The following is a 72,089-nucleotide window of genomic DNA, read 5'->3' on the forward strand; positions in this document are numbered from 1 at the left end:
ACAACACATGACTCGCAATTTTAGACGAACAGTTGCTAACAGGTAGGTTTTTTAAATTAAAATACAGATCGTAGGTACGTTTGAACATATTATTTCTGTTGTTCCAATGCTATACATGTACCTTTGCGAACTTATCATTTCTGAGAACGCGTGCTGTTACAGCGTGATTACCTGTAAATACTACATTAATGCAATAAATGCTCAAAATGATGTCCGTCAACCTCAATGCATTTGGCAATACGTGTAACGACAATGCTCTCAACAGCGAGTAGTTCGCCTTCCCTGATGTTCGCATATGCATTGAAAATGCGCTGACGCATGTTATCAGGCATTGTCGATGGATCACGATAGAAAATATCCTTCAACTTTCCCCATAGAAAGAAATCCGGGGACGTCAGATGTGGTGAACGTGTGGGCCATGGTATGATGCTTCGACGACCAATCCACCTGTCATGAAATATGCTATTCAATAGCGCTTCAATCGTAAGCGAGCTATGTGCCGGACATCAATCGTGTTGGAAGTACATAGCCATTCTGTCATGCAGTGAAACATCTTGTAGTAACATCGGTAGAACATTACGTAGGAAACCAGCATACTTTGCACCATTTAGATTGTCATAGATAAATGGGGGCCAGTTATCCTTCCTCTTATAATGCCGCACCATACATTAACCCCCCAAGGCCGCTGATGTTCCACTTGTCGCAGCCATCGTGGATTTTCCGTTGACCAATAGTGCATATTATGCCGGTTTACGTTACCGCTGTTGATGAATGACGCTTCGTCGCGAAATAGAACGTGGTCAAAACATCTGTCATCGTCCCGTAATTTCTGTTGGGCCCAGCGGCAGAACTGTACACGACGATCAAAGTCGTCGCCATGCAATTCCTGGTGCATAGAAATACAGATGTGGAAGTAAACTTGTCTATCGCTTTGTCTCGCATTACTGTTTTCCATCTTATTTTGAGCTAACATGTATCCAAGTTTACACGTTCTGTGATGTTTATTTACAAGTGCATTCTTTGATTCCTTGAAGGAAACTAGGTGGACAAGTCTGATTACTAGGAAGTATTTCCTCGCAGGTGGATTAGAAAAGGGGGGGGGGGTGTCCTATTCCACGGTCTGCGAGGTCTCTTGACCTGAAGCCCTTTGATTATTTTATATAGGAATATCTAAAAGTCACCTATGTATGAGACCCCAATGGATACGGAGATGGAATTAATTGACAGAGTTTAGCTGCCCGTGATGTGATTCGAAACACACCAGTGATATTTGCTAGGGTGCGTCAGAATCTTGTTCGCCGATGTCATGCTTGCATTGAGGTACTTTCATTGCGTCAATGATGGTATTTGTAAATAACTGTAACTAATGTAAATAAAAAAGTACACAGGACTCTGTTTTAATTTCTACTATCTCCTTAAGCTGGCTTCATAAAGAGTTCAGTGGAACATCCTCTGTGTCCCGTTAAATTTTTGCACGATCTTACGGAAACACCCTGTATAAAGCGAAGACGATCCTCTAATGAAAATGACAACGGCAGTTCTATGACTCGTCATTGTCTTCATTCTCTAACCTGCACGGGACTCACGAGATTTGCGAATGTGTGTAAATAAGTTAACAGTCAATGAGAAGGAACAGATAGTTCTGTAACATATGGAAGTTTGAGTCGGTCTGGGGAGCGTGCTTGTATAGCCCAAGTGTTAAGGCGACTGCTAGAGATAAGCGGGAAATTCAGGTTTGAGTCCCGATCCGGCAAAAGAATATTCATATGCTGCTATAGGTAGTACGCCTATTCCTGTTACAGTTAAGCTGAATTTCAGGAAGAAATTTCAATGCATAGTTAATTGCCCCTCTTTTAATTCAAAGGCTGCACGCTAAGTATTTCATACATATTTCAGTGAATGCATATGAAGAACTGTAAGAAATGAGAACAGGAACTACCGCCTCTTTCCAGCACGGAAGATTTCTCTAGCTCTCACATAGGTAATGACCGTATGTTCAGCTCTTACTAAGCAGGGTTTAAGAAATAATACATTAATTCCGAATCCACATACAGATTTGAATTATAGAAGAGGTTACAAGCCAAATAACCACAATCACGGACTGGTTGCATCCAAAATAAATGAGCGGGGAAGTGTACAGGCAAATTTCCCCACAAAAGTAATTTTCTTCATAATTACGAGAAGGTCTGCATCAATTTTAGATCCTTGGAAACAAATTTACTAGAACAGTCCCAAGATAACGCTTGCGTTAAGAGGAAGACATGAGCCGTTGCCTTCAAACTTGCTGTGTGACCACGCCGCTCTGAAATGAGTCTTTTTTCACAAGGTTGCTGGACTGGCCCCACCGCATAATGAACGGCCTAAAAGCCTGGGAGTTCTCCCACACCATTCCACCAAGAGAGATCTGCGCTGCCTCAGATGGCTACATGAAACTGCGTTTTACCACTGCAGACACTCGACAGTATCTTCACCGAGGCAATAAAACTAAGAAACACACTCCCAAGTACCACTCTGAAACACTGTCTATCAGCACTCAGATGATTTTGCTTCACCATGAAGATTGCAGCGCAAGTCTATCGCCATCTTAGTTGCAAAATGTGCGGCACTTCATTAGTTTCGAGTCAGATGTGTACTGGAAACTCGCAACAGAAATATGGTCATTTCTATGCAATACGCACGTAATTTCTGCGATCGCTTCAGCAACACGTGCTTGCATCTATTTCTGCAAACAGCCTATCGCCAGCACGCATATGCTCGTCAGTACTGAGCAGAGGGTACATTCATCCGCCTCCTCGTTCTCGTCTCTATTACTGTCAAAGCTCAGTAACTGTTTACTTCTTTCCCCTTCCAATTGGTTCTGTATCCTTATATCTAGTAATTCTGTCGAATGGCTGTGCCGAAATCCCAACGCTATTTTCTTCATGTTTTCTTGCATTCTTTACCCGCGATAGTTTGTATGTGACAATAGTAGCCCGTAATTGGGAAATCCTCGTTTTCAACACACTTTCAAGGGGCTGCCTCACATTTTCCTTGGTGCTTGAGATAAGTATGCGGATTTAGGATCCAATTGCAGCAAAGCATCTCTATTACTATCTTCCAATTGGTTCTGTCTCCTTATATCTAGTAATTCTGTCGAATGGCTGTCCCGAAATCCCAACGCTATTTTCTTCATGTTTTCTTGCATTCTTTACCCGCGATAGTTTGTATGTGACAATAGTAGCCCATAATTGGGAAATCCTCGTTTTCAACACATTTTCAAGGGGCTGCCTCACATTTTCCTTAGTGCTTGAGATAAGTATGCGGATTTGGGATCCAATTGCAGCAAAGCATCTCTATTACCATCTTCCAATTGGTTCTGTCTCCTTATATCTAGTAATTCTGTCGAATGGCTGTCCCGAAATCCCAACGCTATTTTCTTCATGTTTTCTTGCATTCTTTTCCCGCGGATAGTTTGTATGTGACAATAGTAGCCCGTAATTGGGAAATCCTCGTTTTCAACACATTTTCAAGGGGATGCCTCACCTTTTCCTTGGTACTTGAGGTAAATATGCGGATTTAGGATCCAATTGCAGCAAAGCATATCTATGACTCTTAAACAAAAAGAAGCTACTTAAACAGGCCACAGTAGAAACACCACCTCTGGGTTGGGAGCTCCATTGCTGAACGGTCAAACAGACAGGCAGTTTTGGCTGGTAACCCATAATTTATCTGTAAAGTTCAACGAAGTGGTGGCGAAAGTTCAACGAAGTGGTGGCGAAAGTTGGACGAAGTGGTGGCGAAAGTTGGACGAAGTGGTGGCGAAAGTTGGACGAAGTGGTGGCGAAAGTTGGACGAAGTGGTGGCGAAAGTTGGACGAAGTGGTGGCGAAAGTTGGACGAAGTGGTGGCGAAAGTTGGACGAAGTGGTGGCGAAAGTTGGACGAAGTGGTGGCGAAAGTTGAACGAAGCGGTGGCGAAAGTTGAACGAAGCGGTGGCGAAAGTTGCACGAAGCGGTGGCGAAAGTTGCACGAAGCGGTGGCGAAAGTTGCACGAAGCGGTGGCGAAAGTTGCACGAAGCGGTGGCGAAAGTTGCACGAAGCGGTGGCGAAAGTTGCACGAAGCGGTGGCGAAAGTTGCACGAAGCGGTGGCGAAAGTTGCACGAAGCGGTGGCGAAAGTTGCACGAAGCGGTGGCGAAAGTTGCACGAAGCGGTGGCGAAAGTTGCACGAAGCGGTGGCGAAAGTTGCACGAAGCGGTGGCGAAAGTTGCACGAAGCGGTGGCGAAAGTTGCACGAAGCGGTGGCGAAAGTTGCACGAAGCGGTGGCGAAAGTTGCACGAAGCGGTGGCGAAAGTTGCACGAAGCGGTGGCGAAAGTTGCACGAAGCGGTGGCGAAAGTTGCACGAAGCGGTGGCGAAAGTTGCACGAAGCGGTGGCGAAAGTTGCACGAAGCGGTGGCGAAAGTTGCACGAAGCGGTGGCGAAAGTTGCACGAAGCGGTGGCGAAAGTTGCACGAAGCGGTGGCGAAAGTTGGACGAAGCGGTGGCGAAAGTTGGACGAAGCGGTGGCGAAAGTTGGACGAAGCGGTGGCGAAAGTTGGACGAAGCGGTGGCGAAAGTTGGACGAAGCGGTGGCGAAAGTTGGACGAAGCGGTGGCGAAAGTTGCACGAAGCGGTGGCGAAAGTTGCACGAAGCGGTGGCGAAAGTTGAACGAAGCGGTGGCGAAAGTTGAACGAAGCGGTGGCGAAAGTTGAACGAAGCGGTGGCGAAAGTTGAACGAAGCGGTGGCGAAAGTTGCACGAAGCGGTGGCGAAAGTTGCACGAAGCGGTGGCGAAAGTTGCACGAAGCGGTGGCGAAAGTTGCACGAAGCGGTGGCGAAAGTTGCACGAAGCGGTGGCGAAAGTTGCACGAAGCGGTGGCGAAAGTTGAACGAAGCGGTGGCGAAAGTTGCACGAAGCGGTGGCGAAAGTTGGACGAAGCGGTGGCGAAAGTTGGACGAAGCGGTGGCGAAAGTTGGACGAAGCGGTGGCGAAAGTTGGACGAAGCGGTGGCGAAAGTTGGACGAAGCGGTGGCGAAAGTTGAACGAAGCGGTGGCGAAAGTTGAACGAAGCGGTGGCGAAAGTTGAACGAAGCGGTGGCGAAAGTTGAACGAAGCGGTGGCGAAAGTTGAACGAAGCGGTGGCGAAAGTTGAACGAAGCGGTGGCGAAAGTTGAACGAAGCGGTGGCGAAAGTTGAACGAAGCGGTGGCGAAAGTTGAACGAAGCGGTGGCGAAAGTTGAACGAAGCGGTGGCGAAAGTTGAACGAAGCGGTGGCGAAAGTTGAACGAAGCGGTGGCGAAAGTTGAACGAAGCGGTGGCGAAAGTTGAACGAAGCGGTGGCGAAAGTTGAACGAAGCGGTGGCGAAAGTTGAACGAAGCGGTGGCGAAAGTTGAACGAAGCGGTGGCGAAAGTTGAACGAAGCGGTGGCGAAAGTTGAACGAAGCGGTGGCGAAAGTTGAACGAAGCGGTGGCGAAAGTTGAACGAAGCGGTGGCGAAAGTTGGCGTTGATCGATAGAAACCCATAATCCCATTTGCACATTAATTGTTGTCTATGTCTATGACAACAACCCTGTCTATGACAGGGTTGTACATCACCTTCTTCAATTAAATATCTCGTCACCTGTGGTGACGAAGCGACGCCGTAAATCACTCCAGGACTTCAGGGTGTTCGGAAATTCCCGTTACAAAACCATATAACTTTTAGAGGGGAGTGAGTACATAATATTCTGTATTGAAACTAGAGTCCGAAAAATGTCAAAGATATAGGCGCCGGCGCCTGTAAATGCATGTTTATGGGGCGTGATTCCGTGATGATGTTACAAACTATCAAGGCCGATGGAGAAGGCTAAACGTAGCAATTTGAGGTAAGGGTCCCTACACCGAAAACGAACGAGTAGAAAGTTAGAAGCGAAAACCGTGATATACCCCTGACAGTGGAATACGTGTACTGGTACTGTTGTTCTTAACACTGCAGGCAAGGCAAATTTCGGAGGTTATAGTCTGGACCAAAGCAAGAAAAAATATCTAGCAAACATGGGATCTAAAATGGATACGTCAGAAGCTATGAGCACTTGTTTAAACCGGGTTCCCGTTTTCGATTCCCGGCGTGGTCAGGGATTTTCTCTGCCTCGTGATGACTGAGTGTTGTGTGATGTCCCTAGGTTAGTTAGTTTTAAGTAGTTCTAAGTTCTAGGGGACTGATGACGATAGATGTTAAGTCCCATAGTGCTCAGAGCCATTTGATCCATTTGAACGGGTTCAATAGAAGAGATGTCTTTCACACCAGCGAAGATGAACAAGGGCTAATAGCTCCTCAGATGTGCGTTTTAGAGCCTTTATTTACGAGGCACGTTTTCTGGTTTTCGTCCTTACTAACACCTCTGAAAGTTGTTGCACTCTTAGCAACAACAGTATTGTTACATTTATTCCACTGCTAGAGCTACAGAACGATATCCGCTTGTAACATCGGCTCGTTAGTTTCAGAACTAGACAGCGTTACCTCAAATTCATACCTGTATCCATCTCCGTTAGCCCTGAAAGTTTGTAACATCATCACGGTATCACCTTGTATACAAATGTAGGGAGCCAATTATGGTACTATACTAAATAAAATCGTCATAACTTCTGACGGTTTGAGTTAGGACGTTCAAACTTCGCGGTTGGCCGCGGGGCATGATGGTAATTAGTATGTGCATTCATGGTTTGGTTTTGCGACGGATCCCACTTTCATTTGGATGGGTTCGTCAATTAGCAGAATTGTCGGATTTGGAGAACAGAAAATCTGCATTTCGCGATCGAGAAGTCTCTTCCCCTCAACGGGTGACTGTGTGATGTGCAATGTCCAGTCAAGGAATAGGGTGCAATATTCATTGAAAGCTCTGTGACTGCCGAACGACACGTGATGGTTTTGGCATGTGATTTGATCGCCATTATCCAAGGAGATCCTAATTTCGAGAAGATGTGGTTCATGCAAGACGGATCTAGACCCCGGGAGATGTGTTGGAGGAGCACCGCATTCTGGCCCTGGGGCACCCAGGCCTCAATTGATCACCATATTCTGCGGATCTGAACGCATGCGACTCGTATTTGTGGGACTATATTAAAGACAAGGTGAACAGCAATAACCCCAAAATCACTGCTGAGCTGGAAACAGTCATTCAAGAAGTCATCGACGTTCCGACACTTCAGCGGGTCACGCAGAATTTCGCTAGTCGTCTGCGCCACACCATCTCAAATGAAGGCAGGTATATCGAACATATCATGACGTAAATCCGAATATCTATAGTAACGTTTACTTGCTGAATAAAATGTGTGCACACCGTAGTTTGTAACTAATTTACGTTTCTTTCATATACACTACTGGCCATTAAAATAGCTACATCACAAAGATGACGTGCTGCAGACTCGAAATTTAACCGACAGAAAAAAGATGCTGTGATATGCAAATGAATAGCTTTTCAGGGCATTCACACTAGGTTGGCGCCGGTGTCGACACCTACAACGTGCTGACATGAGGAAAGTTTCCAACCGATTTCTCATACACAAAAAGCAGTTGAGCGGCGTTGGCTGGTGAAACGTTTTTGTGATGGCTCGTGTAAGGAGGAGAAATGCGTACCATCACATTTACGACTTTGATAAAGGTCGGATTAAAGCCTATCGCGATTGCGGTTTGTCGTATCGCGACATTGCTGCTCGCGTTGGGGCGAGATCCAATGACAGTTAGCAGAATATGGAGCCGGTGGGTTCAGGAGGGTAATACGGAACGTCGTGCTGGATCCCAACTGCCTCGTATCACTAGCAGTCGAGATGACAGGCATCTTATCCGCATGGCTACGTCTATATCCCTAAGTCAACACATGGGGACGTTTGCAAAACAACAACTATCTGCACGAACAGTTCGACGACGTTTGCAGCATCATGAACTATCAGCTCGGAGGCCATGGCTGCGGTTACCATTGACGCTGCATCGCAGAAGGGCGCGACTGCGATGGTATACTCGATGACGAAGCTGGGTGCACGAATGGCAAAAGGTCATTTTTTTCGGATGAATCCTGGTTCTATTTACAGCATCATGATGATCGCATCCATATTTGGCGACATCGCGGTGAACGCACATTGGAAGCGTGTATTCGTCACCGTCATACTGGCGTATCACCTGGCGTGATGGTATGGGGTGCCAATTGTTACACCTCTCGGACACCTCTTGTTCGCATTGACGGCACTTTGAACAGTAGACGTTAGATTTCAGATGTGTTACGACCCGTGGGTCTACCTTTCATTCGATCCCCCCGAAACCCTTCATTTCAGCAGGATAATGTACGCCTTTATAGACACAAAAAATTTTCTACTTCTACCCTGGCCAGCACATTCTCCAGATCTCTCACCAATTGAAAACATCTGGTCAATGGTGGCCGAGCAACTGGCTCGTCACAATACGCCAATCACTACTCTTGATGAACTGTGGTATCGTGTTGAAGTTGAATGGGCAGCTATACCTGTACATGCCATCCATGCTCTGTGTAACTCAATGCCCAGGCGTACGAAGGCCTTTATTACGGCCAGAGGTGGTCCTTCTGGGTTCAGATTTCTCAGGATCTTTGCAGCCAAACTGCGTTAATATGTAATCACATGTCAGCTCTGGTATAATATTTTTTGTCCAATGAATACCAGTTTATCATCTGGATTTCTTCTTGGTGTAGCAATTTTTATGGCCAGTAATGTAGCTCAATAACTGTCACACTTTGCATTTACAAGCGCTGCCGTCTGTAGCTTTGACGCTCAGTAGCGTCGTTGGATGACGTTTCCGCACATGGATTCCCGTTCAATATGTTATGTACTCACTCCCCTCTGCAAGTCCAAGAAGCTTGTAACGGAAATTACCGGACACACTGTATACAGCCGCAGAGGTTGCACAGTCAACTCTCATGAAGTCCCATTTGCTCCTATCTCTATGAATGCGAGTGTCACTGCCGTAGTCTGTGTACCATTCTATTCGCGGATTCGGTTCCTTACCACGGACGTGCTGCACACTAATCAGGGCACTTGGGCTGCCCAGAGGCGCTCCAGTGCTGTCGTCGTGAGCGGCTGGACTACCAGAGTGCCCCTATTGTTGTCGCCGGCAGTCAGGTCGTGTGAGCCGCGGTGCGCGCACGTCAAACGCAATCCGGCGGGCGTAATGGGATCTCCCGGCCCGATTGTGGGGGCGGCAGCGCGGTTAATCCCAGGTCAGCGCCGGCGGGCGCGGCTGCAGTGGCAGCACGTATTGGTCCGCAATAAAGCGAACAAGGGACTCTGCGGTAACGCACCACCCAGTCGGGGACCACTGCTGTACAAATTAGGTCGAGGCCTATTAGTGAACTCTGCGGTGACGGTGGCGGCGGCGGCGAACGGTTCCAACTACCGCATCTGAATTCTCGTAATCCTCGTCAGTACGAACTACAGCTTCTCGCAGTCACAGAAATGAACTTAACTTCAACGGCTGTAATGGACATAGTAGGTCACTACCAAACCATGCAGGATTTCAGGGCCGGTATTTGCGTCCTTGATACACCACTGGCCATTAAAATTGCAACACCAAGAAGAAATGAAGATGATAAACGGGTATTCATTGGACAAATATACTAGAACTGACATTTGATTTGGATGCATAGATCCTGAGAAATCAGTACCCAGAACAACCACATCTGGCCGTAATAACGGCCTTGATACGCCTGGGCATTGAGTCAAACATATGTCGTGTACAGGTACAGCTGCCCATGCAGCTTCAGCACGATACCACAGTTCATCAAGAGTAGTGACTGACATATTGTGACGAGCCAGTTGCTCGGCCACTATTGACCAGACGTTTTCAGTTGGTGAGAGATCTGGAGAATCTGCTGGCCAGGGCAGCAGTCGATTATTTTCTGTATCCAGAAAAACCCGTACAGGACCTGCAACATGCGGTCGTGCGTTATCTTGCTGAAATGTAGCGTTTCGCAGGGATCGAATGAGGGGTAGAGCCACGGATCATAACACATCTGAAACGTAACGTCCACTGTTCAAAGTGCCGTCAATGCGAACAAGAGGTGACCGAGAGGTGTGACCAATGGCACTCCATCCCATCATGTCGGATGATACGCTAGTATGGCGATGACGACTACACGCTTCCAATGTGCGTTCACCGCGGTGTTGCCAAACATAGATGCGACCGTCATGATGCTGTAACGAGAACCTAGATTCATCCGAAAAAAATGACGTTTTGCCATTCGAGCACCCAGGTTCGTCGTTGAGTACACCATCGCAGGCGCTCCTGTCTGTGACGCAGCGTCAAGGTTAACCGAAGACATGGTCTCCGAGCTGATAGTCCATGCTGCTGCAAACGTCGTCGAACTGTTTGTGCAGATGGTTGTTGTCTTGCAAACGTCCCCATCTGTTGACTCAGTGATCTAGACGTAACTGCACGATCCGTTACAGCCATGCGGATAAGGTGCCCGTAATCTCGACTGCTAGTGATACGAGGCAGTTGGGATCCAGCACGGCATTCCGTATTAGCCTCCGGAACCCACCGATTCCATATTCTGCTAACAGTCATTGGATCTCGACCGAAGCGAGCATCAATGTCGCGGTACGATAAATAGCAATCCGACCTTTATCAAAGTCGGAAACGAGATGGTACGCATTTTTCCTCCTTACACGAGGCATCACATCAACGTTTCACCAGGCAACGCCGGTCAACTGGTGTTTGTGTATGAGAAATCGGTTGGAAACTTTCCTCATGTCAGCACGTTGTAGGTGTCGCCACCGGCGCCAACCTTGTGTGAATGCTCTGAAAAGCTAATTGTTTGCATATCACAGCATCTTCTTCCTGTCGGTCAAATTTAGCGATTGTAGCACGTCATCTTCGTGGTGTAGCAATTTTAATGGCCATTAGTGTAATTTTATGGACATTAGGCCTTAATACGAACCACATACATTGAGGTGACAAAGCCCATGCGATACCTCCTAACATCGTGTCGGATCACCTTTTCCCGGCGGAGTGGAGAAACGCGATGTGGCATACACGCGACGAGTCGTTAGAGGTCCTCTGCAAAATTACTCAGCCATGCTACCTCTACAGCCGTCCATAACTGAGATCGTGTTCCTGGTGCAGGATTTTGTGCACGAACTGACCTCTCGATTATGTCCCACAAATGTTCGATGAGATACATATCGCGGGATCTCGGTGGCCAAATCATTCACTCGAACTGTCCAGAAGGTCCTTCAAGCCAACCAATATCAATTGAGACCCGGTGACACGGGCCATTCTCATCCATAAAATTTCCATCGTTGTTTGCGATCATGAAGTCGATGAGTGGTTCCAAGTGGTTGAACGTCACCATTTCCGATCAATTATCGGTTCGGTTGGACCAGATGTCTATTGACTAGGGCCTCCCGTTCGGCAGACCGTTCGCAGGGTGAAAGTCTTTCGATTGGACACCGCTTCGGAAACTTGCACGTCCTTGGGGATGAAATGATGATGATTAGGACAACACAACAGAAAATCTCTGACCCTGCCGGGAATCGAACTGGGCCCTTAGGATTGACATTCTGTCGCGCTGACCACTCAGCTACCGGGGGCGGACAGGTCGACCAGATAACCCAGTCCAGTCCATGTAAACACAGCCCACACAATTATAGAGCCGCCACGAGCTTCCACAGTGAATTGTTGACAACTTGGCTACATGGCTTCGTGGGCCGCGCGGAGTGGCACACGCTTTGAGGCGCCATCTCACGGATTGAGCGGCCGATCCCGCCGGAGGTTAGAGGCCTCCATCGGGCATGTGTGTGTGTGTGTGTGTGTGTGTGTGTGTGTGTGTGTGTGTGTGTGTGTGTGTGTGTGTGTGTGTGTGTTCTTAGTTTAAGTATTGTGTAAGTCTAGGGACCGATGACATCTGCAGTTTGGTCCCTTAGGAATTCACACACGTTTGAATATTTTTGGCTTCGTGGGGCCTGTGACGTACTCGAACGCTAACGTCAGCTCATTCCAGCTACACTACTGGCCATTAAAATTGCTACACCACGAAGATGAATTGCTACAGACGCGAAATTTAACCGACAGGAAGAAGAGGCTGTGATATGCAAATTATTAGCTTTTCAGAGCATTCACAGAAGGTTGGCGCCAGTGGCGACACCTACAATGTGCTGACATGAGGAAAGTTTCCAGCCGATTTCTCACACACAAGCAGCACAATGGGGTGTAGGGCTTTACATCAGGAAAGAAATGGAACCCAGCGTAGTTGCAATAAGATATGTAAACGAACGACTGATGTGGATAGATTTGACAGTGTCTAGCTAGAAAATTAGGATTGTGTCAGTATATTCGCATTGTGAAGGAACAGATCAATATAAGATGGATAGTTTTTATGAATCACTCAGTGATGTAGTTGTTAGAGTAAAATCATGGGTGATTTTAACGCCAGGATTGGAAATCAAACAGAAGGGTATGAAAAAGTTATGGGTAAATTTGGAGAGGATATGGAGGCCAACAGGAACGGGAAACAACTCTTGGATTTATGTGGCAGTATGGGCTTAGTAATCACATACTCCTTTTTCAAACGTAAGAACATTCACGGGTATACTTGGGAAGGCAGGGGAACCCGATCTGTCATTGACTATATAATAACAGATCAGGAATTTAGGAAGGCTGTGAGGGACACACGTGTATTCAGGGGATTCTTTGATGACACTGATCATTATTTAATCTGCAGCGAAATTGGGATTGTGAGGCCGAAAGTGCAGGTGGTCAGGTCCATATGTAGGAGGATAAGAGTGGAGAAACTTCAGGATAACGAAATCAGGCACAAGTACATAACAGCGATCTCAGAAAGGTATCAGTTAGTTGAATGTAGTCAATTACAGTCATTGGAAAAGGAATGGACAAGGTACAGGGACACAGTACTAGAAGTGGCTAAAGAATGTCTTGGAACAGTAGTGTGTAAAAGTAAGAAGAAGCAAACAGCTTGGTGGAATGACACAGTCAAGGCAGCCTGTAAAAGGAAAAAGAAGGCGTATCAAAAATGGCTACAAACTAGAACTCAGGTAGACAGAGAACGTTATGATGAAGAAAGAAACAAAGCCAAACAGATAATTGCAGCATCCAAGAAGAAATCTTGGAAAGACTTTGGAAACAGGTTGGAGACTATGGGTCAAGCTGCTGGAAAACCATTCTGGAGTGTAATTAGCAGTCTTCGAAAGGGAGGAAAGAAGGAAATGACAAGTATTTTGGACAGGTCAGGAAAACTGCTGGGGAATCCTGTGGATGCCTTGGGCAGATGGAGGGAATATTTTGAAGAGTTGCTCAAAGTAGGTGAAAATACGATCAGTAATGTTTCAGATTTCGAGGTAGAATGGTATAGGAATGATGATGGAAGTAGGATCACATTTGAGGCGGTGGAGAAAATGGTCAATAGATTGCAGTGTAATAAGGCAGCTGGGGTGGATGAAATTAAGTCGGAAATCATCAAATACAGTGGAATGTCAGGTCTTAAATGGCTACACAGGATAACTGAAATGACCTGGGAGTCGGGACAGGTTCCATCAGACTGGACAAAAGCAGGAATCACACCAGTCTTTAAACATGGAAACAGAAAAGTTTGCAACAACTACAGAGGTATCTCTTTAACCAGCGTTGTGGGTAAAATCTTCTCAGGTATTGTTGAAAGGAAGTGCGAGTATTAGTTGAGGACCAATTGGATGAAAATCAGTGTCTGTTTAGGCCTCTTAGAGGTTGTCAGGACCAGATCTTTAGCTTACGGCAAATAATGGAGAAGTGTTATGAGTGGAACAGGGAACTGTATCTATGCTTTATAGATCTAGAAAAGGCATATGACCGGGGTCCTAGGAGGAAGTTATTGTCTGTTATACGAGATTATGGAATAGGAGGCAAACTTTTTCAGGCAATTAAAGGTCTTTACATGGATAGTCAGGCAGCAGTTAGAGTTGACGGTAAATTGAGTTCATGGTTCAGAGTAGTTCCAGGGGTAAGACAAGGCTGCAACCTGTCTCCACTATTGTTCATATTATTTATGGATCATATGTTGAAAACAATAGACAGGCTGGGTGAGATTAAGATATGCGAACACAAAATAAGCAGTCTTGCATATGCGAATGACTTAGTTGTGATGGCAGATTCGATTGAAAGTTTGCAAAGTAATATTTCACAGCTAGATCAGAAATGTAAGGACTATGGTATGAAGATTAGCATCTCCAAAACGAAAGTAATGTCAGTGGAAACGAAATATAAAAGGATTGAGTGCCAAATAGGAGGAACAAAGTTAGGACAGGTGGACGGTTTCAAGTACTTAGGAGACGTATTCTCACAGGATGGCAACATAGTGAAAGAACTGGAAGCGAGGTGTAGCAAAGCTAATGCAGTGAGCGCTCAGCTACTATCTACTCTCTCGGTTGCAGGTTCGAATCCTGCCTCGGGTGTGGATGTGTGTGATGTCCTTAGGTTAGTTAGGTTTAATTAGTTCTAAGTTCTAGAGGACTGATGACCACAGACGTTAAGTCCCATAGTGCTTAGAGCCATTATCTACTCTCTTCTGCAAGAAGAAAGTCAGTACCAAGACTAAGTTATCTGTACACCGCTCAATCTTTCGAACAACTTTGTTGTATGGGAGCGAAAGCTGGGTGGATCAGGTTACCTTATCAACAACGTTGAGGTTATGGATACGAAAGTAGCTAGGATGATTGCAGGTACTAGTATATGGGAACAATGGCAGGAGGGTGTCCACAATGAGGAAATCAAAGAAAAACTGGGAATGAACTCTATAGATGTAGCAGTCAGGGCGAACAGGTTAGATGGTGAGGTCATGTTACACGCATGGGAGAAGCAAGGTTACCCAAGATACTCATGGGTTCAGTAGTAGAGGGTAGAAGGAGTCGGGGCGAATCAAGGAGAAGGTACCTGGATTCGGTTAAGAATGATTTTGAAGTAATAGGTTTAACATCAAAACAGGGACCAATGTTAGCACTGAAAAGGGGATCGTGGAAGAATTTTATGAGGGGGCTTTGCTCCAGACTGAACGCTGAAAGGAAAAATCAGTCTTAAATGATGATGATGATGATGATGATGAAACAGCAGTTGACCGGCGTTGCCTGGTGAAACGTTGTTGTGATGCCTCATGTAAGGAGGAGAAATGTGTACCTTCACGTTTCCGACTTTGACAAAGGTCGGGTTGCTGCCTATCGAGATTGCGGTTTATCGTATCACGACATTGCTGCTCGCGTTGGTAGAGATCCAGTGTCAGTTAGCAGAATATGGAATCAGTGGGTTCAGGAGGGTAATACGGAACGCTGCGCTGGATCCAACGGCCTCGTATCACTAGCAGTCGAGATGACAGGCATCTTATCCGCATGGCTGTAACGGATCGTGCAGCCACGTCTCGATCCCCGATTCAACAGATGGAGACGTTTGCAAGACAACAACCATCTCCACGAACAGTTCGACGACGTTTGCAGCAGCATGGACTCTCAGCTCGAAGACCATGGCTGTGGTTACCCTTGACGCTGCATCACAGACAGGAGCGCCTGCGATGGTGTACTCAACGGCGAACCTGTGTGCACGAATGGAAAAACGTCATTTTTCGGATTAAATCAGGTTGCGTTTACAGAATCATCATGGTCGCATCCGTGTTTGGCGACATAGCGGTGAACGCACAATGGAAGCTTGTATTCGTCATCGCCATACTGGCGTATCACCCGGCGTGATGGTATGGGGTGCCATTGGTTACACGTCTCGGACAGCTCTTCTTCGCATTGACGACCCTTTGAACAGTGGACGTTACATTTCAGATGTGTTACGACCCGTGGCTCTACCCTTCATTCGATCCCTACGAAACCCTACATTTCAGCAGGATAATGCACGTCCGCATGTTGCACGTCCTGTACAGGCCTTTCTGGATACAAAAAATGTTTGACTGCTGCCCTGGCCAACACATTCTCCAGATCTCTCACCAATATAAAACATCTGATCAATGGTGGCAGAGCATCTGGCTCGTCACATTACGCCAGTCAGTACTCTTGATGAACTGTGGTATCGCATTGAAGCTGCATGGGCAGCTGTACGTGTAAACGCCATTGAGTCAACCTCTGTTTGACTCAATGCCCAGGCGTATCAAGGCCGTTGTTCCGGGTACTGATTTCTCAGGACCTATGCACCCAAATTTCGTGTAAATGTAATCACATGTCAGTTCTAGTATAATGTATTTGTCCAATGAATTCCAATTTATCATCTGCATTTCTTCTTGGTGTAGCAATTTTAATCGCCAGTAGTGTAAAATTGCGGTTCATCTGACCAGGTGACGGTTTTCCAGTCGTCTACTATCCCTGCGATATAGCCACGAGGCCAAGAGACGCGCGCTGTACTCGATGTGATACTGTTAGGAATGGCACTCGCGTCGGTCGTCTGCTGCCATTGGCTATTAACGCCAAATTTCGCAGCCTCGTCCTAACGGGTCCGTTTGTCGTAGTCCCACAATGATTTATGCTATTATTTCAACGCAATGTTGCTTGTCCGTTAGCCCTGACAACTCTACGCAAACGCCGCTCCTCCAGGTCGTTAAGTGAAGGCTGTCGGCCACCGCTTTATCCAGGCAATGCCTGGAATTTCGTATTCTTGGAACATCGAGTTGACTAACGATTTCCGAAATGCAGTGTGCCATGCGTCTAGCTACAACAACCATACCGCCTTCAGTGTCTGTTAATTCCCGTCGTGCGGCCGCAGTCACACCGGAAACCTTTGCACATGAATAACCTGAGTATACGTTGCAATGCCATTTTACAGCTTGTCTATATGGTACTACCGCCATCGCATGACTTTTGTCTCCTCACCGTATTTTCAACAAAAGCTCCGTCTTCCTGTGCTGGAGACACCATCAGAGGCTCTAAAGACTCAGCGATATCAATATAAAGAAGATCAGTAAGCCGAACTGCTTACACTTATCCACTCAACTTACTTTACATGACGTCCTCAAACAATAAGCTAAGAATGCAGATTCGAACCGACGAGTGTCATTGAGCTTCAACTGCGGAAATGTTGGCGCTCTGTTTAATTTGGCCTTAAGGCCCACAACTTGTCTAGTTTCAGCCTTCTTCCCTTAATTTTTTTTTTGTTGTGCTTCTGAATTTCTGTAGCCTTTTGTTAATCCTAGAGTAGGGATGATTCTTGTGCTCCTTACGTCGGCTCTTAGTGCTTTGTTTTGTATTACTATGTACACCTGACCTATGTACAAGGGATTTTATATACTCCTAGGGCAAGCAGCGAACGCTAGTACTTTTCAGTGTTCAAACATTCGAGCAGTTTTCGTGTAGTTTTAAATGCGAAGTCAAAACTATGTGCTCTTAGTAATCTGCTGATACGATCTGTGATTGTTCCATAATAGGAGGAAAACCTTCCCTTTATTTGGTTCTTTTTCACTGAAAGCCCCATAGAGTTTAGGGTATAGTGCCCTATTTATCTCTTTGTCAGAGCGGCTGTTTCGTTTGAGAGCAGCACTTAAATGATCGAGCTCGTTCTCCAAGTAGTGTGGGTCAAAGAGTCTTTTAGTCCAATCCACCTATGTTTCGATCGTGTTAAATAGAATGAACAGCGTAGTGAGTACAGAAGATGAACTGACAGTAAACGGAAGAAAGGCAAAAGTACTGAGGAATGGTAGAGCGGTGACTGGATTTCTGTCGAGGTATCAGTCCATGAGATTGGGCTTTCTGAGGACTTTGTGCCCTAGAGTTCCGCCTGCTTTGATAAATACCTGTACATCCAAATGTCTATTTTGTCCTTCTCTCACTTTTTTCGAAGTGAACTTTACATTGGAGTTAACATCGCACAAAAAATTAGAATTTCTGAGCATTCTTTTTCTCCATGAGGACATGTAATGGAAGTATCATCAGCGTACCAAAAGCAATGTGACTGATTCTTCTTCGTCGTCGGAAGTGCTGCATTTATTCCTATGAGGCCACGAAAACAGCAATATCTTGCGAAAAGAAAAAGCAACTGGCATGATAAATTAGCACGATCTTGTAAGGTGACCATATCGTCGGAAACTTCGATGTCACTTCACATTTTATTAATGGACAAGTAAGTCTATTTTGTATACGTAAATGAATATTTAAATTCACCCTGAATTTAGCCCCAGTTCGGTGATAAAAAGAACCAGTAATAATAGGAAATACTTTAAGAAGGGTATTGCAGTCATCGACTAATGGCGTGAAACAATGTCGTGCAATCGACACAAAGAGTCGTGTGCGACACAGGGATGCTAAAGCACTGGAGAGGTCACCTTAGTAGCGTCGCAGTGCAGTTGAAAGCGGAAGAGAGCGGCTAGTGACGTCGAGACTGGTGGACGTAAGAGTGACCGACAATGGATGACATGGGAGTGCCGTACAGGTATTGATACAGGAGGATTTGCTGATGACGTTACCAACTTTCAGGGTCGATGGTGGAGGGTAAATGTATTAATTTGAAGTAAGCTACCCTCGTCGGGAAACGACCGAGTCAGAAGTGATAGGCTTTTAAGATATGTACTGTAGAGCCCATCATTACTGGATAATTTTTTCTTGTTTTGGCCCATACTGCCACCCATACTGCTACCTCTCAAGCAGGTTGCTGCAGAGGAGCTTCACTTTCCGAGGTATCAGAAAGATTTTCGCTTATAACTTTCCAACTCGGTCGTTTCAGCATCAGGATCCTTTATCTCAAATTAACAGATTTACCCGTCTCCATGATACTTTTACCCGCCTCCATCAGCCCTGAAAGTTTGTAACACCACTCTGTACAATTAAAAATTTTAGACAAAGAATAGAGGGCAGAAAATAGTCGTGACTATCGAATAACTAATTTATTATTATTATTATTATTATTATTATTATTATTATTACTTCAACAAAGTGTTGAATGTAGTGAAATGTTTGGTGCAACCAATGCAATTTTGTATTGGAGCAGGTCTTAGTGTAAACCAAAGTGGAAGTAATAAGTTATGTTTCGTAGATAAATGATTAAATGAAATATCACATTATTTAACTTAATACTTTATTTACGAAACAAGATCGACGCCTTCAACAAGCGCTTATCTCCATCTTGCAGGTAACACATAATATTACAAGCACGGGCAGAGATCACATCACAGCACTGTTTCATGATAAAGACTTGGAAACTTCTGTAATCAAGATTAAAATGTGTATGTTGCCGACATTATCACTAAAATTTCATTGAAGCCACTATACATCTAGCACTGGTGTGCAAAACTTACGGACGAAAGCAGCAAAGCTCGATGTAACTTGGACCATACGTAAAAAGAACTAGGAGGGTTGCCCAGAAAGTAATGCACCGCATTTGTTTTTTTCTTAGCCGAAAGCAAAGGTACGAATGTGAAATGTTACGTATGTATTATTTGAAGTCGCCTCAGTGAGCGCGCCACAGATAACGTAGCTGCAGGACAGTTTCAAAATGGCGTCTGTTGGCGATGTACGTTACAAGCAACATGTTGTCATTACTGAATTTCTCACTGCAGAGAAAGAAAGCCGGCCGGGGTGGCCAAACCGTTCTAGGCGCTTCAGTCTGGAACCGCGCGACCGCTACGGTCGCAGGTTCGAATCCTGCCTCGGGCATGGATGTGTCATGTCCTTAGGTTAGTTAGGTTTAAGTAGCTCTACGTTCTAGGGGACTGTTGACCTCAGATGTTAAGTCAGTGCTCTGACCCATTTGAACCATTTTTGAGAGGAAGAAACTGTGGAGAATCCTCATAAACGCTTGTGCAGAGTCTATGGAGCTTCTGCTGTCGACAGAAGTACAGTTAGTCGCTAAGCACAGAGGGTGAGATCATCAGAAGGCGGTTCGGCGGAGCTCCAAGATTTGCAACGGTCGTGGAGACCATCCACAGCCGTCACACCTGACATACCTGACACACCTGACTTAGCCCCCGCGGAGCACTACTTGTTTGATTAAATGGTGCCATTCGTGGAATACATTTTGAGGACGATGGGGAGGTGTGTCACACAGTGAAGCACTGGCTCCGCCAACAGGACAAGGATTGGTACCGACAGGGCATACAAGCCCTTGTTTCCCGCTGGAGGAAGGCGGTGGAACGGGATGGAGATAATGTGAAAAATAAGGTGTGTAGATAAAACACCATTCTTTCGTGTGTGTAATTCTCATTGTGTTCAATAAAGAATTGTTGAAGAAAAATAATGCGGTGTATGAACGCAGAGTCTCGCGGCGATAACATTGAATAAAATGCTCTCGGGTTTCCAACCGCGTCAATTGCTTAAAACTACACGAGCTTTCAGTCAAGCACTCCTTGGCCATTGTCAAGTGGTATGACTGCCAGTGGGCAGCTCCTGGGACAGTTTAATAAAGGAAGCTATTGAAATAAAAATTGCCGCAAACACCCTGAATAGAGACTGTGGCATGCAGCTCAGCGTTGCGTGGGATCCAGCGATCGCGCGGTTGAAGAGGGCACATCGAACGCCGACCCAAAACATGCCCATATATGGCAATGTCACGGGCAACCAGTGACGTCACAGCCGGCACCTAGCGTATATAAGGGCGCACCAACAGCCCACTGGCAGTCATACCACTTGACAATGACCAAGGAGTGCTTGGCCGAAAGCTCGTTTAGTTGTAAGCAATTGACGCGGTTGGAAACACGAGAACGTTTTATTCAAGAATGCGGTGCATTACTTTCTGGGCAACCCTCTTACTACAGTATAGTGCAGAAGGTAACTGAAAGGAACACGCATTCAGACGATCAGAAAGGGCAGTTTTATTGAAAGACAATAATTGTTCGGAAATCACTCCGATTTATGATGGCCTACAGGACATTACCGGACGTTGTTCTTGATAGGGTGTCTGAGCACCAGAGACAGTAGTACTTGCTCTGCTACGTGCAACACGCTGACCACAAGGACGGTGAGGGGTTTATGTGGTACGGCGTTCCACTGTTCCACCAGAGCGGCTGACAGTTCCACTGTTCCACCAGAGCGGCTGACAGCTGCTAGATGGTCGTTGTTACACGTGGACGTGACGCAATAAGTCTTCCCAACGCGTCACGCACGTGCTCGAACGCATTCATGCGAGGGAAGCAGAGAGGGCGATACATTCGCCGAAAATCCTCTCGTTCCGATAGCACCTCCACCTGCTGTGTTCGATGCGGTAGCGCACTGTCGTCCATAACAATGAACTGCTGGTCGAATGCACCCATGAAAAGACGCACGAGGAGGAGGAGGAAGAGTAAAACGTCATAATAACGCTGACCAATGGGTGTACTGTTTTCCAAGTCTTGTAGATCATGATGCCTAAGGAACATCATACCTCTACTCGTCATAATACCAGATATAACACCCCAAGAAACCCGAAAACCCAAATAAGAATGTCATGACAATTTAAAGTAAGGAACAGTGTGATCCTGAGAGGTACGACAACTTTGACAATAATATGACACCTTAAAGTTTTGATGAACACCAGTGTCAATAATTACTGAGTATGTCATGATATAAAGCTAGAAAGAAATGTTATTTTAATTAGCTATCGATCATCTTATTAATAACTGCAAATCAGTACGACGATAAGTCCAAAGTAATATATCGGTCAGAGATAACATACATTGTGAAAGAGAGTTGTCAACGCGGCGAAAACGAAATTCAATGCGTCTACAGTGCTCGATCATGGAAAAGTTTGTCAGTTGCTAGCTTGCTTACCATCAAGTCGAGAGAGAGAGAGAGAGAAAGAGAGAGAGAGAGAGAGAGAGAGAGAGAGAGAGAGAGAGCACGGTTTGTTATAGTACTACAAACGGATCGCTACGAGATTGTTTCTATTAAAAAAAGTAATATTGTGTGACAGAGATGCGCGGACTTTGTTCTCAGTTACTCTGACTTGAGAACTTGAACTGAAGTGATATTCTGATAGTGTACGACGAGTTAATGAACTTTAAATATTGGAGATATTATTGTTGGACTCAACCTTCATCAAAGTGAACAGTTACAACGAAGAATGGACATAGTATCGAAGACTGCAATACCTGTTTAGCCTGGAGTAGGAAACATTAATACGAAAACACGAAAATAATACAAAAAACGCCGACTGCAAAAGTTGTCCTAATTGTCACGGTCACCGAATTGAAAAGAATCGTAATTGATCTGGTCCATCGGTGTGCGTGTGGTATGATGATTATAAACTAATTGCTAAGAAGGAACAATAAAACTGTTCGCCAGTAATGGAAATCTCACGTGTTGGCTCCATCATTAATTGAACTGTGTAATAGTTGGTGATCAAATTTAATTAACTGTGAACATTTTAACTGAAAGAGAGACTTGCTGAACATTGACCATTAAAACGACTGTTTTTCCAAAATAATATCCCGACGCACGAAAGCAAGATAGCATTATAGATTATCTCTGGATTTGCGTCGTGTCGTAGTGAACAATTCTGCCTACCAACGTAACAACTATTGATACGGAACCGCAAATGAATGTTCCTCGTTTCAGTGGTGTGAAACGACGCCGGTGATGAATGATTCACTCAGTACTGCAATATATAACTAACCGCACATAACAAATCATCATAAAACCAGAACAGACAAGTAAAATCAGCAGTTCGCATCGCCGAGAAGACTGTGCGGACTCGCAAACGGACTTCCATACATTACGCGAGGAACAATTTTCCTCAGAGGTTTTCAGGTGGTGTTCCACGTTATTCGACGTGGACAACCATCACAGCGTGTCGCGTCTCCATTCCACGGACCGAGCTGCAGCAGCAGCGGCTCAACATCAACAACAAAAAATGGCTCTGAGCACTATGGGACTTAACAGTTACGGTCATCAGTCCCCTAGAACTTAGAACTACTTAAACCTAACTAACCTAAGGACATCACACAACACCCAGCCATCAGGAGGCAGAGAAAATCCCTGACCCGCCGGGAATCGAACCCGGGAACCCGGGCGTGGGAAGCGAGAACGCTACCGCACGACCACGAGCTGCGGGCTCAACATCAACAGCGGCAACAAAAAGGGGACAGGGGACGTCGAACTGCACAGCCAAAAATGGTTATATTCCACAATCCTGTGCGCACCTTCATATGGCGATAGGTGAGGTATACGTAATGCAAGCAGGGACATTGTCGAACATGGCATTTTCGTCCTTAAGTTTTCCCAACAGGAATTTTTTCCTTTTCGTATTTTCCAGCAAACTAATAAAGAAGCATGACACAAATGCAAGTGAAATATTTTTTGATGATTCACTAACGCATAACTGGAGTTTCACATGTGTGGACCTCAAGTCTCTAAGATTAGTATGGTTTATTTCGCCTTTTTTCAATAAAACCTTTTATTCTAATCTGAAACAGTAAACGGAGTATGCCAATGCACACAGATAATAGGATTCGCAACGTTAACACTTTGAAATATATGATTTCCAATACAAGTTTTGTTGATTCTCTAAAAGAAATACATAAATGCAATAAAACGATAATCGTTCAATAATTTCTCGCAAGTAATAATATTCGCAACTGCCAGTAAATAAATCTTTATGGTACGTTCCATGATAGGTGTCACAACAAATATTTTGCACAAAATTACATTGGATGCACATGCACATGCACATGCACATGTCTCTTACCTTGGAACTGCAGCCGTGTTTTCTGCATGCTCAGGCATTCCTTGCCTCAACAAATTCTCGTAGTCGGCCAACATTTTGAAACTTATCTTCTGAAACTGGTTGCAATACAGCTCTTCTCGACTTTTTCTACATCAGCTACATCTCTACTCTCAGGGTAATTCACCGCACAAGAACGCGTTCTTTGCCTAGCTACTGCCAACACATCTTAACGTGCTTATTATTCACCAGTCAGTTTTATCAAGCTAAGAAAGTCCATCTGCTGTCAAAAACGAGAATTCGTCAATCTCTCAATCAGATGATTCCTCATTACTGTCATTAGAAATAGCTTCTAATTGATTACCAGTTAATGTTTCATGCACTGTTGTAAAGTGTAGAAATAACTATCATTTCAGTATCCGTTTTCGAAGAACAAATTGAAAATAGCAAATATCCCTTATGACCTGTAGTCTGCGTACGAGGACCTTAAAAAATTGGTTGTTTCGCAGTAAGGAACAAAATTTATAAAGTAATTTTCAACATCTAGAATACTTAGTGAACTTTAGGAAAACACAGATTCTCAGTCTAATGTTTCTTTACTAACATTCTTAATTTGTAGAAGTAACCATTGTCAGCGTACGACCAGCTGTAAACACACGAACCGTACCTGTCAAGATTCTGCGACCTGGTTTTAAAACTAAGAAGTAGAACGTCTATACTCACGGACCACCTGGCTATAAGCGGGAAAATAGGCCTATTCACGAAGGAAAAAATAGTGAACGAAGGTCCACCTAAGTGAACCGAGGTAATAAATCCGTTGTGATACTAAAAAATTTAAATTAAGTGGATAACAACTAAAATTCAGTGAAGAGCACGTCATAATTTGACCACAGAAGTGCACCCTTCGCGCAGCAGGAATAGTCGTGTGTTTAGAATTGGATGGTAGTTCCTTTAACAACGTCAGAGCCAATTACTTCATCCATGCGCGTCGTAACGAATTACTGCTCCTTCTCCAAGATTCTTGCTACTGATGGGGCATCAATACGTTACATCGTCTCCTGTCCGTGTGCTTCAAAATGGTTCAAATGGCTCTGAGCACTATGGGACTTAACATCTTAGGTCATCAGTCCCCTAGAACTTAGAACTAGTTAAACTTAACTAACCTAAGGACATCACACACATCCATGCCCGAGGCAGGATTCGAACCTGCGACCGCAGCAGTCCCGCGGTTCCGGACTGCAGCGCCTAGAACCGCACGGCCACCACGGCCGGCATGTGCTTCAAGTATGTTCAAAATCTAACGATAAATTCGTCGTCAAGAACTCTATTTCGTGTTTTATTTTCAACGTGGCCAGTTTTCTACAGTTTGGTTCTTGTTATAGAATTTGACGTTTAGAATTCAAAGTTATAATTATCTTGACTACTTAAGGAAACTAGTGTTTAAATTTGGTCTTTCATTAACGTCCAATCGCCCACCCTGAAGATAATCAAATATTTTTGGTGCTTCGTAAGTGCACTGGTGAAAATATACTCTTTCTTCATGTTTCGTACGTACTTGTGAAGGATATTAGAAGAAGATAACTGTCGACTGGGAAATGAGCACTTTTACGCTAAGGATTTCCTATCCGGTTACCTGCGCCATAGTGCTTATGTCAGTATGGAGCGCGTGTTTCCCACATCAGCGCATGGGCGTGCTTGTAGGTAGACTTTGTTCCTCTGTGGTTCCTATTCGTATTCGTCTTGTGTAAGTTTGATTTAACAAGTAGTTAATTTGTCTAGAAATGGAGGAAATCGGCATGTTACGAGGAGAACTGAAGGTAACGAAAAGCATACTACTAATTAACTAGAAACTGGAACGTACAGACATTATACACTGAAGTACCAAATAAACTGGTATAGGCATGAGTATTGAAATACAGAGGTATGTAAACAGGCAGAATACGGCGCTACGGTCGGCAACATCTAAGTAAGACAACAAGCGTCTGGCGCTGTAATTAGATCGGTTTGTGCAGGTGCAATGGCAGGTTATCAAGATCTGAGTGATTTTGAACGTCGTGTTTTAGTCAGCGCACGAGCGATGGGACAAACATCCTCGAAGTAGCTATGAAGTGAGGGTTCTCCCGTACTACCATTTCACGAGTGTACCGTCAATACCAGAAATCAGGTAAAACATCAAATCTGCGATGTCGCTGCGGCAGGAAAAAGATCCTGCAAGAAAGGTACTAACAACGACTGAAGAGAATCGTTCAACGTGCCAGAAGTGCATCCCTTCTGCAAATTGCTGTACATTTGAATGCCAGGCCATTAACAAGAGTACCGAGCGAGGTGGCGCAGTCGTTAGCACACTGGACTCGCATTCGGGATGACGACGGTTCAATCCCGCGTCCGGTCGCCCTGGTTCAGTTTTTCCGTGATTTCCCTAAATCGATCCAGGCACATGCCGGGACCGAGATGATTCCTTTCAAAGGGCGCGGCCGATTTCCTTCCCCGTCCTTCCCTAATCCAATGAGATCGATGACCTCGCAGTTTGGTGTCTTCCCCCAAACAAACCAACACCCATTAACAAGAGTCAGCATACGAACCATTCAACGAAACATCAACGGAGATGGCCTTTCGGAGCCGACGGCCCACTCATGGACCCTTGGCTGCACCACACAATGCTTTCCGCCTCGTCTGGGCCCGTCAACACCGACAAAGAGCTGTTGATGATTGGAAACATGTTGCCTGGTCGGACGAGTCTCGTTTCAAATTATATCGAGTGGATGGACGTGTACGGGTATGGAGACAGCCTCATGAAACCATGGGCAAAGCATGTGAGCAGGGGACTGTTTATGATGTTGGAGGCTCTGTAATGGTGTGGGGCGCGTGCAGCTGGAGTGATATGAGACCCCTGATACGTCTACGTGCGACTCTCACAGGTGACGCGCACGTAAGCATCCAGTCTGATCACGTGCATCCATCAACGCTCATTATGCATTCCGACGGACTTGGGAAATTCCAGCAGGACAATGCGAAAACTCGCGCATCCAGTATTGCTACAGAGTGACTACAGGAGCACTGTTCTGAGTTTAAGCACTTCCATTGGTCACTAAACTCCCCAGACAGGGACATTGTTGAGCATATCTGGGATGCCTTACAACGTGCTCTTCAGAAGAGATCTCCGCCTCCCAGTTCTCTTACGGATTTATGGACACCACTGCAGGATTCATGGTGTTAGTTCCTCCAGCACTACTTCAGACATTAGTCGAGTCCATGCCACGTCGTGTTGCGGTACTTCTGCACGCTCATGGTGGCCCTATACGATATTAGGTCGGTGTACCAGTATCTTTGGCTCTTCAGTGTAAAACCATCAGAGGGCTGGGATTCTTAAAACAATAAGTGTCACCCACCTGCTAGAAATTTAAGAATAATGTTTTCAGGCCAGCCGACTTGTGAGAAAGGTCATATGGGCCGCAAAAAGGCACAGAGTTAATATTCCATTGCACTCCATTGGCACCAAACATAGCCAAAAATTACAGTACATTTGACAAAAAAATTAGAAAATATCCTTCCCTGTAGCTTTAATAATATTTCAATGCTGTTTCCTTCCATATTCGACTGTACGTTTCTCCATTAAAAACAGTTTCTCCTGTACTCACTGCCGCACCACAGAGTATCTTAAGCAGAATAGCAAACATTACCAGCGGCTGACGGGTCCAAGTCGAGAGTAAACTTGTATTTGGAAAACTCTATAACGACGAGCTTAAATGAAATTTAAAACAGTTTTTTACTTGTTATTACATGGAAAACGCGTATAAACTATGTTCAACCTTCACATTCTCAAAATGTTCACGTTATTTGAAACTAACACAGGATAATCGCCACGATCGAAGATCACCAGCAGAGGTTCAAAATATCTCTAAAGCTAACCTTAAATCAGTGTAACTTCGTTACCGACTACTGGGGAACAACAACGTTTTTGCATCCAACGTACAGTAAAGATACGTCAAAGAGCTGTATCAGCCAATGAACAGCTTTTAAACACCTATTATAAGAAGTCCTCGCTCTACTGAAGCTCCATGTTACTTACATAAGAATCGTTGCCATTGGCCGACTCGAATGAATTGGTCATTTTTATTGTATCTATATTGATTATCATATACAAGGTGAACATTAATAAAACAGACTAACTGCAGGGACGGATTCATGTCTGGAAATGGAGGAGGAAAGGTCCTACGAACATGTGTACGAAAAGGCTTCTTTGCCACGGTAGATGGCGCTAACGAATGATACTTCCTCTGGCCACGTACCCTGTGTTCCTTGTGTGTTACAGGGCTATTTTCCAAAGTGGGGACCAACAACAGGAAAAAATCTCTGAAATGGTAGTGGTCATACAGACATTTGGCTGGAAATGTACGGTGTCTTTTGTAGGGGTATTTATTAATTCGTCATGCCGGTACAGTACAATACAGTTCACGATATGCTGTGCGGAGAGAAGAGCTAGGCAAGGTGTTCGTAGTGGCCCCCACGTGTCTCTTAACAGCCTCTAGGAGTGCGTGAACAGACACAACAACGGCGGACACACATATTTTTAATGTGCCATCTTGCAACCGAATGGCACCGCAAGCATATTAGTGCATTTATTCAGTATCAGCACATCTGGGATAGATTACACATACACGACTTCTCGCCGGCCGCGGTGGTCTTACGGTTCTAGGCGCGCAGTCCGGAACCGTGCGACTGCTACGGTTGCAGGTTCGAATCCTGCCTCGGGCATGGATGTGTGTGATGTCCCTAGGTTAGTTAGGTTTAAGTAGTTCTAAGTTCTAGGGGACTAATGACCACAGCAGTTGAGTCCCATAGTGCTCAGAGCCATCTGAACCATTTTGTACACGACTTCTCCCTCTTCGCCGCCTCGTCCGATCAATCGGCTGGGGCAGGCGTTGTAGAGTTTTAGAGTTGCCGCTGCACGGAGATACAAAAGTAATGTGAAGTACCGTCACGTAGTAACCACATTGTCCTTCGCACCACCAAAGGCCATAATTTACGGTGAAATATTTCTATAATTCACAATGCTCCATCTGTATAACAATCGTTTGAATACAGGATACCAGACGAATGGAGGTGCGCTGAAGTTATTTCACTGTTTAATAAAGGAGACAGAAGTAAGACAACCAATTACTGGGGAATCAGTCTCCTTAATGCATCTCATACAATCAATAGCAAAATAACTTATGAAAGGCTTCGAAACGCTTTTCATTCAGTTTTACTAGAACAGCAAGGAGGCTTCCGAAAAGGAAGATCTCGAGCCGACGATCTTTTCAGTGGGAACAAATTATATATCAGGATTCAATTTGGAAAGACACTTAACATTTATCGACTTTGAGAAGGCATTTTGCAGCATCTACAGGAAAAAGAGCTAGTCAACAGTGAAAAAAAGAAAAAGGTTTCCCCAAGACACCTGATAAAAGTATACCCATGTTTATACTTAAAAAAACTTTGTGTTCTGCCTTATGGCAGGTCTTGTCATGGGGGAAGCCTCGTCAGACAGGTCCACCGCAGGGGCGTCTACGGAAGTGATTCCAGTGGTGGTTTCCCGTTGCCATCCACCGATGATGATGAAATTATAATAAAGACAAAACAACACCCGGTCCGCGAGCGGAGAAAATGTCGGACCCAGCCGGGAATCGAACCCGGGCCCCTTGGCGTGCCAGACCGCCGCGCTGACCATTTTTTTTTACTGCAGCGCCTTTTTTTCTTTTTTTGTTCTTTTTTGTATTTTGCTTTTTTTTCTCCCTCCCATCCTGGGGATGTAATGTGGTACAAAGGATATAGTTGGTGTATTATTGTGATTTTTTTATTGATTCATTGATTTATTTTTAATTTTTTTAATTTTTTAATTTTTTAAATTTTTTTTCTTTAACTTTAAGGAACTTCCATTCAGCTATCGGGGCGGACCGGGTTATACAAAAACATCCAAATAGGAATAGATACTGGCAAAGAGCCGATAATGGAAATAGGGTAAAACAGGGGATAAGGGAAGGCTGTAGTATTTCACGAACACCGTTAAACATCTACATCGACGACCTGATCAGGGAATGGGTGATGGACAAAAATTCCTGAAGGGGTAAGAATTGGGCCAGTGAAATTTCTATGTTCAGTGGTTTTTGCTGACGGCCAGACAATCGCACAGGGCAGAGTAGACAAATTACAAATAACAGTACACAGATTTCACAATACAAGCCTAAATTATAATCGAAAGCCGGTCGCTGTGGCCGAGCTGATCTACTCGCTTCAGTCCGGAACCGCGCTGCTGCTACGGTCACAGGTCCTAATCCTGCCTGGGGCATGGATGTGTTTGATCTCTTTAGGTTAGTAAGGTTTAAGTAGTTCTAAGTTCTAGGGGACTGATGACCTCAGATGCTAAGTCCCATAGTGCTTAGAGCCATTTGAATCATTTTTATGATCGATGATATCAACAACAAAATGAAGAACAATTGCCTTTTCAGGAAAGTACTTTACAGGGCCTGAGACAGACGTCAGTAACATAATAGAAGAATGTCCCGTTTCCAGTATCTACAGTGACATAAATTTTGAAAGAGGAGACACTTATCAATATATATAAGGTGACAGTTGTTGAACTATGTGAAACAAAATCGTCGTAACTTCTGAACGGTGTCCGTTAGGTCGTTCAAACTGCACGGCTGGCTGCGAGGCATGATGAGAAGTAGTATGGGCATGTGTAGTTTGGTTTAGCGACGAAGTTTATTTTTCTGAGATGCGTTCGTCAATAATCAAAATTAACGCATTTGGGGACTGAGAAACTGCATTTCGCTATTGAGGTGTCTCTTCACCCTCAACGCGTGGCTGTGTGGTTTCCAGTGTCCAGTCACGGAATAATCGGTGCGATATCACTTGATGACACGGTGACTATCGAACGGTAAGTGAAGCTTTTGGAAGATGATTTTATCCTGATTGTCCAAAGTGACCCTGATTTCAGCAATATGTGGTTCACGCAAGACGGAACTCGATCCTATCGAAACGGGGGAGTGTTTTATAACCTTGAGGAGCACTTTTGGGGGCCGCATTCTGGCTCTGGGGTGCCCAGCCACCACTGGCATGGGCCTTGATTGGCCGCTATATTCTCCGGATCTGAACACATGCGACTCCTTTTTGTGGAGTTACATTAAAGACAAGGTATACAGCAATAATCCCAAAACCTTTGCTTAGCTAAAAACAGGCATTCAGGAGGTCATAGACAGCATCGATGTTCCGACACTTTAGCGGGTCATACAGAATTTCGCTATTCGTCAGGACCACATCCTCATCAATGATGGCCGGCATAAAGAACAAGTCACAACGTACATCCATACATCTGTAGTGACGTTTGCATGCTGAATAAAGCGTGTGCAAGACTTAGTTCGAAACTAATTTTTTCAGATAGTTCAATAATTGTCACCCTACATACGTGGCACGGTAACAAGAACACTCAAGGGTAAAACTAGAAGAGCAATTCAAACGCAGATTTATGCTGTCTTGACACTACTGAAAGTGCTATATGAAGCTTAAAGTTGGACATTAAGATACAAAGACCAATGACGAAATATGAGAAATGAAGTTCCTTATATCAGTGGAAGGCTGCACAAGAGAAGACAGAATAATAAATGGAGGAACGAGGAAGGGACTGGGGGACAGCTATTAACTGAAAATGTAATTCAGAACTGGAAAGAGTTGCACGGCGTATATCACCTCAGAGAATCCCTCGAGAAACAATGGAATACACCACCACTGGAATGAGGAGTTTGTAGAGGACGAGGAGGAGATGCTGAGACCGGAGGAGCCTTTGAGGCCGTATCCTGGATTGTCAGAATGAGATCACCAAAGGCACGTCTTATAGCAGAGGATGCACGGTCACTCACAGGAAGTACACATATTCCTCGCCTGCGGAATGATGACTAGTCCCACGATGTGGTCGCCAACAATCCCTGTCAACACATTGCGGAACCGGTGCTGGTGGTTGGCTGTCACCATGCATTGAGGATTTTCCGTATCCCACAGGTGGATGCAGTGAAGTATGACCAACCAGCGCTCGTATATGATGGTGATGATGATGATGATGTTTAGTTTGTGGAGCGCTCAAATGCGCGGTTATCAGCGCCCGTACAAATTCCCAACCTTTGCTCAGTCCAATCTCGCCACTTTCAGCAATGATGATAAAATGAAATGATGAGGACAACACAGACACCCCTCGTACAGGGAGACCATCTGCGTATGAGATGGATGAGAGCAATGTCGGCACCAAAGTGGCTGTTGCGGCCAACTGTTGCCACATAGGCCGGCCGGTAGATAATAAGACCTGCACACGTTGTAAGCGATACAGACAGAGGCAGACATAGTGGAGAATATTCTATGACGTCGTCTGGCTTAACTCATGCTGTGGGCCACGTGTCTCGTGTTCGTACTGGAGAGAAATGATGCTGTAAGCAGTTAATGGGGCAGCTGCAGTCGGGGAGGGCACTTTTCCTGGCAGAGTAGTACCGTATTCTGCCCATTGCCATTTGGCTATCGGTATGTAAAGACCATGTAGGCCGGTTTGTGGCTTTTTATAGTGGGCCATCCTCTCATAAGACTGCAGACGTCACGCATCCACATCATAGTGGTCGACAACAGCACTGAAGCGAATGTACATGTAAGCACGCAGCCGTCGTGGAGAACATTACTGCCCTCTTGTGTGCGGACCTAAAAACACTAGTACAGACGCAACATGCCCACGTACCTCGTGCATTCTCATATGTACTTTCGATCACTGAAAACTAATCTTCCATTGGGACGCATTTCCCATAATATATCAAATGGTTCAAATGGCTCTGAGCACTATCGGACGCAACTTCTGAGGTAATTAGTCCCATAGAACTTAGAACTAGTTAAACCTAACTAACTCAAGGACATCACACACATCCATGCCCGAGGCAGGATTCGAACCTGCGACCGTAGCGGTCTCGCGGTTCCAGACTGCAGCGCCTAGAACCGCAAGGCCACTTCAGCCGGCTCTCATCATATATCCTACGACTATTCTTCGGTCCCTTTACTCTCAGGGATCGATACCCGCAGTTTGTCCACATTTAGCAAAATAACCCTGAATAACAGAGGGAGATTACACACAGACTAAAAACGAATACAAGTAAAATGCCAAAACCTTGACATTTTCCGCAACTTTCTTATTTTTGGTTGCTTTTATACAGGGCGGTCCATTGATCGTGACCGGGGCAAATATCTCACGAAATAAGCGTCAAACAAAAAAGTAAAAGCAACGAAACTTGTCTAGCTTGAAGGGGGAAACCAGATGGCGCTATTGTTGGCCTGCTAGATGGCGCTGCCATAGATGAAACGGATATGAACTGCGCTTTTTTAAATAGTGACCACCATTTTTCATTACATGTTCGTGTAGTACGTAAAGAAATGCGAATGTTTTAGTTGGACCACTTTTTTCGCTTTGTGACAGATGGCGCAGTAATAGTCACAAACATAAGGCTCACAATTTCACACGAACAGTTGGTAACAGGTAGGTTTTTTAAATTAAAATGCAGAGCGTAGGTACGTTTGAACATTTTATTTCGGTTGTTCCAGTGTGATACATGTACCTTTGTGAACTTCTCATTTCTGAGAACGCATGCTGTTACAGCATGATTACCTGTAAATACCACATTAATGCAATAAGTGCTCAAAGTGATGTCCGTCAATCTAAATGCATTTGGCAATACGTGTAACGACATTCCTCTCAACAGCGAGTATTTCGCCTTCCGTCATGTTCGCACACGGAATCACAATGCGCTGACGCATGTTGTCAGGCGTTGTCGGTGGATCGCTATAGCAAATATCCTTCAACTTTCGCCGCAGAAAGAAATCCGTGAACGTGCGGGCCATTATATGGTGCTTCGACAACCAATCCACCTGTCATGAAACATGCTGTTGAATACAGCTTCAACCACACGCTAGCTATGTGCTGGACATCCATCATGTCAGAAGTACATCGGCAGTCTCTCAGGCAGTGAAACATCTTGTAGTGACATCGGTGCAAAATTACGTAGGAAATCTGCATACATTGCTCCATTTAGATTGGCATCGATAAAATGGGGTCCAATTATCCTTCCTCCCATAATGCCGCACCATACATTAACCCGCCAAGATCGCAGAGTTCTACTTGTCGCAGCCATCGTGGATTTTGCGTTGGCCAATAGTGCATATTATGCCGGTTTACGTTACCGCTGTTGGTGAATGACGCTTCGTCGATAAATAGAACGACTGCAAAAAATCTTTCATCGTCCCGTAATTTCTCTTGTGCCCAGTGGAAGAACTGTACACGACGTTCAAAGTCGTCGCCTTGTAATTCCTGGTGCATAGAAATATGGTACGGGTGCAATCGATGTTGATGTAGCATTCTAGACACCGACGCTTTTGAGATTCCCGATTCTCAAGCAATTTGTCTGCTACCGATGTGCGGATTGGCCGCGACAGCAGCTAAAGCACCTACTTGGCCATCTTCATTTGTTGCAGGTCGTGGTTGACGTTTCACACGTGGCTGAACACTTCTTGTTTCCTTAAATAACGTAACTATCCGGCGAACGGTCCGGGCACTTGGATGATGTGGTCCAGGATACCGAGCAGCATACGTAGCACACGCTTTTTGGCATTTTGTTAACAATAGCCATACATCAAGACGATATCGACCTTTTCCGCAATTCGTAAACGGTCCATTTTAACACGGGTAATGTATCACGAAGCAAATACCGCCCGCACTGGCGGAATGTTACGTGATAGCACGTACTTGTACGCTTGTGACTATTAGAGGGCCATCTATCACAAAGCGAAAAAAAGTGATCCAACTAAAACATTCATATTGCTTTACGTACTACACGAATCTGTAATAAAAATGGGGGTTCCTATTAAAAAAAAACGCATTTGATATCCGTTTGACCAATGGCAGCACCAAGTTTCGTTCTTTGTAGTTTTTTCGCTTGATGCTGATTTCGTTAGATATTTTTCTCGGTCACTATAAATGGACCACCCTGTGTATACACTGAGGTGACAAAACTAATGGTTCACCTTTTAATATCACTTCTGATCTTCTTTTGCCCAGCGTTGTGCAGCAACTCGACGTGACATGGACTCAACAAGTCGTTGCAAGTCCCCTGCAGAAATATTGAGCCACGCTGCCTCTACAGTCGTTTATACTTGCGAAAAGGTTGCCTGTGCGTGATTTTGTGCACGAACTGATTGCTTGGTTATATCCCATAAATGTTCAATGTTATTCAGGCCGGGCGACCTGGATGGCCAAATCATTCGCTCGAATTGCCCAGAATGTTCTTCAAAGCAGTCGTCAACAACTGTGACCCGGTGAAATGGCGCAGTGTTGTTTCGGAGCATGAAGAACATGAAAACTACAAACGGTCTTCAAGAGACCGAACACGAACATGAAAATGTTCTTCCTCTCACCATTAAACTTTTTTCCATGTGGTACAGGGGTGTAAGTTTTTGTTTGAAGGCTTCTAGTTGGGCAATCATGGCCCATGAATGTCACATGGCTGTAATTCGATGGGCGGATGGCTGCCGCCGTCGTGGTTGCCGTTGGCTTTAACAGATGGTGCCTAAGGCGTTTGCGTACGCGAGCTGATACAGGGTTTCAGTTTATTATGGATGATATTGTTTGTATTTCATTTGGTGGTATTATCTGAGAGATTTGGGAGGTTGAAAGGTTTATTCACGAAGGTTCTCCCCCTCCCCATTATTTATTTTATATTGACATATGGTCTGAGTTGTGCGTAGTGCCACTACTCGCTTTAGGTACAGTATGGCAATGTAAAAATGATGGAGATTTTTAAAAAAAATCTTTAGTGTTAACGTGTAAGGAAGTACTATTACGATTGCTAGTCATAATTACACCCTCTTAAATGTTATATGCTGAGTATATCATTATTAAATTACATGTGGACGCATGGAGCACATGACCATGCAGCGCCCCCTACCGAGGGCGCTTCGCTGCAAGTTGACTTGTTTAGCGTCAGTATACGCTCTGCTTCAAGACTGCTTGTGTTTTTGCAGTTATATGTTATTCGAAACTTTCTTTGAGTTGCCAAGGCTATACGCCTGGTTGGTTAGGAAGGAGTTGAAGTAACTCAGATGATCCGATCTCATTTTCTGTAACGTTGAGACGTGTTGAGTGCGCTGGTCACTTATTTTTCGTACTTTTTTTTTTGTAACAGGTGTCTGAAGATGGGTGTAATCCCGAAACACGTAAGATGTCCAAATAAAAGAGTCAATTGAACATCTCATGACTTTATTTCGAATAAACAGCATTGGTTGCCAATTATTATTTTGTGTCCTATTTATCACAAACATTTCCAGTCAGTGGATCACAGGACCAAGTCCATTCCATGGAAATACAGCCCACACCATTATGGAGTCACCAGCTTGCTGAGTGCGCCGTTGACAAATTGGGTCCATGTCTTCGTGGGGTCTGACAGAAATGGTCACGAGCCCAGGAGAGGCGCTACAGGCCACGTCGTGCTCTTAGCAAAGCGACTCGCGCCGATCGTCTGCTGCCACAGCCCATTAGTGCGAAATTTCACAGCACCGTCCTAACAGATAAATTCGTCGTACGTCCCACATTGATTTCTGCGGTTATTTCTCTCAGTGTTGCTTATGTGTTAGCGATGAAAACTCAATGCAAACGCCACTGCTCTTGGTCGTTAAGTGAAGCCCGTCAGCCATTGCATTGGCCATGATGAGGGGTAGTGCTGAACTGTATTCTCGCCACATTCTCACAAAATCTCGGTAATTTTAGGGGCATATTTGTTTTGACTGCATTTTTATATGCCGTATTTAGATAATGTATAAATGTAATGTGACGGCTGCGATTTCCGTATTAGATTAAAGAACACACGAATTCGATAGAACAATAATCCAAGTACATTTGCCATACATCTAATACACAGTAAACACACGTTCTGAAACATTTTCTACTGATTCTATATCTTTTACTAGTCAAAAAATTGAAATAAAATGGATATTCAGGGAAAAACGTTTAGTCATGTTTCAAAACAGCCAGATAAACGTTTTAAGGAACAAATTGAAATCAGAACCATAAGGTATCTCGACAATTTTGTTGTCATTCTGCTTGCGCCTAATGAGGTCGAAATAGCTAGTCAACTCGTAGTTTCCACACTAATAGCCGGCCGTAGTGGTCCAGCGGTTCTAGGCGCTGCAGTCTGGAATCTGCGCGATTGCTACTGTCGCAGGTTAGAATCCTGCCTCGGGCATGGATGTGTGTGATGTCCTTAGTTAGGTTTAAGTAGTTCTAAGGTCTAGGGGACTGATGACCTCAGCAGTTAAGTCCCATAGTGCTCTGAGCCGTTTGAACATTTTTTGAACCACACTAATAAACAACATTACTCATACGTAATTGCCACACCGACAGATAAAACTATAAGTATTACTTACATATCAAGTGAAGTTTAATTTTTCCATGTCTCCATTTTGCGAAATTTTTAATAATTTTATGTTATTTTATTACTGCCTTTCTTTACATTACTACGAATATTGTGACCACCGACCTACTATCGATATAAACCCGTCCAGGCAATACCAGTGTCACATGGCAAGGAATTTCTACCAGTCAAGCACACCCAAAGTGTGTGTGATATCAGTGAACGTGCTGTCCGTGTATAGAATGGAGCAGGCGCGCGGTCTACCTTAGTCAGACCCAGTCCAGACTGCGATGGCACGGAGGCTCAGCAGGAGCACTTAGAAAACTGCACGATTTACTGAGTGTTCGAAGATTTTGTGGTGAGTGTCTTCAACACGTGGCGAAACCAAGGTGAAACCATGTCCAGACGTCGTGGGATTGGGTGGCCACCCCTCATTGCCGATACAGTACATCGTAGGTTGGGCATACTGGTAAAACATTACAGGCGGACACCTATGATGGAAATAACATCAGACTTTAATGCTGGGCACAGCCCAAGTGGATCTGAACACTTACTGCACCGATAAATTCTAACGATGAGTCCCCGCAACCGACGACCCATGCTTGTGCCAATCTTAACGTGCCAGCGTTAACTTCGCCACTGGACACTCGGCAGTGGCAAAGCAGCGTTAACTTCGGCACTGGACACTCGGCAGTGGCAAAGCATTGTATGGGCTGGTGAGCCCCGATATCCCATGCCGATGGGAGGGCGCAAATCTTTCGTCTTCCAGGGAAACAACTCCTTGACACCTATATTGCGGGACGGTGACAAGCTAGCGGCGGCTCCAATGTGTTCTGGGAAACATTTACGGGAGCATACATGCGCCAAGTAGGGCTTATGTAAGGCACTACGACGGCTGAGGAGTATCGTACACTTGTTGCAGACCGCGTAAATCCTTTCATGACAATTATGCTTCCTAATGGCAGTGGCATTTTTCAACAAGATAATGCGCAACGTAACAAGATCAAGAGTGTGGTGGAGTGGTTCGAGTAACACAGTGGCGAGTTCCAATTGATGTGCTGCCCCCCCCCCCCCCCCACTCGCCAGATCTGAAACCGATTGAACGTGGCATAAAAGCTCATCATCCCCCTCCACAGACTTTATTGGAATCTGGTGCCTTGTGGTGCCAGCTCCCTCCAGCCATCTACCAAGGCCTCATTTCTTTCATGCTGCGACCTGTCGCCGCTGTTATCCGTGCCAAAGGTGGATATACGAGACTCACTCCAAACGAAATGCGCACTATTTTTGTAAAAAATACAGTTTTATTCTGCATGTTTGAAAACTTTACAGTGTGTAGATAAATCCTCCTGGCTTGTTTTCAAACTTGGTTCAACCTGTTCCCGTAAGTGACGCCGTCACAGCATGTCTTCGAGATGGCTGCTGCACTTTACGTTCGTCAGAAGCAACGTGCTGTCATACAATTTCTGTGCTGTGAAAATGAGACAGTGCGAAACATCCACAAGAGGTTGAGAAAGGTGTATGGAGATGCTGCTGTCGATCGCAGCACAGTTAGTCGGTGGGCAAGCACGTTACGTGATGAAAGCGGGCACCGCAATATCGAGGGTTGTACTCGCAGCGGCAGGCCTCGTACTGCACACACTCCAGACAATGTACAGAGAGTTAACGAAGTGGTGACTGCTGACAGATGCATCACAGTGAACGAATTGTCACGGTACGTTGGGATAGGGGAAGGAAGTGTTCGTAGAATACTGAAAGTGTTCGCGTAAACAAAAGGTTGTGCCAGGTGGGTTACCAGGATGTTGACAGTGGCCCACAAAGAAACAAGAAAAACGGTATGCAGCGAACTTTTGGAACAGTACGAGAATGGTGGAGATGAATTTTTTGGAAGAATTATGACAGGTGATGAAACATGGCTCCATCATTTTGCACCATAGACGAAGAGGCAATCAGTGGAGTGGCATCATGCAAATTCACCCAAGGAAAAAAAATTCTAAACTACACCTTCTGCTGGAAAAGTTATGGCTATGGTGTTTTTCTATTCCGAAGGACTCTTGCATGTGTATATAATGCCAACTGGAACCACCACAAATTCTGATGCGTATGTGACGACACTGAAGAAACTTCAAGGCTCGACTGAGTCGTGTTTGGCCACATTGAAAAAAGCAGGATGTTTTGCTGTTGCACGACAATGCACGGCCACATGTCAGTCAAAAAACCATGGAAGCGATCACAAAACTCGGATGGACAACCCTGAAACACCCGCCTTACAGTCATGACCTGGCTCCATGTGACTATCACCTCTTTGGGAAACTGGAAGACTGTCTTCGTGGAACAAGGTTTGAAGATGATGACTCCCTTGTGCACGCTGCCAAACAGTGGCTCCAACAGGTAGGTCCAGAATTTTACCGTGCGGGTGTACAGGTGCTGGTTCCAAGATGGCGTAAGGTAGTTGAGAGGGATGGAAATTATGTGGAGAAATGAAAATATTGTTGCTAAAGGATGTGTCTACACACTGTAAACTTTCAGACGTGTAGAATAAAAGATGAATTAAAAAAAAATAGTGTTCATTTCTTTTGGAGTGACCTTCGTATCAGCTGTTAGGTACATGGTCACAATGTTCTAGGTCATCAGTATATCTTGGTGAGAAGCAGCTTTTGTTGGCAGTTTTACTTTTGTCCCAATGTAACAGTCGTTGCGTGAAAGAACGGGACTGTGAGGTTGGTTCCCACGGAAAATACTCAGTATCTCCGAGGAGCTGGCAGCAGTGTGTCGACACGCGTTGACGTAGAGGCGGACTTGCGGAAGACATCTCCTCGTGTCATCGATTTTGAGTGGCGCGTTAGACACTTACACATTTATTCTTTGTATCTTTCCGTATTTCCTGCCTGATTTGCACAAACAAAATGACAAAAATGTCGAAATATCAAGAACATTTATGCTTTGTATACGTAGTGTCTTTTCTTTAGGAAATGTGCGAAGGAAAAGACACCATTTTCATCCTGGAGGTGTTATGAATTAAAGTTGCATTTTGTAGATGAATATAATGGAGAGAAAGATTGTGAAGACGCTGTCAGCTGAAATATTTGGCAACTTTAAAGGTAACTATTTTCAATAAATGAAAAGCGCCATTCGCTTTTTTGTGCAATATTACTTTTATTGTTAACCTGTTTTCGGCTTACAAGGCCATCGTCACACAGTTATATCTGAAGATGGCCTTGTAAGCCGAAAACAGGTTAACAATAAAAGTGATATTGGAGAACAAAAGCAAGCTGGTGCTTTTCATTTATTATAATGTTGTTCTACCAAGAACCGACGGAAGATTCTGTTAACGTAACTATTTTCCGCTAATTCACCTTCCCCGTGTTGTGTTCTATTTGTTATCGGTAACAGTGTGCTTTTCCAAACAGATTATGACGAAACAGCGGCTTCATTGTCCGAAACCGCTTGTGAAAAAAAAAAATCAGGGTTAAAGAAATAACACTAAGCAGAAACAGATGCTGCATTCATTCAGTTAAGAAAAAATAGCAATCACATCTATGACGTAGCTACGATAACAATATGGTGTGCCAAGGATGCAGGCGCTCAGTTATCGGACAACAACGTATGCCAAGAGTCTATAAAAGGACGTCAAAATGAACGGCAGTGTGAAGTTGGACGTAAAATAAATTGCCTTTCGTCATGAGTTTTTGCCGCCACGGAAAACTTTTACTTCGGCTTTTAGAGAGAAGCTATCGAAATAAAGAAACATCGTAATAGTTTGAATATCAAAGGGAAAGGGATAACGTGGAATGAAATATGCGGACCCATCACCCCGATATCGAAAATTCGCGAGTGGCGATGGAGAATAAAGGCAGGGCAGTTTGAAGTAATGGACACATTTCGCATTCGGAGAAGAGAGGTAAGCAGCTGCTACAAAAGTTTAGCGACGACCACAAAAAAAGTGGCAGATCTGCTGTAAATGTGCATTTCATTTTCTTCAGGGTTATAACAAAATGCCTGCTACCTGCCAGTGTTAACTCGTGTAACACTACACGAGACTGATGTGGCTTGCATCGATCTTGAGGGACATTTATACGTAGGAGCTACAGATAGAAGCTATTTAAGAACTTATATCTAATATAAAAATCTTCGCTGCTGTAACTTAAACATTGTTTCTGTGAAGCTGCATGTTTGTGAAATTGTGGTACTGACCTGAACACAGGCGAAATTTCGAAACTAGTAACGCAGTATTTAACTATACGGCATTCTTAGTTGCGACCTCTCTGATCTCCATATGTATGCGGTTACGTAAGCAATCCGTCGTCTCTGACTGGAACTACGCGTTAGAGTAGAACATACACTGCTGGAAACAGAAATGGTACACATGGAAAGACGACGTCGATTTCGGTGCGATAAAGGGATATGACACCTGGGAGAGAGTAGGTGTACTGCTAATGGTTTCAACGTCGTCTGCCAACAGATAGCGCAGTGGCATAGCTACTGCAATGCCATTTTTTTCTGCCCTTTAATATGGAATCGTTACAACCAGAAGGCCCAGTGTGATGCAAACATAGGAAGCAAGCAGGAGACCATGCCACTGCAGCCAACTGAGTGAGTTTGACATGGGTCAGAGAGTGGCCTCCCGAGTGGCTGGATGGTCGTTGCGGGGAATCGCCGTACACGCTTGAAATGCTGCGTTAGTTGTGCGACGACGCTGGTATCAGTACACGAGGTTCTAGACTTCCACGCAGCGCAGACGCCCACCAGGATCGTGGTGTAGCTACCAAAGCACATATACTGTAAAAGGGCTCGTTAGCCCAGACGTGTCGACAGGTAGTGTTGAGACTTCATTATCGGCAGTACAACTAGGGGCATCCACACCTCCAGCTGGCTACAGCACTGACGTGCATGGCCGACAGAGGGTCGCTTTGACAATGAACTGGCTCGTCGCGATCTTCAGCGATGGCAGCAGATTCTGCCTGCACGCAAGTGATGTTCACACGCACGTGCGACGTAAACCTGGTGCACACTGTCTCTTACATCGCATTCGTCCAAGACACACTGGCCGTGCCTCAGGCCTCATGGTCTGTGGTGCGATAAGCTACATTTCTCTTTCACCTTTGGGTGTTTCTACAGGGGACGCTAACCGGAGCCCGGTACGCGCAGAATCTTGTTAGACTGGTTCTTTTGCCGTTCTTGCAACAGGAAGGTGATGTGTCGTTCCAACAGGACTGTGCTCGCCCACATACTGCCCGTGAAATTCCACGTGCGCTACAAGACGCACAGAAACTTCCCTGGCCATCACGATCTCTGGATTTGTCTCCAATCGAACATGTGTGGGATAGGATGGGGCGGGAAGTGAACTCGTGCGACAGGTCAGCCAACAAATCTTACAGAGCTAGGGGAACAGGTCGAGCAGGCGTGGCATAACGTATCCCACGACATTATTCGCCGTCTACAGAGTCAGCGTCTGCATTGCCTCACGTGGGCGCTACACCACGTGATAATATGAACCTTGCAGCATGGATCGATATTTGGTATCTCAGAATCGCTTATCCTTTTAATCTCTAAGTGTAATCCTGTAATGTACTCCATGTACTCTGTTGCAACAATAAATAGTGAGTGAATTGGAAACCTCTGACGTGTACTAATTTTTTTCCCCGGCGTTATTGATATGAAGGTGAACCACAGGGACGAAACTAGTAATACTAGTACTGTAAGAAAATATGTAAGTGAGGCTTAAAAACATGTGAGACATAATTTTAAAAAAACGCAATTTGTTATTTCTCTTGCGATCATAATGTCAGCCATAGTGAAATCGGGTTTTACTTGGGAAAACTGTTACGATAGTTATAGAAGATTTGAAACTTCCTGGCAGACTAAAACTCGAACTCGGGACCTTTCCCTTTCGTGGTCAAGTGCTCTACTATCTGAACTAACGAAGCACGACTTGCGACCCGTCCCCTCAGCTTAAATTATACCAGTACCTCGTCTGATACCTTCCAAACGAGGTACTGGCCGAATTGAAGCTGTGAGGACGGGTCGTGAGGCGTGCTTGGGGAGCTCAGATGGTAGAGCACTTGACCACAAAAGGCAAAGGTCCCCAGTTTGAGTCTCGGTCTGGCACACAGTTTGATCATTGTTAGGGAACGCAGAAAATTTTTTAATAACATGCCTTGACAGTCGTCTGCTTCATTCGTTTTCCATTAATAATGAGTGATATTGTTTTTGCTGTTTAAAGCATACTCTTATGGTTCTCTTGACAAAGACTTTTCCTGAATCACATGATCGTGTAACAGGGATCCAGTGAAACAAAAATCCAAATAAAAATATACCGCAATTATACTTTGTGATCAGACAAGGTTCAAAACTGTGGCCATCATTAGAGAAAGCGCAATTTCTCTACTTTTTACAATGGGTACATTTATTGAATAAATGTCGCGCTACTCACAGCGTTAACCTCCCTTTTATTTTATAACAAAATTAATGATTTTCCAGCCCCCCTTCATATAAATGCTGAAAAACCAGCTATTTCGAATTTGATATCAACAATACCTTTCTGTGCCTATTGGGAGTATAGTTCTCTATCAAGGGCCTTCATTACGTCTTGTAATGTACCGTCTCTTTACTATTTGCAGGTCTTGTCCACAACGAGCAAAGTCATCTGAAAAATTTCAGAGGAGCGATGATTAGAAGAAATTTGCTAGTTTACATAGCTTGTCATGTATAGTTGGCTCCATTTCTTATTGTTTAGGGATCTGATTCTTGAAGCTGAAAATGTCACATTTTAGGCCCTTACAGTTGGACTGATCTAAATAAATTTGAAGATAATTGGTGGAGAATTTTTATTTTTACTTAAATACAAGGGTTGGAACTTTAATAGTGGCAACTATTTATTTACAGCTCGTACAATATAGGCACGTGTTTCAAATTTTTACTCACCTTCAGAGTAGTCATCAGCATTGTGTATAACCCGTTGCCAGCGATGTGGAAGTCGTAGGATACTCTTAAAATACCAGTTGTGTTGGCAGTTCGAAAGGCACGGTCTATTCTCCGACGAATTTGTAGCAGTTCTGAAACGAATTCCGTGAAGTGTTTTCTTCTGTTTAGAAATCGAACTCACGAGGGCTTAAGTCAGGGGAGTGCAGTAGGCGGTATAAAACTTAGCAGCCCCATCAGTCAAACAAATCAGTAACAGCTTGCACTGTACGTTCTTGAGCATTATCCTGCAAAACGATGGTCAGGCCCTGCAGAAAGTGTCATCACTTCTGTCTCTATGCTGTTGATTTTTGGAACACAACCTACGACCAGCTTAGGGACAGAAGTGATGACACTTACTGCAGGAACTGACCATCATATTTCAGGACAATACTCAAGCACATTCATTCCAAGCTGTTACTGATTTGTTTGACTGATGGGGCTGCTAAGTGCTATACCACTTACTGCACTCCCCTGAGTTACGCCCTCGTGAGTTTAACTTGATTTCTAAACTGAAGGAAACACTTAACGGAATTCGCTTCAGAACTGCTACAAATTCGTCGGGCAATAGACAGCGCCGCTCGAACTGTCAACACAACCGGTACTGCTAAGAGTATCCTACAACTTCCACATCTCTGGCAACGGGTAATACACAAGGCTGGTGACTACTTTGAAGGTTAGTAAAACTTTGAAACACTTGTGTGTTTTGTACGAGCTGTAAATAAATAGTTGTCACTATTAAAGTTTCAACCCTCGTATATTTTCTCACATCTTTGTATATAATATAGTCTTGATTTTTCAAGGTAAAAAAGCCGACATTACATTGTTCGCACATCATCGTTCAACAGTTCCAGTTTCCCGGGTACTGGTAATGAGCCTCCTCCACTTCGTCCTGTCCAGATATACCTCTTCACGGAGATGACCCTCCACTGTCCATCCTCTGGTCATTAGATCAGCCTTGACCAAGTCCATCCATTGAGTTCGAGGTCTTGCTTGAGGTCTTTTCCCATCCACCTTATCCAAATTTATTTTGGCTGTTCTAGTTGACTCCATTCTCATCACATCCTCGAACTATCGAAGTCTAGATGCAGCAATTTGATTTAATAGGGATGTCTTTACTCCGGCTTCTTTCTTCACCTCCTCATTCGTTAACTTGTCTATCTTGGCCTTCTGGATAGTGGATCTAAGAAATTTCATCACTGCTGCTTGTGGGGGTGCATGTTTCAATACCATAGGTCAACATTTCTCGCACAAAAAAACAAAAAAAAAAAACAAACGTACGAACACATCAGAGGCTTACGACTCTCACACTCTGCAGAAATAACAATATTCCAAAGGGTACAATTTTTTTTCACACATGAATTTTTACTAGTTTCTGTTACACTTTTAATTTCTATTAACATTTCATAAATGAATGCATAAATAAAAATAGTAAACGGTACCGGATTGCGTAATTAATAATAGAAAATTTTAGTGTGACAATAATTCGTAATTTCAAATATTTCTAAAAAATATAATTTGAACAGTACATTCAGAACTAGTACTTATCGTTTGTAACATCGAGATTAAATTATTTTATAAATTAATTTCTTCTCAGAAATTTTAGCTTGAAATATAACATACTGCGTATAACATTATATGAATGTTTTCAGAAAAGCAACTGACATAATATTGACCTGTCCAAGATTCGGAAAATAATACAGGTATCGACAGATACTGTTGATAAAAATAAATGCTAGAGGAGAATGTCCCGTTGCAGTGTGAATAACTAAACGATATTTAATAGGTAAGAACGTCCAGAATGAATTCAGCGGGTGACTCTGCAAGATATCCGTCGAATAGCTACAGATAATTTTGAGCAACGATTTTCACAGACCATCACTGCATCTACCGAATCTCTTATCCTCTATACTCCCACACACACCCACATATATAACTATTCGACGGATACGTAGCAGAGTCATGCATTAAAATCATCTTGCGTATCAAATATTATTTAATTTAGCTATTCCGATATAATGAGGACTCTAGGATGGAGAACAATACTTGTCTATGTGGCACAATAAGAAAGTGTAGATATCTAACACAAAGACCCGTTTTTTATTATTATAAGGGTGAAGTCATTGGTTTTATTTGTTATGAAACGTATGGAAGATTAACGCTTTGAGTAATGGACGTTTAAACTAGTGCAATAATTGTGAAAAGTAGAGAAATTGCGCCTTCTTACCGTTCAGACCAGTACCCACTACAAAAATATATCGAAATAAACCCTGTTTCGACGGATAAACACCGGTAAAACTGAAGCAGTCCTGCTGTATGTGTCTTCCATTTGACAAAGGTGCAATACTTTTTTCTCTAACCAGATTAACACTTAAACAATATATAGCGCCACTGAACCATAACCAGAATGAAATAACAAATGATGTACTTACCACGTGAGACGAAGAAAACAACCAGAATCCCGAAGGCAAGCATCGCGTTGAAAGTATCAACTGGAAAGAGAATAATACAAATTAGATTCTATAGGATGTTGTATTAACAACGCAAGTGATGTATTTTCAGATGTGATAAATATTCTATAAATGATATTATGCAAATATTTTGGTTGTAATTAACTAACACACTGATTATCCTAAACATTACCATCACTGCAGGACTGACTCCCGCTGGCATGAAACACGGCAAGGAATGTACCAGCATGTGACTAGCGTATGCTGAGCAGCGATGAGTGGGGACCATTCTAGCGGCGATGCGGGCCACAAATGGAGAAATCCACTGAGATAAGCGACTGTGAGAAAGGGCAGATTGTTATGGGCCGGTGCATCTTGGAAAAGGCGAAACTGTTCGAATCCTAAGTCGTGGGTATATACGGGAAGTGTTTGGAGGACGGTGAACCGCGAGCAGGCGAAAGGTGTTTGACGTCAGCGTCTCGTCACGAATGTCGAGGAAGGCGGGTTGCCTACTCTGCGAACGCAGGGCAGGCACCGACGACAGAATCCAATGTGTCTTACGAGTACAAGTGTTTCGCAGCACACAGCTTCGCACACATTTTTGAGCACGAGGTACCGCAGCAGTTCATGTTCCCGTGCTGACCCACTGGCACCGTCAGTTACAATCGTCATCTGTACGGTATCATCAATACTGGACCGTGGATGAATAGAAAGGTCCAACGGTACCGACCGGCCGTTGTGTCATCCTCACCCACAGGCGTCACTGGATGCGGATGTAGGGGGGCATGTGGTCAGCACACCGCTCTCCCGGCTGTATGTCAGTTTAGTTTTTCAATAGAAACTTGTCGCCTGGTCGGATGACGCGCGCTTCTTGTTACACCAAGTTGATGGTCGCGTTGAGATAAACTGTCAGCTAGGCGAATGCCTGCTCGAAATACACAAAGCGCCACGCACTTTAACGCCAATGTAGGCAGTATTTTATGCTACATAGAGGACGTTCGTCTCCACTTCGATGGGACCTGTGGTAACAATCGAAGACACCAAAAGAGCTGCGGACAACGTAGACATTACTGCAGACCGCCTGCAAACCGCCATGTTTGACCTCCTGCCCGACGGCGCTGGCATCTTTCAGCAGGGTAAGTATCGACAACACGAGACCATAATCGTGATGCATTGTTTGAGGATCATTTTTGTGACGTCACGTTGGTATTTTGACGAACACGTTCGCTTCATCTATACGTGGTGGAACACCACTGGGAGTCTATCAGGTGCCAAACCGCAAACCAGTCGTCTATAATTTACGGGAATTGAGTAACCTTGTGCTTAGTCGTTCGGTAACCTCCTGAAATCGAATAAGGAAATAGTTATGAAAGATATATACAGTATCATGATAAATGTCAGTTTGTTTGGTACAATGACCGTTTATTTGGAATGTTTAGCAGTATAACCGTCTTTTCATGGTTGAACACATGAGCGATACGTATCCTTTGGTACCAAAGGGTGCATTATTGAATAGATTTCGGAAGAGAGAAGTAGCTGGAAGCAGTTATAGGTAAGAGAGGGAGAGAGTGTGTTGTTTAATGACTGAGTTAGGAGCTACGATGGCGGACGTACCGCAAAGAGAACTGAGATGCTGCCTTATAGCGCTCTACGTACAAGCTTGCGCCAAGTATAACTCTCTCACAAACTAGCGTTACCCTCTGGGAGGAATTTTAGTTGTTTCACCGTGTGTTTGCCTAATGGATAGAGGGTATCGAACAATAATTTCATATATATGGCAATTAATAGAAAACCTTATCAGGATTTACTTTGGGGACAATGAAAGTAGTGAAGTTCATATGAATGAAACAAGAAACGGTCGCCAGTCTAATTAGGTATAGTAAATTGAAACATTATACTCAAGGAAATTGAATATGATTGGCTAAAGTGACTTTCACTAATACTCCTTTTGAATAGTGCACTGGATACACACGGCTACAGGGCGAACTACGTTATCAATAGCAGTAGTTACCACTTACACAAATCAGTAATCATAGGAAGATAAACTGTGCTTCACTTATAATAATAATCGTTACTATTGCCATCATCAATCAACTCAGCACTTAGATGTTACTACAGGACACACTGGGGTAGAGTTGGGCATGAAAAAGAGTTCTGACCTAAGTAGCATATATATACCACAAATGAAATTGAGTAATACCATATAAACACTTTTTATACACTCATTTCTAGCAATGTCACAGATTTCTTTTATTAGCAACGAAAATCCCAATTATCTTTCTTACAAGAGAAGAATATGGTGGGGACTCATCAACTGTTACTGTCTCTCTAGGCAAACACCGTGATAATTTCAGAACCAAAGTGCATTTCACTAACATTGATTCCTAACCCCACTTGGAATAGTTTATATTTTTCTCGTTTAAAAGATATTACTCAAACTCAAAATTCAATTAACCTCAAAAAATAGTTCATGGTAATAATAGATTCAAAATTACGTTTCATATAAGTTCAATTTTTGGTCCTTTCTCATCACCTTAGGAGCAGGTATTTTAGATAGAAACATTTAACATTTTGGCACTGAACTTTTGCACATTTAATAAGAAACCAAATTACTATTTGGTTAGAAACAAGATACTTGGTTTCTGCACATTTAGGATGCGATCCTGCATTCGTTCATGATTAGGATAACTTTAAGGTTCTAACACAGGTTTATAGCAGTTTAAATATTATTGAAAAACACTCACACAAATATACTGGTCTATGGTATAATACATATCTGTGTTCCTGAAAAAGGCGGAGCAGTGGCGAAATAGTGGTGACAAGCAACGTGGTGGCTAACTGGACTCACACTCTTGCTGTTGAATGCTCTTTACAGTTTCTCCTTGGCGACGGATTTTTCTCGTTTTAGATCCATTCCATAATACCAAAAGCACCATGCAACAGCCGAGACCACATTCGAAGCAAAATTCCATATAAACGGCTTCCAAATGCCTCACTTGGCATCCTCGATGTTTACCACACAACTGCTAGCCACTGACTGCGTAGCGTACCCACCATGTAGCAGCCCACATCGACCGTACGCCAAGCCACTTCGGTAGCGGCGGGGGTTCCCTTCAGCTTTTATATTTTACAAGTTCCCTAAGCATGAACCAGTTTATTCTTTAACTTGTATCACACATATATAACAAACTTTAAATTTGCTCTCACGAATCAATGACCTCAATTAGTAAAGAACAACCACTTCACTTCATAGTCACATACAGATACATATATAGTATAAACTACTTACAATCGGTATTCACATAATATAAACCTACTGCTAATCATTATAGGTGTTACACCATGATGTGATTGAAATTAGATGATTTTGAAATGTTTCCATAGAGGTACGTCACTATTTGGAAGGAGGTAATATGCATTAAGTTTTATTTGTTGGCGGCCGGAGAGGCCGAGCTGTTCTAAGCACTGCAATGGGGAACCGCGCGACCGCTACGGTCGCAGGTTCGAATCCTGCCTCGGGCATGGATGTGTGTGACGTCCTTAGGTTAAGTAGGTTAAACTAGTTCTAAGTTCTAGGGGGCTGATGACCTCAGAAGTCAAGTCTCATAGTGCTAAGAGCCATTATTTTATTTGCTGCAAGCGCTGATCGCGAAGTACACTGACGAGAAAACTAATAGAATACGTCCTAATACACTCCTGGAAATGGAAAAAAGAACACATTGACACCGGTGTGTCAGACCCACCATACTTGCTCCGGACACTGTGAGAGGACTGTACAAGCAATGATCACACGCACGGCACACCGGACACACCAGGAACCGCGGTGTTGGCCGTCGAATGGCGCTAGCTGCGCAGCATTTGTGCACCGCCGCCGTCAGTGTCAGCCAGTTTGCCGTGGCATACGGAGCTCCATCGCAGTCTTTAACACTGGTAGCATGCCGCGACAGCGTGGTCGTGAACCGTATGTGCAGTTGACGGACTTTGAGCGAGGGCGTATAGTGGGCATGAGGGAGGCCGGGTGGACGTACCGCCGACTTGCTCAACACGTGGGGCGTGAGGTCTCCACAGTACATCGATGTTGTCGCCAGTGGTCGGCGGAAGGTGCACGTGCCCGTCGACCTGGGACCGGACCGCAGCGACGCACGGATGCACGCCAAGACTGTAGGATCCTACGCAGTGCCGTAGGGGACTGCACCGCCACTTCCCAGCAAATTAGGGACACTGTTGCTCCTGGGGTATCGGCGAGAACCATTCGAAACCGTCTCCATGAAGCTGGGCGACGACCCCGCACACCGTTAGGCCGTCTTCTGCTCACGCCCCAACATCGTGCAGCCCGCCTCCAGTGGTGTCGCGACAGGCGTGAATGGAGGGACGAATGGAGACGTGTCGCCTTCAGCGATGAGAGTCGCTTCTGCCTTGGTGCCAATGATGGTCTCTATGCGTGTTTTGCGCCGTGCAGGTGAGCGCCACAATCAGGACTGCATACGACCGAGGCACACAGGGCCAACACCCGGCATCATGGTGTGGGGAGCGATCTCCTACACTGGCCGTACACCTCTGGTGATAGTCGAGGGGACACTGAATAGTGCACTGTACATCCAAACCGTCATCGAACCCATCGTTCTACCATTCCTAGACCGGCAAGGGAACTTGCTGTTCCAACAGGACAATGCACGTCCGCATTTATCCCGTGCCACGCAACGTGCTGTAGAAGGTGTAAGTCAACTACCCTGGCCAGCAAGATCTCCGGATCTGTCCCCCATTGAGCATGTTTGGGACTGGATGAAGCGTCGTCTCACGCGGTCTGCACGTCCAGCACGAACGCTGGTCCAACTGAGGCTCCAGGTGGAAATGGCATGGCAAGCCGTTCCACAGGACTACATCCAGCATCTCTACGATCGTCTCTACGGGAGAATAGCAGCCTGCATTGCTGCAAAAGGTGGATAAACACTTTACTAGTGCCGACATTGTGCATGCTCTGTTGCCTGTCTCTACGTGCCTGTGGTTCTGTCAGTGTGATCATGTGATGTATTTGACCCCAGGAATGTGTCAATAAAGTTTCCCCTTCCTGGGACAATGAATTCACGGTGTTCTTATTTCAATTTCCAGGAGTATATCATGGAGGACCTTCATTTTACCCCTGTATTGCAGCAACTCGAGGAACCGTGACTCAACAAGTCGTTGGAAGTCCCCTGCAGAAATACTAAGTCACACTGCCTCTATAGCCGTCCACAATTACAGAAGCGTTGCTGTGCAGGATTTTGTACACGAACTGACCTCTGTATTATATCCCATAAATGTTCGATGGGATTCATGTCGGGCGATCTGGGTGGTCAAATCATTCGCTCCAACTGTCCACAATCGTAAGGCCAATCAGAAACAATTGTGGCTCGGTGACATGGCGAATTGTGCAAAAAAAAAAAAAAAATCTATCACAGTTTGGGAACATGAAGTCCCTGAATGGCTAAAATTGTCGCCAAGTAGCCGAACATATCAATTTCCACTCAGTGAACCGTGTAAACGTAGCCTACAGCGTTCTGGAGCCACCCCTGTGCCTTGTTGACATCCTGGTACCATGCCTTCGTGGGTCTGCTCCATATTCGAACCCTGCCATCAGCTCTTACCAATTGACCAGGCTACAGTTTTCCAATTCGTCCAAGGTCCAACCGATATGGCCACGAGCCCAGGAGAGGTGCTGCAGGCGATGTCGTGCTGTTAGCATAGGCACTGGGGTCTGTTGTCTGCTGCCACAGCCCATTAACGCCAAATTTCGCCATACTCTGCCAACAGATACGTTCTTTTGATTTCCACGATTATTTCTGAAGGTGTTGCTTGTCTGTTAGCGCTGAAAACTCTACCCAAACGCCGCTGCTCTCGGTAATTAAGTGGAGGCCATTGGCCACTGAGTTGTCCGTGGTGAGACGTAATGCCTGAAACTTGTCATTCTCCTCACACTCTTGACACTTTGGATCTCGGAATATCTAATTTCCCAACGATGTACGAAATTGAATTGCCCATGCGTCTAACTCCAACTGTAAGTAGGCTGTTTAGGTTTTCTTATTGGTAACGCCACATAGCGCTCTGTATGAAAAATCATTGGCTGTGCTGTGCGCAGTCTGTGGGTAGTTTGCATTGTTGTCTGCCATTGTAGTGTCGGGCAGCGACAGCTGGATGCTAAAAGCGCGTAGCGTTGCGCAGTTGGAGGTGAGCCGCCAGCAGTGGTGGACGTGGGGAGAGAGATGGCGGAGTTTTGAAATTTGTAAGAATTGGTGTCATGAACTGATATATATATTATGACTATTAAGGTAAATACATTGTTTGTACTCTATTAAAATCTTTCATTCGCTAACTATGCCTATCAGTAGTTAGTGCCTTCAGTAGTTTGAATCTTTTATTTAGCTGGCAGTAGTGGTGCTCGCTGTATTGCAGTAGTTCCAGTAACGAAGATTTTTGTGAGGTAAGTGATTTGTGAAACGTATAGGTTAATGTTAGTCAGGGCCATTCTTTCGTAGGGATTTTTGGAAGTCAGATTGCGTTGCGGTAAAAACTATTGTGTGTCAGTTTAAGCACAGTCGTGTATATAATTGTTCTAAGGGGACGTTTCACAACTACCATTCTGCTTTCAAGGTCTGTTCATTCTCGTCGTGCAACCACACTCACGTAGAAAATTTTTCACAGGAAGCACCTAAGTACTAGCACCAATTTTTTTCTCTATTGTGATTTCAATGAGCAGGGAACGGCTGTCAGCGACACAATCCGCCGTTCTTCAGCCGAGAGATGATGCAGTGATTAGAAAAGAAGAAATAAAACACATAAAAAGGAGCTTAAAAGGGGAACATAAGAACATAATAAGGGTGGGGGGTGGGGGGGGGGGTGGACAACGGCGGTTAAAATATACGTTTACACGGAGACGTTCATTGTGGGAAAGAGTTAAAAAGGTCCTCATAAAGATAAAAACACAATGGGTGACGTGCGTAAAACGTAAAATACACCAAAGTCACACGCACAATATAAAAGTTGGCTACAGTATTAAAAACTCACCAAAACGACGGCACTTTAACCCCACTACACGAGGCAGTACCCCCACGATGAAGAATAGCTCCACCAACGCACTGTCCTTTTATATCTTGTGTACGCGATACTACCGCCATCTGTATATCTGCATATCGCTAGCCTATGTTTTATCATCTCAGTATTTTGTCACCTCGGTCTTTTATCACCCCAGTCTCTTATCACCTCGGTCTCATTGCCTCTAAAAGTATCTACATGTTTGTAGAGAGCGTCAGTTGTCACTCATGTATTCAGAATTTTAATTAGCTTTCTCCGACCACTGTTGATTAACAGTATATCATGAGGAAAGCAAAGAATACATTTTATGTAACTGAGTTAATGTGTGTGAAAGCTATTTTTTGCAGTGTATGACAGTTTTTCTCGAGGGCATGCAGCTTTACTATTGGACTGCCAATGGCAAGGGAAGTGTTCCTGAACAAGAGAAATTTGTTAACATCGAGTATAGATTTAAGTGTCAGGAAGCCGTTTCTGAAAGTATTTGTATGGAGTGTAGCCATGTATGGAAGTGAAACGTGGACGATAAATACACTCATGGAAATTGAAATAAGAACACCGTGAATTCATTGTCCCAGGAAGGGGAAACTTTATGGACACATTCCTGGGGTCAGATACATCACATGATCACACTGACACAACCACAGGCACATAGACACAGGCAACAGAGCATGCACAATGTCGGCACTAGCACAGTGTATATCCACATTTCGCAGCAATGCAGGCTGGTATTCTCCCATGGAGACGATCGTAGAGATGCTGGACACGTCTCCATTCGTCCCTCCATTCACGCCTGTCGCGACACCACTGGAGGCGGGCTGCACGATGTTGGAGCGTGAGCGGAAGACGGCCTAACGGTGTGCGAGACCGTAGCCCAGCTTCATGGAGACGGTTGCGAATGGTCCTCGCCGATACCCCAGGAGCAACAGTGTCCCTAATTTGCTGGGAAGTGGCGGTGCGCTCCCCTACGGCACTGCGTAGGATCCTACGGTCTTGGCGTGCATCCGTGCGTCGCTGCGGTCTGGTCCCAGGTCGACGGGCACGTGCACCTTCCGCCGACCACTGGCGACAACATCGATGTACTGTGGAGACCTCACGCCCCACGTGTTGAGCAATTCGGCGGTACGTCCACCCGGCCTCCCGCATGCCCACTATACGCCCTCGCTCAAAGTCCGTCAACTGCACATACGGTTCACGTCCACGCTGTCGCGGCATGCTACCAGTGTTAAAGACTGCTATGGAGCTCCATATGCCACGGCAAACTGGCTGACACTGACGGCGGCGGTGCACAAATGCTGCGCAGCTATCGCCATTCGACGGCCAACACCGTGGTTCCTGGTGTGTCCGCTCTGCCGTGCGTGTGATCATTGCTTGTACAGCCCTTTCGCAGTGTCCGGAGCAAGTATGGTGAGTCTGACACACCGGTGTCAATGTGTTCTTTTTTCCATTTCCAGGAGTGTAGTTTAGTCAAGAAGAGAATATAAGCTTTCGATATGTGGTGCTACAAACGAATGCTGAAGATTAGATGCGTAGATCACATAACTAATAAGGAGGTCAGAATGAGATTTTCACTCTGCACCGGAGTGTGCGCTGATAAGAAACTTCCTGCAAATTAAAACTGTGTACCAGACCGAGACTCGAACTCGGGACCTTTGCCTTTCGCGAGCAAGTGCTCTACCATCTGAGCTACCGAAGCACGACTCACGACCACTACTCACAGCTTTACTTCTGCTAGTATCTTGTCTCCTACCTTCCAAACTTTACACTCCGCTGCAGAGTGAAAATCTCATTCTGGAAACATCCCCAAGGCTGTGGCTAAGCCATGTCTCCGCTATATCCTTTCTTTCAGGAGTGCTAGTTCTGCAAGGTTCGCAGGAGAGCTTCTGTAAAGTTTGGAAGGTGGGAGACGAGATACTGGCAGAAGTAAAGCTGTGAGTACCGGCCGTGAGTCATTCTTCGGTAGCACAAATGGTAGAGCACTTGCCCGCGAAAGGCCCCAAGTTCGAGTCTCGGTCGGGCACTCAGTTTTGATGTTTAATGAGGAGGTATTGAATAGAATTGGGGAAAAGAGAAATTTGTGGCATAACTTGACTAGAAGAAGGGATACCGTGGTAGGACATGTTCTGAGGCATCAAGGGATCACAATTTGTCATTGGAAGCCAGCGTTGAGAGTAAAAATCGTAGAGGGAGACCAAGAGACGAATACAGTAAACAGATTCAGAAGGATGTAGGTTGCAGTAAGTACTGGGAGATGAAGAAGCTTGCAGAGGATAGAGTAGCATGGAGAGATGCATCAAACGAGTCTCAGGACTGAAGACCACACAACAACAATGAGTGTTGAATCAAAGGAATTTAGTCCATGTTAGTTCGAGTCTTTTTCGTGCCATTAAAATGATTGAATGTAATTTCAGTATATTTTCCTTTTCATTTCAAACATATCATAATGTTCACGTCCACGCTGTCGCGGCATGCTACCAGTGTTAAAGACTGCGATGGAGCTCCGTATGCCACGGCAAACTGGCTGACACTGACGGCGGCGGTGCACAAATGCTGCGCAGCTAGCGCCATTCGACGGCCAACACCGCGGTTCCTGGTGTGTCCGCTGTGCCGTGCGTGTGATCACTGCTTGTACAGCCCTCTCGCAGTGTCCGGAGCAAGTATGGTGGGTCTGACACACCGGTGTCAATGTGATCTTTTTTCCATTTCCAGGAGTGTAGTTAACCCGATACATCCGTTGCTGAGGGCAAGAATATACGGCAGGGACTATACCAATCTATTCAAATAGAACTGACAACAGGTTTGATTTTCAGAATTATGTATAAATAGAGTAGATGCCTTTTTTTCTAAAACGCCACAGTTTTCGTTACGCAACTGTTAAGTTTTTGTGTGTGACTGTTTCATGAGAAAGTCATTCTGAGTACTTTTGATGAGCATTATTCATATTCATTAACAAATTGTCAGTTGCAGTTTAGAATAACTGGTACCACACAGATCAAAAATAATTTGCACAGTTATGCTTGTGCTTAATAGAAGGGTACCAAAGGCGATCCTAGTTCAGAGTAATCGGATTTTCAGGAAGTATTTGGTTTGACATTGTCAACGGCCTTGCCGCAGTGTAACACCGGTTACCGTCAGTTCACCGAAGTTAAGCATTGTCGGGCTTGGCTATCAATTGCTTGGGTGACCGTCCAGTCTGCAGAGCGCTCTTGCCAAGCAGGGTGCTCTCAGCCCTAGTATGGCCAAGTGAGGAGCTAGTTGATTGGGAAGTAGCGGCTCTGGTCAAGAAAACTGACAACGGCTGTTAGAGCGGTGTGCTCACCAAATGGCCCTCTATAGTCCGCCTACCTAGCTGGGTGGTGACGTGCTCGCCTCCCATGCAAGCAGGCCCGGGTTCGATTCGCGGCAGGTTTGGAGACTTTCTCCACTCGGGAACTGAGTGTTGCGTTGTCTTCATCATTATGTCATTGCTATCACTGGAGCTCAAGTCGCCCAATGTGTCGTCGACTGAAGTAAGACTTGCAATTAGCAGCCGAACTTTCCCGTTTGGGGCCTCCCGCCCAACGATGCCATACGCACATTTCATTTTGCCCGTCCATATTAGCATCTAGCGACGGCTGTGGGCTGTGGATGACACGGCATATTCGGACGCAGTTTAGTTTTTGCTGTCACATTGCTAGCGAGAGGTATTGGTGCAAATGGTTCGAAGTAACAAGTAAAAGTTGAAAAGTTCAACACTACGTTCTCCCTAGGGCGTGCTGGACCGTGCAGCGTCATAATGTATCTTGGATCGTGAAACTGTGCTGTTTGCAGCGAGACAAGTATCCACTGGGACAGGGCGACGACGTTTGTTTCACGAAGGAGAGCATGGCGACCAGTGCTGCAGTTTCCCTTGATGACGTAACAAAGACAGGTGCGCCGACAACGTTGCTCCAAACGTCAACTCTTGGCGTAGGAGTAGTACCACGTCATCTTTCCAGACGAGTTCCCGTGACGTGCGCAGTAGCAAAACGTACGTATCCGTGTGTGGAGGCCCCAAGTAATCAAAAGGGTTCCACATGGCAGCAGACCCTGATATACGGCTTCTTATCGTGGTACAGGATGCCTTTTGGCACTCAGCCCAGTCACCTCTACTTTCCATAGCTGGTAATTCGATAGAAGGCGTCATGTTAATAGCGTTTACTTGCTGTGCTCTGTATTGGAGGTCCCCGATACATCTTTCACCAAGATGATTCAGTACCAAATGTTGGACATGATGTACCGTCCTAAGTCGGGGGTGTTGGTCCAACGACTCGCTCAGCAAAGTTCTCCAGATCTCTCACACATCTAAAACATCTGGTCATGGGTTTGCAGAGGTACTGGAATGTCACCATTCCCCAGCCACTATGATTGATGACCTGTGGCGTGAAGTTCAAGAAGCATCGAATGACGTACCAGCCTTTGTTATTCGCTCTCAGGGTGACTAAACCCTTTCTCGCTGCCAAAGACGACTGCGTCATGTAGTGAACTTAGTACTCTGTGTACACCGACAAATCATTAACAAAATTAATCAAGTATTCTTTCTACTGTACTGCATATGCCCAAATATAGTGCATTGCTGCCATAACTTTAATGACCAGCAGTGTACTTCAGAATGGCTACTAGTGATGGTGCCATTTAGATAAACGGTAAAGTGTGTCTACGTTAAAAAAATATTTACACTCCAGCACGAAAATGTACCTTTGTATATTAGAAATGAGCTTCAAATTTAAATAGTTACTGCATGAATGTTCACGCCAGAAACTTGACATACAAAACTGATTATTGAAGATAACAATAAAATAATTTCAAAAGAACACATTACAAAGAGCGATGAATGGGACCAATAAACTACTTGGAAATTCATAGGAGAGGAGAATGTTTGAAATCTCGCGTAAACAAAGTTATGAAAACAATAAATGAGGCATCGCTTAGGTATTTACAGTACAAGACGAACTTCGGGATCCTTGTGTGGTATATTACTTACAAATCCTGTTCTTTAACTTCAGGACAAACCTGTCAGAGTAAGGAGAAACTGTAGCGTAACAAAATATTTCATACATTTATCTGGATTTCGACATATGATCACTTTTCAGCATATAAAGAATTTTTAAAAAACCGTATTCTTCGTTAATGAACCTTCGTAATTACTGTACAAACACACACACACACACACACACACACACACACACACACACACACACACACACACACACACACACACACACACTCGTGAGGTCGCTCTTCCACTCAATATACACTGAAACCTGAAACGCCAAGGAAACTGTTATAGGCATCCGTATTCAGATACAGAGATATGTAAAAAGACAGAATACAGCGCTGCGGACGGAAACGCCTATATAAGTGTATGGCGCGGTTGTTAGATCTGTTACTGTTAATATAAAGGCAAGTTATCAAGATTTAAGTGACTCTGAACGTGGCGTTATAGTCGGCGCACGAGCAATGGGAGACAGCATCACCGAGGTAGCGGTGATTTTCCCGTACAATTTCACGAGCGTATCGTGCATACCAGTAATCCAGAGCCGAAACCCCATTCGTGTCTCCTCGATGACAGCACAACACAAAGCATTACACCTTGCCTGGGCCCGTCAACACCGACATTGGACTGTTGATGACTAGGAACATGTTGCCTGGTCGGACGAGCCTCGTTTCAAATTGTATTGAGCGGATAGACTTGTACGGGTATGGAAACAACCTCATGAATCCACGGACGCTGCATGTCAGCAGGAGACTGTTCAAGCTGGTGGAGGCTGTGTCATGGTGTGGGGCGTGTGCAGTTGGAGTGATACGCGACACCTGATACGTCTAGATACGACTCTGACATATGACACGTACGTAAGAATCCTGTCTGATCACCCATATCCGACGGATTTTGGCAATTCCAGCATGACAACGCGACACCCCACACGTTCATAACTGGTACATAGTGGCTCAAAGAACACTCTTCAGTTTAAACATTTCCGCTGGCCACAAAACTCCGCAGACATTAACATTGTTGAGCCTATCTAGGATGCCTTGCAACGTTCTGTTCAGAAAAGATCTCCGACCCCTCTTTCTGTTACGAATGAATGAACACCACTGCAGTATTCATGGTGTCAGTTCCCTCCAGCACTACTACAGACACTAGCCGAGTCCACGCCACGCCGTGTTGCGGCACTTACGGGTGCTCGCGGGGGCCCTACACGATATTATGCGTGTACCAGTTTCTTTGGCTCCTCAATGTATATTTTCGCACTACCTTTGGCAGCACAATCATTTTGTACCCAAAAATGTTAATGACGCAGTTCTGTTTCTATAAAGCCAAACATACAGGAATCCAAACAGAACTGAAGGCAGAAGTCTATACAACGTATGTCCACATTGCACCGATACAAGTAACATTCCTAATAAATTTTTTATATTAGGTCAGCAATTGTTTCGCTTGTGCCATAGGACACTGGTCAAGGAGAGGGCGCATGTAGCCTTTTCTTTTGATACTACAGTCTACATGGATGTACCGTAATATTTTTACCAGGATTTGTGCAACATGGTAGTTCGTTGCAAAGTTGCGCTCGAGCACGTAGCAACAAATATTCTACGACCAGTTTTTGTATAAGTATGAGACTAACAACTCAATTAAAAAATTGTGCGTGGGGTTGGATACCCCTATTGTTGCTACAACCGTCAGTTCGACTATCAGAAGAGTGCCGTATGCAGCAACTGTAGCGATAAGTACACTTGTAGCCATATTTGTATATTGCGCTTCTGAGACGTAATGGAGAACAAGACCGGTGCTTTCGTAAATGACTGTGGATAACTGCATGAAAGTTATACAAAGGCTGGCTCGCGCTCAGGCCTGCAGTCGAGAATACGGTGTGCAGAATCGACTATTGCCTGACTTGCTACCCCAGTGTCGCACTCCCAACCGGCTGCGAGTACCGCTAATCGTGCAGGCCAAACATTAATAATACGCTTACAGATCTAATATTAACACTACAGCGGAAAATTTGTTTTTCATTCTGCTATTCTACAGGATTCTGGTACAGATTATTTGACTAAAATGTTTGTCCATTTCTGTTCAAAGCGGGACAGCACTTTTGATATTTTTTAATTTCCTGGATTTCTAATCCATTAGATGTACGTACGTTGTGGACTGCGTGCAGAATTTTTGTTAGGTATTTGCACGGGTGCTCTATGCAGTTTTGTGCAAACATGGAAGCAGTATACGCAGTTTCCAGCTTCTCTCGTGTTATTTTAATCTAGTAGAGACCGATATTGCAGTCTCAACTAGGTAGTGCGGACTGCATTCTTTGAGGCTATGTATGAACCACTTTTTTCGTAGGAAGCCTTTTGTCTTTATAATTCGACAGGTTAATGAGTACTGTGTATTAATGAAATAAGGTGTACTTTATCACAATGCAATTTTTGGCATCTGTGCTGGAAATCTGTCCTGCATGTTTCATCGTCCTGTGGAAGGCATTTGGAACACTGTTGCGGAATTTAATGATCTCTTCTCCTTCTTTACTTATTGCTTTATCAGGGGAACTTATTAACAAAAGTGAAACGGCAACTGTTGACTTTATGGTATGTAAAAAGTTGAAATCTTTTACTTCTTTGTAACTGACAGAAGACAGTTATCTACAATGAAGAGCCAAAGAAAATGGTACACCTGCCTAGTATCGCGTAGTCCCCCCCCCCCCCCCACCCTCCCCAAGCACCACGAAGTGCCGACCACTCAGACACTTTCCAATAAGACACTAGTCGCCCTTCCCTACTTAATTTTGATATAATTAACTATTAGCCACGTCTCCTAGTTATGAACCCCAGCAACAAGTAGTGACTGACTCCCACTGTGTGTCCTATTTCATGCTCTAGCCAATAAGGCCTCGTCCAGATATGCCCAGGAAAATTTAGACCTCCGACTCTAGAATATATTTATGTTAGCCAATGGTAGGTGCTATTTCTATTGTTTAGCGAACAAACTCAATTGCGTATATGGTATCTACTCTTTCTGACTTATCTAAAAGGACAGACACCATTTTGATCCTGCGGCCACTATGAATCAACACATCAAAGAATTAGACATAAGATTCTAGTGGGGATTGATTTATATAAAAGGGGAAAGTTGAAAATTTGTGCCAGACCAGGGTACGAACCCATGTCTCCTGCTTACTAGTTGCGCTGAGAATTACCCGTCTCGACACAGCAGTAAATGCAACAGCATAGACTATCCTCTCATGTCAGACCGAAATTCTCAGCATCTACCACGCACTACTGATGTTCGAATTCCGCTCCAGCACAAATTTTCAACTTCCCCTTTTGATACACACTGAAGAACCAAAGAAACTGGTACACGTGCCAAATATACAGTAGGGCACCTGCGAACACAGAGAAGTGCCGTAAGACGACGTGGCTTGGACTCGACTAGTGCTGGAGGGAAAGGGCAACATGAATTCTGCAGAGCTGTCCATAAATCCATAGGAGTACGAGGTGGTGGACATCTCTTCTGAACAGCACGTTGCAAGGCATCCCAGGAACACATTACACTACTGACAAATTCGCAACTTTGACCTTAAGCTTTTTATACATGGACAACTGTATGAACAGAGTGCAGGCTTTGAAAACGCAACATAAAATCATGTGATTACAAGAAACATAGAGCAGTAGCAGTAGTAAAAGTTCTTTGATTGTGCCAGCGCGTTCGTGGGGAGTGAAATGTCATCTGAAGTCTAGGCCTGGCAGAGTTTAAGAACCTGGCCACTACCGTGAGTTGCTCACTTACCGCCTTCCCAAGTTTAGTATTTATCTTCCTTCCGCCAAGGCGGGTTCAGCTGGTAGATATATAAATATATATTGTACATAACATGTCCTTATACGAACCTGTTCCCTTAAATATTAGCGACTGGCAACTAGCTAAACTTTAAATTGCATAGCATTTACTGAGTTCCTAAGAGTCTTTTATTAACACGTCTGAGCACGTAAACATTCATTTTTAAAGATCAGTGTTTCTGCTGTAGTTTTTTATGCAAGTGGTTCAATCATGTTATGTAACTGGATCTTAGCATGGCACTAGTGTTTAAGTGTCATTAAGTCACCCTTTCATTGGTAACTGTTTTAATTATATGTATTTTGAGGGAATTCCTACGCGGGAGTTTGAATTTCTGAAGTTTGTCAGTAATTCTGTTTTCTTAATATGGAAAAATAAAGCGAGGGGAATTAGCGCCTGACCTTTTAACAAGTTGCTTCTTTAACGGATTGAAATAGTAAGTTTGTAAAGGTATTTTAGTGAAGAATTTTACGTGTGGCCATCTTAGTGTAATAACTGGTTTTAAGGTGTTTGATGAATTGGCTGTGTGAAGTGATTGATAACTGCTATGCTTAAGGTTTCTATATATGCCTGTCACATTAACTTTCTTATAACTTTCTATTAAGGGAGTGCTTATTTGAGTACTGAGTACATTGGGATTCTAACTGTATTTGCAAAACTTTATCTAGTGGCTCGTCCACAATTTGTAATTGTCAGACTCCGTAACAGGCGTTATGTTAATGAAATGTCTTAATTATAAATTGGGACTACCAACCACGATTCCATCCCGCTTCCTCTGTTATGGTATCTAAGATATGGTGGGTAAGTGTGGTATGAAAAGGGAACCACGTACCGATGACGTTGGATTTTTGTTGCTAGGTGGGGTCGTGTCAGAGATATGAAGGTGAACTTTGTTTTTCAAATGGGGTGCTATAGTTTGGTACTTATTTTCTGATAGCGGATATGGAGAGGAGTCCAATTATGTGTAACAGTAAGGTCTTTGAAGGTCAACAAGGGTCGATAAGGTGGCATGAACGTCCATTTACAGAAGGTGTGCGACGTGATGACCATTGGTATCAATGCAGTGCTGCAATCTTGTTATCATGGATTGAGTGGTATTCCTTATCACATCGGCACTTTCCGAAGTATATGCTCTGACAATTCTCTCTCGTATATCGTGCAAATAGCAAATATTCGCCAAATACAGCGTATCCATCTAACGTGCCATTGACATGTAAATACCATTCGACGGTTTCGCAATACAACGCTTATAGGAACAGTAAGACTAGTAGTGTCGAATCAAGCGAATATGAATGTTGTATACCTTCGAAGAACATGTCGATATGCTTGTCGTTTACGGAGAATGCCAACGAAATTCAGTGACTGCTAGAGACACATACTCTGAAAGGTATCCTCAACGTACTCACCTTACACGTTGTACATTTAAATATGTGGATGATAAATTGAGAACAACTAGATCTTTAACGCATGGGAAACATATTCGGCAAAGGAAAGTTAGTAATGGAAATTGGTACCCTTGGCACTGTGGTTCGAGGTCCTTGTGCTACTTCGCGTCAAATCGCAAGGGAATCTGGCATGAGCCAGACTAGTGTTGTTCGTGTTCTGCATCGCCATAAACATCATCCTTACCGTATCAGTCTCCACAAAGAAGTAACAGGTATGGATTTTATGCGTCGCATTGAATTCTGCCGGTCGGCTCAAGTCCAGATTGAGAGGGATGACACATTTATTAATTTGATTTTATTTAATATCGAGGCTAGATTCATGAACCACGGAAATGTTAATTTGCACAAATGCAGTATTGGGCAACTGAAAATTCATGTTGGCTGCGGAAAGTTGTAAACCAAAAACCTTGGTCGCTGAATGTATGGTGTGCGATTCTGGAGGATAGAGTTATATGCCCCTATTACATCAAAGGAAATCTTAATGGTAGGAAGTACACGACATTCCCGCAAGAAACGTTAGGTCTGTTATTGGAAGAAATACCTTTAGGAGCAAGGAACAAAATGTGGTATCAACACGATGGGGGTCCGGCACATTGTTCGCTGATGTCTAGAAATGTATTCTGGCCGGCTCGTTCGCCAGCCTTAACGCCTCTGGATTTTTTCTTGTGTGGATTCGTAAAAGACATAGTCTTTAAAAGACGTTCCTACTACACCTCAACACATGCGAGAGGGAATTGTCAGAGCAGGTGCTTCGGTTAAGTGCTGAAGTGATAAGGAATAGCACTCAATCCATAATAAGAAGATTGCAGCACTGCACTGGTACCAATAGTCATCACTTCGAACACTTTCTGTAAATTGACGTTCATGTCACCTTTTTGACCTTCGTTGCACTTCAAAGACCTTACTCTTACACATCACTGGATTCGTCTCGATAGCCGCTATCAGAAAATAAATACCAAACTATAGCATCCCATCAAAAAAAAAAAAAAGTTGTCCTTCATATCTCTCACGCGAGCCCACCTAGTAGCAAAAAACCAACGTTATATTATGGCCCCCGACGTCCCATGTAACTTTTGTCCCACAATCTTTTCAGCTCCTATCATACTTTCGGAGTTATTCTTGGTGACAACAGTTAGTGACTCACCCTGTAGACCATCCATTGCTAGTGCTCTCACCTGCCGTCTGTGAGTGGTTTCTACACGACGTCCAACATAGTTGGTGGTCACATTAATGTGGCTTGACCATGTATTACCACAATTAATCCAGTTAAATAGCAAAGTGTCATATTACAATAGCAATAACGAAGATTTGCACCTTATTAGGTAGGAATTAGACAGTACATTTAAATGCACATTTTAAAAGATTTAGGTAATCATAAACAAGAGGGACTTCAGTTGTAGACAGCTCTGTGTGGGTGTAAATTTTTGCGTATAGGTTACATTAGATATACTTTTGTTCCATAGACCCAGTTCGAAGGAGAACCTCAAAGATCTAAAGATTGTCAACATGAGTATATTATAAACAGGTAGAAAAACAATGTTAGTGATTTTTCAACAGGTCCTAAGTGAATTAGTTCGCATGAGTGTGGAGTAACTCAAAAGGTCTTAAACATATTTTCATTTAAAAGGTCATAAAGTCTGCCATATATACCCTGAACCGCCAAGGAAACTGGTACAGGTATGCGTACTAAAACACAGAGATATGTAAACAGGCAGAATACGGCGCTGGTGTCGACAACGCCTATATGAGACAACAAGTGCGTAGTGCTCTTACATTGATTAGTGCTGCCACAACAGCAGGTTATCAAGACTTATGTGAGTTTTGAACTTGGTGCTGTAGTCGGGGCACCAGCGTTGGAACACAGAATCTCCGAGGTAACGATGAAGTGGCGATTCTCCTGTAAGACTATTTCACGAGTGTACCGTGAATATCAGGATTCCTGTAAAATATAAAATCTCCGACATCGCCGGAAAAAATCGTGCAAAAGCGGTACTAACTCCTACTGAAGGGAATCGTTCAACGTGACAGTAGTGCAACCATTCCACAAACTGCAGCAGATTTCAGCGATGGGCATCAACAAGTGACAGTGTGAGAACCAATCAACGAAACCCCGATATGGGCTTTCGAAGACGAATGCACACTAGTGTACCCTTGATGACTGCCCGACACAAAGCTTTACGGCTCGCCTGGATCCGTCAACACCGACATTGAACTGTTGACAACTGGAAACACGTTGCCTGGTCGGATGAGTCTGGCTTCATATTGTATCGAGCGGATGTACGGGTATGGAGACAACCTCATGAATCCCTCATGAATCCGTGAACCCTGCATGTCAGCTGGAGACTGATGAAGCTGTTGGAAGCTTTGTAATAGTGTGAGGGCGTATCCAGTTCGAGTGATACGGGACCCCTGATATGCCTAGATATGACTAACAGGTGGCACACACGTAAGCATTCTATCTGATCATCTGTATCCATTCATGTCGATTGTGCATTCCGACGGACTTGGGTAATTCCAGCAGGGCAATGCGATACGCCACAACTCCAGAATTTCTACTGAATGACTCCAGGAACACTCTCTTGGGTTTAGACACTTCCGTTGGCCACTAAACTCCCCAGACATGAAAGTTATTGAGCATATCTTGGATGTCTTGCAACGTGGTGTTCAGAAGCGATCTCCACCCCCTCGTACTCTTACGGATTTATGGACAGCCCTGCAGGATTCATGGTGTCAATTCACTCCAGCACTACATCAGATATTGGTCGAGTGCACGTCACGTCGTCTTGCGGTACTTCTTTGTGCTCGCAGGAGCCCTACGCTATATTTGGCATGTGTACCCGTTTCTTTGGTTCTTAAGTGTGTACCAAAGGAGGAAGTTGAAAATTTGTGCTAGAGCGGAATTCGAACATCACTAGTGCGTGGTATCATCTGAGAATTTCGGTCTGACATGAGGCGTACTAGGGTAGTCTATGCAGTTGCATTTACCGCTGCGTCCAGACGGGGTAATGCTCAGCGCATCTGCCTAGAAAGCAGGAGACTTGGGCTCGAAACCTGATCTGGCACAAATTTTCAACTTTCCCCATTGATATAAATCAATTGCCACTGGCACCTCGTTTCTAATTCTTTTATGTCTTCATTTATGGTGGGTGCAGGATCAAAATGGTGTCTGTCCTTCCAAAAATGTCCGAAAGTGTAGACACCATATACATAATTGAGTTTGTCTGCTAAACAACAGAAATAACAGCTACCATTGGCTAACATAAATAAATTCTAGAGTCGGAAGACTAAGTTCGCCTGGGCGTATGTGGACGAGGCCCTATTGGCTAGAGCATGAAACAGGACACACAGTGGGTCAGTCACTGCTTGTTGCTGGGGTTCATAACTAGAAGACGTCGCTAATAGTTAATTATATCAAAATTAAGTAGGGAAGGGCGACTGGTGTCTTATTAGAAAGTGTCTGACTGGGCGGCACTCGGAAGAACCACCATCACTGGCGATTAAAAATCATGTCCAAGAATTACACTCACAGAGTAAAATTTCACTTCTTGCTGGGAATGCTTTGTAGAACACTCTTCCATCCGAGACTCAACCGGGACACGTCAATTGATGGAGACACTTCAGCATCTGGCTCTGAGGGAAAGCAACCATCGATGCAGGGTGGATGACTCTGGAGCCGCTCGCGGCCAATATGTTGAGCATCAGCAGCGTTTCAGACCGAGTTGTAAGAGGCATGTGAAGTCTTTAGATTAATGTTAGGACTTTCGCATTTTTATTACCAGTACGCAGAGTAGCAATCGCAGACCGAACGGTAGCACGGTCAAGCAGTTGATGCATGCCCCATCTTCCAGTTGTTCTTTCTTTCATTCTCGATTAACAATCGGCAATCACTGTGCTGATACTATGAGTTTAGTTTCCCCAAATGCGTGCTGACTTCAACTTTTCCATTTCAAACCCACTGTCTGGCTTTAGCCAAGGTGTTGATAATTTAATTCAATTGCAACTATTGTTGATACTTCGTGAACGTAAATGTTCTCTATTACTTGTGCATCTCGTGTTGCATTTAACGTCTACAGGGACTACTAATAAATAGGGCTTCTTAATGGCCAGTCTTATTTGATAATTTTGTGAATTTCTTACCCGTACCATGAAAGAGAATGGAAACTTGACAAACAACAAGCCGGAAGTCGAAAACATTTTGAATAATCATTTTTCAAATGTAGTAGTGAAAATAGGATCTAAATGTTCATTAGAAGAAGCAAGGCAGTTAATGGAAGAGGCCTTACCCACACAATTTGATACAATTGAAATTCCACCCACCTCTCCTTCTGAAATTAGGAAGATAATAAACTCACTCAAGAATAAAAGCTCACATGGACTTGATGACATTTCCAGCAGGATAATAAAAGCTTGTTCCTAAGAAATAAGTGGGATTCTTAGACACATATGTAATAGCTCTCTGAAGCAGGGTATTTTCCCAGATAGACTGAAGTATGCCGTTGTTAAAACACTGCATAAAAAGGGGGTACCTCTGATGTCAACAACTACCGCCCAATCTCTCTTCTGACTGCCTTATCCAAAATTCTTGAAAAAGTAATGTATTGTAGAGTAGCTTCACACCTTTGTATAAATAAAGTTTTTAACAAAATGTCAGTTTGGTTTCCAGAAATGTTTTTCAACGGAAAATGTTATTTATACTTTCACTAATGAAATATAAATGCTCTGAGTAACCCGAAGTAACCCGTTGGGATTTTTTGTGATCTCTCAAAGGCTTTTGATTGAGTAAATCATGGAATACTTCTAGATAAGCTCAGGTACTGGGGTATAAATGGGACAGCGCTCAAATGATTTAAATCATTCCCAATTGGAAGAGTGCAGAAAGTTGAAATAAGCAGTTCACATAATATGCAAAAAACTGGTGATTTATCAAACTGGGGAACAATTAGGAATGGGGTGCCGCAAGGTTCGGTCTTGCGTCCTCCGCTGTTCTTAATACATATCAATGACTTGCCATTCTATATTCACGGAGATGCAATGCTGCTACGTTTTTCCGATGATACAAGTATAGCTATCACACCCAACATACAAGAATTAACTGACGACGTTTTTCAGAAAATCATTAAGTGGTTTTCTGCAAATGGGCTCTCGTTAAACTTTGACAAAACACAGTATATACAGTTCCAACCAGTAAATGGAATGACACCATTAATAAATATAGACTTCGCTCAGAAATCAGTAGCTAACGTAGAATATTCAAAATTTCTAGGTGTATGCATTGATGAGGGGTTAAACTGGAAAAAACACACTGAAAATGTGTTAAAATGTTTGAGTTCAGGTACTTATCCTATTATGGTCACTGCAAATTTTGGCGATATACATCTCAGTAAATTAGCTTACCGCGCCTATTTTCATTCTCTGCTTTCGTATGGCATCATATTCTGGGGTAACTCATCATTGAGTAAAAGAGTGTTCATTGCATAAAAGCGTGTAATCAGAATATTTCCTGGAGCTCATCCAAGATCATCCTGCAGACACTTACTTGAAGAGCTAGGGGGAAGGAGTATATAGAGGGTCTATACAAGAGTTATGTCCTTGAGGACAATATTAGGGACATGGAAGAGGATGTAGATGAAGATGAAATACGAGATACTATACTGCGTGAAGAGTTTGACAGAGCACTGAAAGACCTGAGTCGAAACAAGGCCCCAGGAGTAGACATCATTCCATTCGAACTACTGACGGCCTTGGGAGAGCCAGTCCTGACAAAAGTCTACCATCTGGTGAGCAAGATGTATGAGACAGGAGAAATACCCTCAGACTTCAAGAAGAATATAATTCCAATCCCAAAGAAAGCAGATGTTGACAGATGTGAAAATTACCGAACTATCAGTTTAATAAGCCACAGCTGCAAAATACTAAAGCGAATTATTTACAGACGAATGGAAAAACTGGTAGAAACCGACCTCGGGGAAGATCAGTTTGGATTCCGTAGAAATGTGGGAACACATGAGGCAATACTGACCTTACGACTTATCTGAGAAGAAAGATTAAGGAAAGGCAAATCTACGTTTCTAGCATTTGTAGACTTAGAGAAAGCTTTTGACAATGTTGACTGGAATACTCTCTTTCAAATTCTTAAGGTGGTAGGGGTAAAATAAAGGGAGCGAAAGGCTATTTACAATTTGTGCAAAACCAGATGGCAGTTATAAGAGTCGAGAGGCACGGAAGGGAAGCAGTGGTTGGGAAGGGAGTGAGACAGGGCTGTAGCCAGTACCCAATGTTATTCAATCTGTATATTGAGCAAGCAGTAAAGGAAACAAAAGAAAAAATTGGAGTATGTATTAAAATCCATGGAGGAGAAATAAAACTTTGAGGTTCTGTCAGAGACAGCAAAGGACTTTGCAGACCAGTCGAACGGAATGGGTAGTGTTTTGAAAGGAGGATATAAGTGACCATCAACAAAAGCAAAACGACGATAACGGAATGTAGTCGAATTAAGTCAGGTGATGCTGATGGAATTAGATTAGGAAATGAGACACTTAAAGTAGTAAAGACGTTTTGCTACTTGGGGAGCAAAATAACTGATGATGGTGGAAGTAGAGAGGATATAAAATGTAGACTGGCAATGGAAAAGGAAACCGTTGCTGAAGAAGAGAAATTTGTTAACATCGAGTACAGATTTAAGTGTCAGGAAGTCGTTTCTGAAAGTTTTTGTACGGAGTGTAGCCATGTATGGAAGTGAAACATGGATGAAAAATAGTTTGGACAAGAAGAGAATAGAAGCTTCCGAAATGTGGTGCTACAGAAGAATGCTGAAGATTAGATGGGTAGATCACATAACTAATGAGGAAGTATTCAATAGAATTTGAGAGGAGGGTTTGTGGCACAACTTGACTAGAAGAAGGGATCGGTTGGTAGGACATGTTCTGAGGCATCAAGGGATCAAAAATTTAGTATTGGAGGGCAGCGTCGAAGGTAAAAATCGTAGAAGGTGACCAAGAGATGAATACACTAAGCAGATTCAGAAGGATGTATGTTGCAGTAAATACTGGGAGATGAAGAAGCTTGCACAGGACAGAGTAGCATGGAGAGCTGCATCAAACCAGTCTCATGACTGAAGACCACAACAAGAACAACAACAACAACATGGATCTTCACTGTAGCCTCACATATATATATATTCGCTTATGAAATTTGTTATTAACAATCTGAACGAATTCAAAAGTGATAGCAGTGTACATGGCTACAACACTAGGAGAAAGGATGATCTTCACTAGTCAAAGTAAAATATAACTTTGGCTCATAAGGGGGTAAATTACGCTGCCACAAAAATCTTTGGTCACTTACCTAATAGCATCAAACGTATAGCATTTAAAAGGAAATTAAAAGAATTTCTGAATGGAAAGTCCTTCTACTCATTAGATGAATTTTCGGATATAGTAAGTGGGTAATTCCCCAAGCCCCACCAAAAACAATATTAATTGTCATTTAATATTTTGTGTAACGTAATATCTTGGATAGACACCCTTTATCAACGTGACACGTTCCACGTCATTACGCAGTGTCGCATTCATGATCTATGGAACAAGAACTAATCTAATCTAATCTCTGTCAGTCACAGCATCCTACTTCATGTAAGAGCTACTGATTAATTCAGTAGGTTACGCATTGGGTAACACCGTTTATCGTTAAGGCCATCCGATACCGGTCAATAGGACATCCGCAGTGGTATGTGGATTGATGAGCTGTAACCTCACAGCTAGAGGATGATGCTTCTAGATTATGTACCCTCAGCCGTTCACGGCAGATCAGCTTACGCAGTAAGGAAGTGGGTTTCGACTGTCTTGCCCTATTACGCGTTTTGCATGTTTTATTCCTCGCGGTTAATTTTTTTCCCAATCAGATAAAGCTCGCAAAAGTGTAGAAGAAGGAAGAGAGGACTAATACTTACGGCTTATTCCGTGCTGATATTTTGACGAACCGCAAATTCCACCGTTTCCACCAATATCGATTAATCAACTGATCATCTAATAACTAATTAAGAAATTCATTTGACAGACGTAAGCTGTCTCGTTTTCTGGCTGTTTAGGTCGTAGCTCAGAAGCGTAGGACTGTCAGTTGTTTAGGTTCAGGAGAACGGAATACTGACGAATGGAAACGACCGGTGCGAGAGAGTAAAATTTTAGCCTTGTATACAATTCTCGTAAGTAATATTTTGGATCCTTCACTGACAAATCGAGCTATAT

The sequence above is a fragment of the Schistocerca gregaria genome, chromosome 4 (assembly GCF_023897955.1).
Source record: "Schistocerca gregaria isolate iqSchGreg1 chromosome 4, iqSchGreg1.2, whole genome shotgun sequence".
Classification (NCBI taxonomy): domain Eukaryota; kingdom Metazoa; phylum Arthropoda; class Insecta; order Orthoptera; family Acrididae; genus Schistocerca; species Schistocerca gregaria.